The sequence below is a fragment of the Nannobrachium achirus genome, assembly GCF_963921795.1.
Source record: "Nannobrachium achirus genome assembly, chromosome: 20".
Taxonomy (NCBI): Eukaryota; Metazoa; Chordata; class Actinopteri; order Myctophiformes; family Myctophidae; genus Nannobrachium; species Nannobrachium achirus.
In genome coordinates, this window is record NC_137827.1 from 26,899,380 (window position 1) to 26,971,468 (window position 72,089).

At 42.3% G+C, this 72,089-nt stretch overlaps 3 protein-coding genes across 3 annotated transcripts; 2 read left to right on the top strand and 1 right to left on the bottom strand.

The window, feature by feature from the left end:
• Positions 1–26,581: 26,581 nt before the first annotated feature.
• Positions 26,582–27,361, top strand: dio3a (iodothyronine deiodinase 3a; the record flags this gene model as incomplete). Its single annotated transcript, XM_080750354.1, has 1 exon — positions 26,582–27,361. The coding sequence occupies one exon, from the start codon at positions 26,582–26,584 to the stop codon at positions 27,359–27,361; it is 780 nt and encodes a 259-aa protein (XP_080606480.1).
• Positions 27,362–37,357: 9,996 nt separating this feature from the next.
• LOC308306042 (beta-1,3-galactosyl-O-glycosyl-glycoprotein beta-1,6-N-acetylglucosaminyltransferase-like) lies at positions 37,358–44,890 on the bottom strand (the record flags this gene model as incomplete). The annotated part of the gene is made up of 4 exons (XM_080750943.1): positions 37,358–37,846; positions 39,033–39,437; positions 39,594–39,687; positions 44,682–44,890. 4 exons carry the CDS (start codon positions 44,888–44,890, stop codon positions 37,358–37,360), a joined length of 1,197 nt encoding a protein of 398 aa, XP_080607069.1.
• Positions 44,891–60,948: 16,058 nt separating this feature from the next.
• Positions 60,949–66,489, top strand: LOC308305735 (uncharacterized protein). The gene is made up of 2 exons (XM_080750585.1): positions 60,949–61,855; positions 64,813–66,489. The coding sequence occupies exons 1-2, from the start codon at positions 60,961–60,963 to the stop codon at positions 64,983–64,985; spliced, it is 1,068 nt and encodes a 355-aa protein (XP_080606711.1). The 5' UTR covers positions 60,949–60,960; the 3' UTR covers positions 64,986–66,489.
• Positions 66,490–72,089: the final 5,600 nt, after the last annotated feature.

Below are 72,089 nucleotides of genomic sequence, written 5' to 3' on the forward strand. Positions count from 1 at the left end.
CTTTCTCTTCCTCTTGGTCTCTCACTCAGAAGTCAGACCTGAAATGACCTGACTTTCCCATCGGGGGGAGGGGGGGGGGTCTGGTGTCTGAGAATGATTCATTTGGGAACTGCCTGCCGCAGCGCTTCCTATTTCTTGTATTAATATGTCCAGGCGTATAAAAGGGAGAACACTGCAAACTGATGGCACAGGCCACTGCTGCATTTTGGGTGCGTTGAAAGGAGTGTGATGCCACGATTCACCGGGGGAATCTTACAAAGCCAAGCAATAACAAACAGGAGGGACGTGGGGGCGAGACAGAAAACATGGTTTGCAGAATGGATGGAAAAGAGCAATAGAAGGGGAAAGGAGGAAAAGAGAAAAGGTGGAACTCACAGCAGTCGGAACTACGCATGAATGCGTGACAAAAATGGAAGATTTAGGGGCGCCTGGTGGCCTAGTGGACCAGGCGTATACCATATAGGCATTGCCATTTCGGCATCAATGCCTGTCGGCGTCGCCGGTTCGATTCCCGATCCGAGCGACATTTGCCGCATGTCACTCCCTGTCTCTCCCCCATTTCCTGTCAGTCTACTGTCCTATCCAATAAAGGCAAAAAAAGCCCAAAAACAAATCTTAAAAAAATAAAAAATGGAAGATTTACAAGCTCACAGCACATCATTTGACGATGCGTTGTGAGCTTGAAGAAGGCCATTTGCTATTTGACCGCTGTACCACAAAATATAAATCAGGCTCAAGTGATTAAGCAATATTGTTGTTCACACACTGATATGCTGTGTATCAACTATGACTTGTCGGGCTCTGTCTTTGCAGGTGATCCACAGTATTGCTCTTTCAAATAATTTATGAGAATGTCCTGGTGTGGTTGTCACAGGAAGAAAACACTCAAAAGAGTAATCTAAATGTTTTCACCTCTCTGATTACTAGGGGTGTAACGATATAGTAACTGCATCGAAATATTGTTTTTAACTTAAAAAATGTAAGTATATCGAAATGAAAACAACTAAAATCGAATTGTATCGTTTGATTTTGTATCGTATCGAATCGGCAGTGCAAAGAATCGATAGTATCGATACTAGCTACCTACTTGTGCATTGTATTTAGCATTTTTAAGAAGAAAAAATGTAAAGGGGGGGGGGGGGGGGGGGGGTAATTACTTTTCCTTTCCATATAGCTACACTGGTCTATCGATAAATGTGTGTAATCTCTGGGTTCATGTCAAGGTGCAGGTTTGTCAATATACAATGTCCATGTAGTTGGCAGATAATCACAGTATTACTTATTTATATCCATAATAATACATGTTCCCCTTAAAAACCTGCACTATCCACACCTTTCACACAGATTTAATGTCTTTGCTAAATAGTTACTATATCGATTTTAAATCATTGAATCGAATCGTATCGTATCGCCATGAATGAACCAATATCGTCCATGTATCGTGATATCGTGATAAAAGGTACTGATTACCTTTTGAAAGTGTAGAGGCACCTGTTTGATCCCTCGGGCCTATATCTTCAGCCATGTTGTGGCATGCTCTAATTACAGTCAAACTAAAGTTTGTTATTAAGCTATTTATACATATACTTATTTAAACTGCCGGTGTTTTGTCACTTGGCTCTTCCGATGTAATCCATCATTGTCAAAATGTGGTTACGGTATATCACATATCATTATAGGTATTTCAATACCATTGTCCACTTTCAGGGATACATTTAAACACTTATTATTGTTATTATTATTACCAGTAAGGCTCCCTAATCGGGAGATAAGCGACCGTAGGTCACTTATCTCCACAAATAGGGCAAAAATGTGTTTTGCCAAAATCTTCCTGATCCATGTTGATGACATGAGTGTAGACATACTGTGTAGTGATTTTCGTGATTTTAGGGCAAAATCTGTAGGAGCAGTGTCCAAAAATGTGTTTTTAAAAATCGGCCTGGAGGTGGCGCTATATGGGAGAGATTCATGTTGATGGGATGAGTGTAGACATACTGTGTACCGATTTGCGTGATTTTAGGGCAAAAATTGTAGGAGCAGTGTCCAAAAATGTGTTTTGCAAGAATCGGCCTCATGGTGGCGCTAGAAGAGGGCCATGTGAGAAATGAGGGGTGGGGTCTCCGCGCCGGCAACGCGGACGAATAGGTACCGGCCCCGGCTGTCCCGGTCGCTCCTAGCCGGAGTTACGGCATTTTATGTGAGCTGCAGTGTAGGGGGTCCTCCACTGGGGGCGCCACCACTTTTGCATCCGTTCTGGAGCACCAGGAGTCGGTGGTCCCCGGGAATTCCCCGTGAGCAGCCCCGTTGGGGTGGTCATTTGGTCAGTTTAGCACATTTGGTCATTTTTTACATCTGGGGGTCCCCCAGGGACCTGGGGGTCCCTGGAGCTCCGGGGGTCCTTGGAGGTTGTAGTTTGGCAGGTAAGGAGTGTGTGTGCAAAATTTGGCATGGATCGGGGCAACGGTTGCGGAGATATGAGCAGGGCAAGAGTGTGACGTGTGAGGTGTGACAGACAGACTGACGGACTGACACTTTGTGCAGGGTTTGATAGTAAATGCGACCTACGGTCGCAATTATTACCAGTAAGACTCCCTAATCGGGAGATAAGCGACCGTAGGTCACTTATCTCCACAAATAGGGCAAAAATGTGTTTTTCCAAAATCTGCCTGAGCCATGTTGATGACATGAGTGTAGACATACTGTGTAGTGATTTTCGTGATTTTAGGGCAACATCTGTAGGAGCAGTGTCCAAAAATGTGTTTTTAAAAATGGGCCTGAAGGTGGCGCTATATGGGACAGATTCATGTTGATGGGATGAGTGTAGACATATTGTGTAGCAATGTGCGTGATTTTAGGGCCAAAACTGTAGGAGTAGTGGGCAAAAATGTGTTGTAAAAATCGGCCTGAAGGTGGCGCTAGAAGAGGGCCATGTGAGAAATGAGGGGTGGGGTCTCCGCGCCGCCGAGGCGGACGAATAGGTACCGGCCCCGGCTCTCCCGGTGGCTCCTAGGCCAAGTTAGGTCATTTTATGTGCGCTGCAGTGGCAGGGGGTCCTCCACTGGGGGCGCCACCACTTTTGCATCCGTTCTGGAGCACAAGGAGTCGGTGGTCCCCGGGAATTCCCCGTGAGCAGCCCCGTTGGGGTGGTCATTTGGTCATTTTTGCACAGTTGGTCATTTTTTACATCTGGGGGTCCCCCAGGGACCTGGGGGTCCCTGGAGCTCCGGGGGTCCTTGGAGGTTGTAGTTTGGCAGGCAAGGAGTGTGTGTGCAAAATCTGGCATGGATCGGGGCAACGGTTGCGGAGATATGAGCAGGGCAAAAGTGTGACGTGTGACGTGTGACGGACAGACTGACGGACGCACGGACACCTGGTGGAGCTTTCTGTAGTAAGTGCGACCTACGGTCGCAATTATGTGATGTCATTATTACAATATCAAAATGTATTGTGGTGTTCTGAGAGAGTGTGCGGCCAAGCCGCCCCCCCCCTCCCTCATCTTGTCAACCCCCCCCCCCCCCCCCCCAAACTCTGTGTCTCTGACCCGGTATGAGAGTGCGTGCGTGCGTGCACTTGTGTGTGTGTGCGTGTGTGTCACCGTGTATGTGAGAAACCACCTGGAGCCTTCAAGGTCAGATGGTCTGTGTGTGAGAGAATTGTTTTGGGAACATGTCTTGTTTAGACTTTCCTTTCTCCTATTTTTCGTAAACGTTCTGATTGTTTACTGTCTATGGTATTTTGTTTAATTGTCCTGTTCTCTTACTGTTAAGAACTTCATTACCCAGAAATCTCTGTTTTGGAACGTCATGTCCCAGGTTACCATAACAACCAAATTAAACCCATTGTTGAGAAGGACACAAGGTCGCTTCTCGCACTTAGGGCGTATTACTTATCACTGACTCCCCTGTGCCCAAGCTGCTACTGTACTGTACTGTAGTGTATGATTTAAAGCTCATTTCATTGATTTCAATAATTTAAATTATTTTATTATAACTGTTATGTCACAACTATAAGTTGTAACAAAAGGGGAGTGTTTAAGGATTCATTTTGATTTTAATTTAATTTTGATTTGATTTTAATTTATTTAATTTGGTTTTTCATCGATTTAAGATTTATTTGAAACTTAATTTGAAATATTTCTGTTTCATGGGCTGACGCTGACGGAGAGAGGAGGAAGGCAGTGTGGGGAAGGAGGAGAATCGGGTCAACTGAGAACCACCTGACTGAGATGGGGTGCAGACGAACCACGACCTGAGGCCCGGCCAGACCAGTGCACGAGCCAATCAACCGCAGCGGCACGATGTAAAAATCGTGCCTTGTCGGTGAGAATTCTGTTGCACTGTTGTTGATGCCATGTGTAGTACAAACACTATCATGATGAACTAAATTGTTGTTGAAACAGTAAACTGGCCAAGTCTTCGTCCCCCCTAGGAATCACCTGAGAGACCCAGAAGAACGACCCCACATCAACTGCATCCTGCGTCCTCCTCCCTCACGTCTCTACAATGCCCCAACGTCAACGTCAACATCACCACGTCGTCATCATCATCATCATCATCATCATCATCATCATCATCATCATCGTCATCATCACCATCACCGTCATCATCGACTTTTTAATTAATCTTTTTTCATTTTTCATTCTTTATCTGTTTATTCAATTTTAATTCTGTCTTCATTCATCTGTAAGAAACGATGAATGAAGGTGTCAAGTTTCTTTAACTTTAAGGATTTATTACAGTTCTTTAAAAAATATATATATTACAGTCTTTTGAAAATTTGAATTTATAAATATTATTAAAGTCTTCATAATATTATTATTATTATTACCCTGATAAAATGTATAATATGGAGGTCATATGAACCTCATACAAAAATGAAAAGGATAGATTGTTAGGATAAATTATGATACATAATTATGTTATTGGTGTATGAGTCTCATATGACCATATAAAGGCATAATATGAACTGAACGTACAGTATATAAGAGACCACAATTTGGTCGCATACTGTAGGTTCAGGCAAACTGATTAAAGGTCATAATAACTTTGAATGCCCTGAATAGAATCATGTTTTGATACTGTATAAGTCACGAGTGGTGGAAAATAACCAGCACTACGTGGCACTTTCTTCCTGTTATTTCCTTGTTATGATATAGGAACAAATCAATGAGTTCCTACTACTTCCTTGTTTTGATTTAGGAACAAATGAATAAGTCCCACGACTTCTTACTGTCATAACTGTATGTCTTTATATACTGAATGTAACTTCCATTTTGGCAGAGAGAACCCTCTGTCCTGCCGTTATGGTGGGGAGAGATTATCGAGCATACCACTAGGATGATATGCCCACTGCTTTGTCTACCTTGTCTGCTCTCTCAAGAATACAGCAATTTAAGATCAGTCCTTTGGCTCTTTGTCTTATTTTAACTATGGATTTATAGATCCATATTTATCTTTAATAATTTATCTAATACTGACCTTGGCTGGTTTTGAGGATAAAAATGGAGCATTTGTCCTATTAATGTAGAGCAGTGGTCCCTAATGATGTGCCGAGGCACACTGGTGTGCCATGAGACAAATCCAGCTGTGCCTTTGGATTTTGTGACAACCATACAAACTATACAAAAAGTTATTACATTTCTTATTTCTTATTATATTAATTTTACTTTGTGTACTAATTTCCCAGTACAGAGAATATATATTTTAACCACTTTCAACCTGGCATCTCTATTTTGGGCATGTCATTATAGGCGGAAGTGTTAAATTAGATGTAATTTCTTTTTTTCAAAAATAGCAGATCTACAAGCTCACATTGTGTTACAGTTCGACAGGTTGTGAGCTTCTAGACAGGCCTACTGTGTTATGTATACAGGTGTGCCTTGAGATTTTTACTTTTGTGTGCCTCGGGCGCAAAAGGTTTGAAAACCACTGCTTTAGTGTCATCACCGAGACAATTCAGAGCGGAAGACACATCCTATTAAACACTGTTGAGTGCACAATGACCTTATGAGGACAGCACTGTTTTCATTCATACGCCTGGGGACAGTTTTTTTGGCAAGCACAAAACCCCACATTAACTATTTTCCACTTTAGTCACGTAAACAGACGCAAAATTTGGGATTGTAATGAAAACTAGAAATACTGCACTGCGGTTGTATGCGTCTGCCAACCAGTTGCAGACTCAAATTGGTAATATTTAGTGAAGACTCTTTCTCCCTCTGTGTTATTTCTTTTTTACTACCTGTGTGAATGTTGTGAGGCGTTCTTTTTTATTGGCAATATACTGTAGGGATACTATGACCCAGTATGACTGTGTTAAAGAGGTGGTGCCATAGTTTTGTACTTTTTCTGTTTTGCATGTCTATGGAGTTAACATTACTCTAATAGATCACTGGGTGTGGTTATAATATGCAAATATGTCTTCCCTGTGTATTGTTGGTTTCTCCCTGAAACCTGAAAGCCTCTGAGTCAAAAGGCCTGACCGAAAAACACTGATTTAATGACATCATAAAATCATCCCCTCCCCTTTTACCATACATCGAACACTGTGTGGGTGTGGCTAACCTCAGCTGGCTCACCATGTTCGGACGGACGGACGGACGGACGGACGGACGGAAACATAATCTCCAGCTTTCAGCCGTTTGGCCTTCTGCCATCCGGCCTGGCGGAGATAAAACTAGAAACATTAATTTGAAGACAATTATAGCCAATCAATCTGACTGATACATTTTGATCACATGTCTCCAGGGTGTACAGATTTGTGTGATTTTTGGAGTAGGAGTAGCCTAGTTGTAAAAAGCATATGCAAAATGTCTGGCACAAATGGGCAGAGTATATGGGGAGTTGTGTCATCATGATCCAAGGAATAAAAGGGAAAGGGGTATGCACCGTTATCATTCAGGTAAAATATGGTCTATATAAATAATGTCTATACTGTAGTCTAAGAAAGGTCTCCATGTCATGTCAAATCATTTTAACGAGCCTCGACTGATTTATGTCATAAGGAGAAATGAGACAGAAGTCTTACTGTATCACTTGGGGGGAAAGAGCATAGTAAACTCCTTTTTTTTTTTCTTTTTTTTTTTTTTACAAAAGGAGACAATTTTATGGTCAACACAAGTTTCATCATAACTTTTAGCTGACAGCAAAATCCTAGGGGCCATTTCCGTTCAAAGTCACATCAATATCAGGTCTCTTGAATTGGCAAACAACATTCTTATCTGAACATGCAAGGCTGGGTCCTAAAATTAACAAAACACCACAAACAGATCAATATACCAACAAGCAATTGTAAGAGAGAGAGGGAGAGAGGGAGGCTGGCTGGTAGATTGGCATCGCTGAGTCCCTAATACGATCAAATGGCAAATGTTTTTGTTCAATGTGCATTGAACAAAAACCAAGTTTCTCTCACAACCTCACCTCACCAACATCATTATCATATCTTGTTCAGAACACAGATAGCTTAGAAACTGGACTCTTTCGTCAGTTGGACTTTGCCATTTTGGTGCTATGCACACGTATAGTTAAAAAGTATGCTTTAATGTTGTGAATTCAAGAACACTTTCCTCATCTTCTTATGTTCCCTTCTACTTTGTTTAACCCTAGTGATTAGGTTTCAGACTGGTCACAGGGCTTCCTTCAAATGTTAACACTGATGTCAGGAGAGATAAGGCCAGAAAATAAAAGCCATGCCCAACAAAAGAAATGCAATACTTTATCCAAAGTGTAAAATCATAATAAGCTTGAGTTAATAAATATGTTACTGATCTCACATCTTTTATATTCTGTTTGACTAAAAACAAAGGGTAAAATTTACCAGATTATTTACATCTCTACAACACTTGTTTGGGGTAATATCTTATTTTGAACTCTCCTTGAACTTGAATTTTGAACTTATCCTGGATAAAGACAATTGACTTTAAAACACAAGGGAAGGAGCGCACACCTGGGTTGGTGAGGTGCTGACCACCGCAGATAATAATGGTTGAAAAGAATGACACAGCTCTTCAGCCACGATGCATTATGATTTATTAAATAACCAACGTTTCGACTGTAACAGATCGAACAGCTTGAGTTAAGAAATATGTTACTGATCTCACATCTTTTATATTCTGTTTGACTAAAAACAAAGGGTGACATTTACCAGATTATTTACATCTCTACAACACTTGTTTGGGGTAATATCTTATTTTGAACTCTCCTTGAACTTGAATTTTGAACTTATCCTGGATAAAGACAATTGACTTGAAAACACAAGGGAAGGAGCGCACACCTGGGTTGGTGAGGTGCTGACCACCGCAGATAATAATGGTTGAAAAGAATGACACAGCTCTTCAGCCACGATGCATTATGATTTATTAAATAACCAACGTTTCGACTGTAACAGATCGAACATCCTCAAAGAGACATTGACTTAAAGATGGGGTGCCGTAATTTTTTACCCGCTAAAACATGATCATCAGGTATTATGTTTATACTAGGAGGAGGATTTTTTTCCCCAAAAGGTGTACAGAAAGTGTTAAAATTATGTTTTTATGTGGCCACATCCACCTGTTCATTAAGTACACCTGGTTCAGAAGTACACACTTCTAACGTGACAATGGGTTTGGACTGTCTTTTCAAAATGCATATGCATAGTATGTAACACTATGAATGAAAGCTATGTTAAGCTATTACTTCATTTACAAACTACTGTATGAGCCAATTGCTGTTTACTTCACAGCTCACGTATCGTCTACCCGGCTGCAGGCAGGCTCATGCTTACAACATCAAATGTCAAATGTGACCGTGTCTCAGAGATGTCGTTAAACATGCTTAACACAATAACACATAGCTCACATTTTCCCCAAGTCAAAGTAACATGGGGCTGATGGTCCGTAACACTACCACTGACCCTAAAGGTGCACCACAGAGAACGTGTCATATTGCCATCAGTCGAGGCCTGTTGTAACAGTATCAATTGACTTTAAAAGGAGAGTTCTCTTGAAGGAAATTGCTGGACACTGATGCTTACATGTACTGTAGATTTGCCATGTTCCCATCAGAAGATAACCGTTCTGTAAAAACTGTACTGTTTTCTCAGACTGATTTAACTGATTTACTCTCTCAGCTGGCAAACACGTCTTGTCAACACTCTCCACGTGATGTGAGAGATAATGGAAAGGACAATACCCGTGTTGTTGACTGTTTAGCCTATTGCATTATATCATACTATACAGTAGGTACTCAAAGCATACCCATACATATTTTATTTATTATTACACAATTTCCCTATTGTTATGCCTCCCCTGGAAATGGCTGTAGCCGGAAGCTTTATGTTTCTCATATGTACATATATATTTACGCACACACGTATGTACATATGACTTGAGGGAACGTTCATTTGAACCTCACAAATATTTAATTAATTCTTTAAGTCACTACATTCACAACATATACAGTAGTATGAGTCTGTACAGACACAGATGGAAACATTAACTGCTTTGCCGAAGTAATTTCTAGTACTGTATTTCAAGTTGTAATTATAAACCCACCTTAAAACCAGTAAGACTCCCTAATCGGGAGATAAGCGACCGTAGGTGGCTTATCTCCACAAATAGGGCAAAAATTTGCTTTTCCAAAATCTTCCTGATCCATGTTGATGACATGAGTGTAGACATGCTGTGTAGTGATATTCGTGATTTTAGGGCAAAAACTGTAGGAGCAGTGTCCAAAAATGTGTTTTAAAAATCGGCCTGAAGGTGGCGCTAGAATAGGGCCATGTGAGAAATGAGGGGTGGGGTCTCCGCGTTGCCTTGGCAGACGAATAGGTACCGGCCCCGGCTCTCCCGGATGCTCCTAGCCCGAGTTACGGCATTTTATGTGCGCTGCAGTGGCAGGGGGTCCTCCACTGGGGGCGCCACCACTTTTGCATCCGTTCTGGAGCACCAGGAGTCGGTGGTCCGCGGGAATTCCCCGTGAGCAGCCCCGTTGGGGTGGTCATTTGGTCATTTTTGCACATTTGGTCATTTTTTACATCTGGGGGTCCCCCAGGGACCTGGGGGTCCCTGGGGCTCCGGGGGTCCTTGGAGGTTGTAGTTTGGCAGGCAAGGAGTGTGTGTGTGTAAAATCTGGCATGGATCGGGTCAACGGGTGCGGAGATATAAGCAGGGAAAAAGTGTGACGTGTGACGTGTGAGCACATTTGGTCTTTTTTTACATCTGGGGGTCCCCCAGGGACCTGGGGGTCCCTGGGGCTCCGGGGGTCCTTGGAGGTTGTAGTTTGGCAGTCAAGGAGTGTGTGTGCAAAATTTGGCATGGATGGGGGCAACGGTTGTGGAGATATGAGCAGGGCAAAAGTGTGACGGACTCACTGACTCACTGACTCACTGACTCACTCACAGACAGCCGGTGGAGGTTTTGGTAGTAAATGCGACCTACGGTCGCAATGATCTGCTTCTCCAACTAATTTCCATGTAGAAGTTAAGTTATTAGTTTTCAAAAAACTGTCCTCTCTTCAGGGACTATTTTTGACTTGTCAAATCAACTCTTGCCTTCCACTACTGGAGTAAGAGAGGAAACGACCGCTTTGCCTACCCAGGACGGAGATGTGAGAGACTAGGAAAATCTTTTGTACCGGCCGCCCTTAAGCTGTACAACGAGACACATAACGGACGAGTGAAAAGGACTTCCTTCCTAACCTAGACTGACGGAACTATTGCTGTATTGACTTTGACCCCTAAGGACCTTCCAGGGAGAGTGCTCATGTGCGTCTTGCGGTGACACGCTCCCTAGTTTTTTTCTTCTTCTCTGAGCTGCTTTTTTTGTTAGTTTGTTCGCACTGATTTTTGACTTTGCACTATTAGGTTGTGTTGGTAGTTTCTGAGTATTCTGCTTTGTTTAACAATGTCAGTGAGATACTTGTTGCACTAACTAGCATTGACTGTTACGGTCTCTTTTTGTAAGTCACTTTATGTATATATACTTATATATTATTCGCCCCCTCTATTGATGCACCTTTTCTTTATTGGTACTGTACTGCTCTTTTTTTTTCTTTTACTCTTATCTATCTTTTGTCTTACTTCTCTGTAACTTTGTAAATACTGTATACTGCTACAACTGGACAACTGAATTTCCCCCTTGGGATAATAAAGGTATCTATCTATCTAACTTTCACAAAAATAAATGTGACACAAAGGTCACTATGTTAGGTTACCTACAGTATCTCAAGCAATATTCAAGTTTCATACGATTCTGAAATAAACTGCAACAAATGGCTTCCTAGAAGGTAAGAAATATACATTTGAAAATCTATTATGGTATGCTTTAAATCAGTTGTTCTCAAACTTGGGGTCGGACGGGGTCCCCAGATGATTAGCTTAATGTAATTTATTTTTCTCACTCAACGGTAAACAAACCAACATACAGTATAAATGTATACAGGGTATCTGCACATTTATAAAGTCACAATTTAAGGACTTTCAATATTGTTTTAATCCCAAACTGGCCAAACTGTCAAATATTAAGTGAGCAAGAGGCGAACATTGTGAAAATAGCCGATCTACTGCGAGGCGTTGTGAGCATGTAGTTCGACTATTTTCACAATATTTATCTGTGGAACAGAGTCACATTAAATGTAATACCTACAATTCCGAGGGCTTGTCAGGGTGGGGGTCCCCAGTTCAAATATGTTTAACAGTTGGCAGTAATGTACAGTCTATGCCTATTCACGATATTCCTGGCCCCGCCCCCGGCTTCCTGTTCATATCCTGAAAGAAAATAAAAAACATCATTTGGTTTCCTGTGTCCTTGCATTAAAGTGTCAGTAGAGGCGCTCTGGGCTCTTGGCTCTGAATGAACCTGTGTTGCCATGTCTGCTTATAATAAGCAATTGGTGTCGTTGTTTATTGGGCTTACTTTCTAATATTTTTTAAACCAGTGGTTCCCAAATCTTTTCATATCAAGGACCCCAGATTAACAGATTTGTCCACAGTCGCAGACCCCCATCTGAAAATATGTGGTGCCAGGGACCCCCACACAGATTTGTGTTGTTAAAATGTTTCAAAAATATTCAAATTATTTTCGTTTTTTCTTTCCTCTATATTTTTTAAATAGCAAATATACAAGCTCACAATGTGTCACAATGTGACACATTGTGAGCTTGCTGATCTGCTATTTTCAAATGTAAATGTAAAGTAGTAAAACTGAACCTAGTTAATTCTATTGGGCTTATTATTCATAGACCTGGCCGCTTGTCTCTGGCAATATCTGGCAACAGACAATTCCCTGTCACTTCCTTGGGATCTCTTGTTCTTCGACTTGGGAGGAAGTGAAAAGATGTTTAAAAATGCTCCAGCGCCCTCTGTAAAAGGAAAATGGCAGCCTCCATAGAATGGCCAGGAATATCGTGAATACAGTACATGACTTGGCAGTGAATGGACAAAACACGCAATAACACCTGTTTGGTCCTTTAACCTCCAGCTGGCCAAATGGCAGTTAAATCCACCTTTATGCCTCTTTCAAGGATATAAACTGTGTGCATTATAGTCTGCGAGTAAAATAACATTAAAACCAAGATGCTGCTTAGCATCCCCTTGAGAATGATGCAAGGAGATGAGATGAAACAGATTATTATAACACGTTAGTCCATTCCTTTTTGGCTTGCCAGTTGCTGAGATACAAACAGCCCACAGGGCAGGCAACAGCAGTTCATTCAAGTTGAGCTGGAACACTAGTGCTCTTTGATTTAGAAGAGGTCGTGGAAGGAGAAGGGTGGGGGGTGGGGGGCGTGTGTGTGTGGGGTGTGAAGACCATATACTTTATTCAATTCTGTACAAGGAGGGGATATCAGTGACTGACTTGAAAGGAAAAAGGAGCCCACATTGATGCTTATCATAAAACTGTTTTGGGGGGCTTGTCTTTATGATATTTCATCAGTTGTGGTCTCTGGCACAGTTCCATCTCAATAAGTAAGCACGGAGAAACGGGCTGATTTCCCAGATCTGCATTGTCCTCGGCTGAACCGCACGCCACTGCCAAGAATCCAGCGAAGTTTATAGAAGGTAAGAGTACGTGGACTCTGTGTATTTCACCCGCAGAGATGAGACAAATGACTCACTGCAAATTTTAGGTGGAACAGGTACAGTATGCCCCCCACCCCCAAACACTTTTGTTCATCTTTCTGTGGGAAAGTAAAGCGGATTTAGACAATGTTAATGCAGATAAGATGAGGCGGGAGGCAGTAAATAAAGAAAGGTGAGAAAGATGGGGAGAAAAGGAGAGCAAACAGCCGACTGAAATACACAAGGGCAAAGGACAAACAAAAAAAGCATAGATTAGCCTATTGTAGTGCTCTTTCCAAACCAATGTTACAATGTTTGTGCTGCACAATAAATGAAAACAGGAGAAGTGCAAGTGATTAGAAGAACGTGGTGCCAATCAAATGTGAGGCATTGTAAAAACAAGTGGAAATATGTACTCAATGTAATGTACATTTTATTAACTTTGGTAACTTGATTAAAAGTCATTAGCTTTTTGCCGTTAAAATGTACCTGTATGTTCTTAAAGGAGTTTTAAGATGACACTGTTTTGATTCCTCAGACAGATGGTTCCAGATCCCTGGGGTCCTGATGGCAAAGGAATGGTCACCTATCTTAACCTATTTGGTTTCATTTGTACTTGGTGTTACTGTGTAATTAGCGAAGAACATGTTCCACTAGCTGAATCAACAGACTAGCTCACTGAAAATAAAAACTACAGTTATCATTCTGTTCCTGTCCACAATGAGAAATCACAGCACACCACTGAAGTAATAATCTTGTTCATTATTTAGCACTGACACTAATTTCATTTTTACACATAATATGAGAGGTTACTAATCATAAAACGTCTTCATGTACATAGACTTCATTGAACTGCTCAATTAGACTATATTTGTTACAGCAGCACAAAATAAATTCACGGTCAAGCTGACATGCATTTTTAATACATAAAGTTAATCAACCCTCCCATGGAAATAAATTGTGGCTTCGCAATATGATTGGTCATTTTGATGTAGTAGTCTACCTGCTAACTGTAGTCAGTGACGGTAGCAAATCAGTATGTAAGCTATCAGTATCAATATGTTTAGTTTTGAGCCAGTGAGTGTTGAATACGCCGTTTTAATAAAATAATTAATTGGATGACTGACTGACTGACTGACTGAGTAGAATAACTTATAATTCTTGTAAAAACATAATGCTTGTTCTGTTACATTTTCTGAATCTGAGAATCTGAGGTCAACAGATCAATGGGTATTTTATGTGTCACAAGGTCACACCAGACTTTTGTTTTGTGATAAACAGAAAATATCTGATCTTAATACAACTACAGTATATGGCACTGGGCATGCATGCTGTTAACGTGTTCAGGACCCTCCACCTTGGGTCCTAGTAACTCAGTCCCACTCCCCCTCCCCCCTTGTGACGCCCCTGTATACTCCTACTAACTGTTCTCTGAGTCATGAAGTCTAGACTGAGTTGACGAATGTCATGCTGTCTATACGTCTGGTTTACATTCTGAACTACTGAGGTCAAATATTACGCAGGGATTTACAGTAACAGGCGATTAAGGCATAACTGATGTAGTATGTGGTGAGGTGTCCAGGAGACCTCGAATGCCTTTGTTGAATAAACACACCAAGCCATAAAATGACAACAGCTGGCCATGTGCTCCAAGGCATAAATGACAGTAGCAGATAGTATAACTGTTCAGAAACAGATATCAAAGTTGAAGTTGGCACACTGATGCTTGGCTGTAAACGTCCCCTTACGCTTGGCTGTGACTCATAACATCACATCGCAAATCATTTTTATCACTCTGCTCATTGTCAATATTATTTTACAGCATATTATCCTCTGTATGACTATTTAATAAGGTATTGGTTTATTAAGGTTGTCAAGCGCAACAGCAGCCTTCTGTTCCATGCTGGAGGGAAACTACATACGATTCATGTGAACATAATTTTATGAACATTTACTTTTCTGTATAGCTTGGAAAATGTAAAGCTGCTTACAGTATGTTAAGTAAAATGTGTCTTCATTCAGTATATCCTTAGATGTTTCAGTCAGATCAAGCGTCCCTACTGGCGCAGTGGTGTACTGTATGCCATGTCCTCAGATGACCCTGGTAGATATTAATGTGGTTATCATTTGTTGTTGTTAGTCTTTGAAGACTGATTGTGACAAATACTTGACATAACCAATTTAAAGGCATGTAACTTTGCCCTGTGTTTACCTAGATCTTTTCCACTCTTTTTTAATTTCATTACAAACATAACTAAACTAGCATAAGTTATAGTTATAAGGGGGGGTCATGGTTATTGCCTTTAAAGCCATACTGTGTAAGATGCCCAACTAGTGGTCATTAGCCCTATAGCAAACCGCGGTCGCGTCCGCGTCTTTCGGACGTTTTTCGTACCTTCAGACCCCCGCGTCTGCCTCCACCTCGCTGAGATCTATCTTTTAAGGGGTCCCTTGTTCCTGTGCGTTCAGTAATTCCAGAGATACGGACTCCTTCACCCTGCCTGGTAGGCGAAATTACCTAGAGAAGGGATGGTACAAACGGGCGACAACAAATATGGCTGCCATAGCGACCCCACTTCAAGATGCGCTGTGATTGGCCGGCAGTTGTATAACCCTCGCTGTGATTGGCCGGTAGTGTGATGACGCAATTTTGGCGCGAGATCCGGTCCACGGCAAGGATCTCAGTTTACATACAGAGAAGGCTTTACAGGCTGAAATTCACGGCGCGGATCTTCTAAAACTTTTGTGATTTAATAGTTAGGAGAATTTTAAGATTTGTTTTATAAAAAAAGTTACATAGTACAACTTTAAATATCTGACCCTTGCTAATAATTCATTTAAAGACAACTGACCGTTGGGGATAGATTTCTCTAGATTTATTTTTTGTTAAATTAAGTGGGACAAATGCTGAGAAAACCTCTGTTTTCTAAATAATCTTTGACAAATGATGTACAAATTGTAAAACGAATAAATTACAAAATAACTTTTATTAAACTGCAATAGAGGATTATGTTTTATTCCACAGTTTTCCTCTTATGAAGAATACGGTTTACACCAATTGACACAACCCAGTTGCACTTGGCAATGTTGCCTCTAGATTCAAATTCTACTCTTTGCTGAAGAAATTGACACTGAAAATCAAGCATTAGTGTCAAGGTCAAATGATTTGAATGGTGTTTTATTTAATTTCACCTGACAATCAAGATAAAAACTTGTGTGCATGTGTGTGAGAGAAAGAGAGAGAGAGAGAGAGAGAGGAGAGGAGAGGAGAGGAGAGGAGAGGAGAGGGGGAGAGAGAGGTTTACTAAAATGTGATTGACCTCAAATCCTAACATTACACATCCCTCAAAAGTCAAAAGATCAACATAAACTGCCCACAAAATGTTCGGAAAACGTAACTTCGGTCCATTATCTCTCCCCTTCCGTAATACCATTGTGTTTCATATTGTTATCGTTGATCAGTCATCTTTACAACGAGGTACAGCTTGTAAGGATAGTGCATTTGTGGAATGAGCAACACAGATAATTGTATGGGTATCGCCTCCAAAACATTTGCCAAAATCACCCAGTATGCTTTTGTAATCGCTCTTGTTTTGAGCAACCTGCCAGAACACACCTGCTGAGAGGTGTGTACCAGTCACAGGAGTGTGACCGGCACCTGCATGGACGGATTAACCCCCGCGAGGGCCCCTGGCCGATAATTTTTTAGGGCCCCTAAAAAAGGGGGGGGGGGGGGTGGCAAAGGTCAGGCCAAAGGTGGTACTGCAGCTGAAAATGCTCTGAGAGCCATTCAAAAATGAGAGGCTCTCTATTCAGGAGTGGTAATTTAGCCTCAAACCTTTTGAAAAACGTTTTTGGGACATAAACAATATGACATAAATACTTTTTAAATGCATGGTGTATCACCTTTAAGCCATGATGATCATCTGTGGACCAAGAAAGCACCTGTAGACAACAGAGGAGGGGCCCACACATTTGATTTTTGCTTAAAATATACATTTAATTTTTGTAAATTGTCATTGACCACGCAGGCCAGTTCCCCCAAGGGCCCCTGAGAGCCAAGGGCCCCTGGCAACGGCCCCACCGGCCCAATGGTTAATACAGCCCTGGGCACCTGAGCAGGGTCTTGCAACTTTGTTGAGTTTGTGTATACTCCATGCAGCAACACTGGCCCCCTAGAAAGATGCCAGGATAAGGCATGTGGAATGTAGGTGAAGCTGGTGTTCCGTTACGCAGATTGCACATTATTTGGTGTCAGCCCTGAGACCATTTGCAGGCAGTACAGGTGTGTGCGCACCCGCCACCCAAGCATGGGTCCTGCAACTTTGACATCTGTCTGTGATGTTGAGTAAATTGCCTGGTAATCTCTTTTATTTTTTTACTTTTACTTTTTTTTTTTTACTTTACTTAAATCTCTGCAAGGAAATGTATGGGTCCTCAGTGAAGCAAATGTAAGGAACCGGTCTTCTTGGGGTGTTGTCTCCCTTTGCCTTTACCAGTCTCACAGAACTTGGTCCTAAGTTTTGAAATGGTGCAATGTTTATTTGGGTTGCTCATTCCACAAATGCACCCTTACTAGCTGTACCTCGTTGTAATGGAGACTAATCAACGATAGAAATATATATAAAACACAATACCAATTGGTATTTGTGGGCTGCCTACCATTAGACCCTCCTAACACTACTAGTAACCAGTAAGACTCCCTAATCGGGAGATAAGCGACTGCTCAGTCACATGTATACACACTGCAAAAAGCAACCTCATGGTGGCGCAAGAAGAGGGGCATGTGAGAAATCAGGGGCTGTGGTTTGTGGTTGTCTGTGGTTGTGGGTTGCCAGCCAATGAGTGTGTGCGCAAAGTTTGGCATGGATAGGGGCAACAGTGCCGGAGAGTAGGGCCAAAAGTGTGATGTGATGTGACAGACAGGAGGGACTGACAGACAGCCGGTGGAGGTTTTCATAGTAATTGTGCGACCTGCCGGTCACAATGACAACATTGACATAATTTCTTTCTTTTTTTCTTTTTTTTTACAAATCCTACCCAACCGATAATAAACGTGAATGCTCTCTTGCTCTAAACTGTAGACTGTAACCCATAACCCATAACAGAGATAAATCTTAATACAGTGCTCTTCCAGTCAAGGAGTGGTGGACACAGAGCTTTACTTCTCGACCACATGTAAATATAGAAAGACCCAACCCAACCCAACCTCTACTTAAAGAAGATGAATGTTCAAGATCAATAACAATGATCAATTCTCAACAAAAAAATATTCAAATACTAACCAGTTAACTCATGCATGCTGTCCTTAAAGCAGCACTATGTACAGATAGTTTGGGGTATCAGTGGCCTTTGGACACAAATAACATGGCAGCTAATGTCTTTGATTACCCTTCATATACCCAAGACTCTCTGCAAGCATGTCTGGCAAGGGCAGGGCACGCCGTGATTGGCCAGTCTTCTCTTTGTGGGACGAAGCCCCTGAGTCTATAAATGTATATGGAAGGATGAATGTTATTGCTTAAACATGTAACCTTTTCAATTTGACATTATATAGTAGTTAAAAAGTGACATAGTGCTGCTTTAATAGACTCTGAGCATCTGTTTACAAATGAGCTGCAATCTGAATGGACTAAATCCCAGCAATGCTTGTCTGAGTTATACCCTATAAGTCTCAATGGCCACTGGCTTGCCATTATACTCGTACTTCATTGTGGTGTCACACACTGAAAATATCAGATGTACAGATCTTCTCGCTTGTAGATCGGCTATTTGTGGCAATGAATTAATTAGGCAATACTGTTCAACTGCAGTAGCAGCATGACTGCTTTTTTGCAGCAACATACAAGTCTCCCTTCTCGACCTTAAATTCTGTTTACTTAACTACTTACTGTATACCATTTATACTTTGTAACTAATAATTAGGGGATATCTCTGCCGATAATAGCAGATCTACAAACTCATAACTCGCCAGGTTGAGATGCGTTGGAAGTAGATTAGATTTTTTTCTGAAAATGTCCCCCCCTCCCAGAATAGCGATGCCAGAGCAAGGCAGTATTTCAAACAGTCATGTCAATAAAAAAGCCAATGAATGAACATTTATTTGACATAATTTTGGAATATAGCCCACTGGAAATTATAGTACAGTAGATGTGGTTATACAATGTAAAATCCCCCGTGTTGATTTATCTATTTGTAACTCAGAGTTACAAATGTGAGTAACCAAATGGACCCTTATAGGTACTTGAGTAGGGTTACATTTGTACACTCAAGAGTTAAATTAATATTAACTATTTTATTGTGTACCTCCAAATCCATTTCGGTCTTCGATTTGAACAAATAAGCCAATCATGTCAATCTAAAGCTTTTGTCAGACAGGAGTTAGTGGAGTATTCTCAGCTTTTGTCAGACAGGAGTTAGTGAAGTATTCTCCACACATACCCACAAGAAGGCTATTAATATTGTGTGTGCACGCATCCTTGCCTGCGTGAGTGTGAGAGAGTCTACAAGGGGAGAAGCAAGGCATGACAGAATTGTTGATGTATTAGTCTTAAGAACATAATGCAGTTATGCTCTGTCTACAAACATGGGCTCTGCTCTCCCTCTGCTGCGCCTGGGGAGACAACGGACTGACCTCATGCTTCCTTCTATGCATGAGGAGTCCAAGTTGCTTCTTTTCACCTGACAGTGGGGATTTGCCCGGTTTGGACGTAGCGCGTGGAAGGAACACGTTATTCCAACCAGTTCGTTTCCCCTCCATCAGGCGCCAGGCTGGCCAGGGGGAGGCATAGAGAGCAGGATTACTGCATGTTTTTGTGAGGGTATCTACCCTAGGAGACACGGGGAGAACATGCAAACTCCACACAGAAAGGCCCTATCGCCAACCCCACCTAGGGTGTGGGCGCTGATGACGCGGAGGAGGGAACGCTGCTCCTACAGATTTTGCCCTAAAATCACGCAAAGCGGTACACAGTATCTCTAAAGTCATGTCATCAACATGGATCTGTCCCATTCCCCATATTACCTCCTAATTGGCTACCATTGCCTTCTAATGTTTGTGTATGCAACCTGACGGTCGCTTATCTCCCGATTAGGGAGTCTTACTAGTGCAAGAGTTGTATGAGTGTAAACTACATATGGTTGTTAGTGGGCGCTGTTTTTCCCTTTCTTTCTTTCTTTTCTTTTCTTTTTTCTTTTTTCTTGACGATGGGTTCCCAGATTGGATTTGTGAGGGGTCTGCAGGTGGCAGGAATGCCCAAGTCAAAAGCAAAGGCACTGACCAAATTCTGCTCTGTACCTGCTATGACAGTTGCCACTTTGGAAGAAAGTTCTGTTTTACCGAGATTCATTAACCAGTCTAATAGGAGAACTAGGGACTTTTTTGGGAAGAGAACTGGGCCCATTTTGGGAAGAGAACTATTGTTGTTACTTGAGAGAACTGGTCCTGTTTTGGGGAGAGAACTGGGTCTATTTCCAGTTTTACATTTTGGACCCATTTCTAATCACCCATTCCTGTTGTATATTTTGAAACCCATGTCTAATCACTCATGAACAATGAGGTGTATTATTTGATAGCTAACACAGGAATGCTGACAGAACCCTCGCTAAAAAACCCAGGACATAAATTCACTCGTCCTATACAATTCGCCCTCCTGCATGCATTTACCAACCGTAGCATTTGCCTACCCTCAATGACCATACATGTAAGTTAGATAGCATTTTTTAGGTTTTTATATAGTTTTAACTGAATAGGTGCTTGGTCGGCGTACCTATGTTCTTTTTCTTAGATCACTATTTCTATGAATTTGATGTATTGATGTTGATGTATTGATGTAGGCCTATTACCTTGCTTGCGGCCGTAGGTCGCAGTTTACTATAAAAACCGGCACATGCTGTCAGTCAGTCCGTCTGTCTGTAACGCCTCAATGTTTATAACTGTTCTGACACACATTGTTGACTGTCTAGACTGCTGACTATCATCACCTGGATATCCATGCCCTTTGTGCATTTTCTTTGCTCTAAGTTGATCCTATGCCAAAACGAAAGTTGATCCCATGCCAAAGAGCCGTCAAGCATTTTTGGGTCAAAGTTGATCCCATTTATAGTCTTTAAGTGTGATCCAATTTATTTGGTATGCTTCTTATCTTAATCTATAGGCTACCACCTTGGTTATATTGATCACTGTTTGTTAAGGCCCTTGTGAACTTCATTGTTGCAACTGTCAAGAAGTTATCTATCAAGAGTACTAAGAGATGCTGTGAAGCAGAAGTTGTAATGGTCTAAGTTAAGTCTCTCAGCATAGAGATTCTGTGTTCAAATCCCAGTCCTTTTATAGTTAGTTGCTGGAATTCTTTGAGATTTACAAGGTTAAAACACAAAAGAAGTACTCAAAAGCACCAGAAGTTACCTTAGTGTGAGATGTGTTGTGGTCTAAAGATCAGTCTCCCAGTGCAGAGGTTTCAAGTTCAAATCCAAGGCCTCCTACATCGCTGTAGTACATTGACATTTTCAAGGTTAAAATACAAAATAATGAGTCAAAAGCACCAGAAAAATCACACCTGTATGAACTGAGCGGTGGAGGCCTGCGCACCTTGAGGTACATGCAGGGGTTGAGGTATATGTAGTAGAAGTAAAACTATTGGAAATACTCAAGTACAAATACCTTAAAATGATCGAATCCAACTCTCAAAAAGGGTAGTGAAATGTGTGTGTGTGTGTGTGTGTGTGTGTGTGTGTGTGTGTGTGTGTGTGTGTGTGTGTGTGCGTGCGTGCGTGCGTGCGTGCGTGCGTGCGTGCGTGCGTGCGTGCGTGCGTGCGTGCGTGCGTGCGTGCGTGCGTGTGTGCGCTCGCGTGCGTGTGTCTCTGGTCTCTTCTGGGCTTGTGTTGACCTCAATGACCCCTGACTGATTGACCCCTTGCTGTGGTATGCGTGTGTGTGTGTGTGTGTGTGTGTGTGTGTGTGTGTGTGTGTGTGTGTGTGTGTGTGTGTGTGTGTGTACTGTGTGGTCAGGAGAGGTATTGCAGGCTACAGACAGACAAAGTCACACACACACGGACGTTTCGAAACACAGGAGCGGCTCCACCGCTCAAAAAACTGTAGTGGGAGTCTAAAGATTAGACTCTCAGTGCAGGGGTTCCATGTTCAAATCTCAGTCTTCCTACATTGCTGTAGTACTTTGACCTTTTCAAGGTTAAAATACAAAATAATTATTCAAAAGCACTTGAAAGAATCTGTAGTGGAATACGGTGTAGTGGATTGGAGTTTGGACTCTCATTTCAGAGCTTCCCAGTCCTCCTATAAATTGTTACTGTATACTTGGACCTTTTCAAGGTTAAAATACAAAAGAAGTACTCAAAAGGACCAGAAAATACCTGCAGTGAAAAAGTGTGTAGTGGTCTAAAGATCAGACTCTTCAGCTCAGAGGTGCCATGTTCAAATCCCAGTCTACTTACAGTTCATTGCTGGAGTACTTTGACCTTTTCCAGGCTAAAATACAAGAGAACAACTCAAAAGCACCAGGAGATAACTGTTGAGGGCCCAAAGGTGCCTTGGCTCAATGGTGTGGTGCGCTTGATCGGTTGTCCCTACTACAGACAGGTTCCAGACAAGTTCAAGTCCCATGCCCAAGGTACACTGAGGACCATCGGGAGGGGTGTCCCTCCCCCTGTTTCCTGAGAAGTAAAGGTGTAGGGTTATGTCTGAAAGAACACTGTCCAGCCATACTTTTACAGGAAAAACTTCTAAATGGTGAAATTCAACTGCCTTCATTTTTTTTACAGTAAAAACTGACTTCATGGCCTGAATCACCATTTTGTTTGGTCTGAGGAGTGCAGGAAAGGGCTTTGGGCATTCCCTTATGAAGTCATGTTAGATATGGGCTTAATATTGATGACATCAGGGAACTCCATATATGGGCATAAAAGGGATTCTGTTAGTGTGCCATCACAGTGAAGCCAGAGCGTGATGTCAGAGCAGCAAACCCATTCTGTTAAGAGTAGTTCCCCTGACATCACAGTGTCGTCAGAGCGACAAACCCATAGACCTGTGATGTCACAGTGATGTGTCAGGGGAACCACAGTGTCAGGCGTGACCTACAGAGATACGCGGACAAGATGTGCCGGTTTTCATAGTTAACTGCGACCTACAGTCGCAACAAGTGCGCCACACCATTGAGCCAAGGTGCCTTTGGGCCACCAACAGGTATCTCCTGGGTATCTCCCTGGTGCTATTTTAACCTTGAAAAGGTCAACATATTCCAGTAATGTACTGTAGGTGGACTGGGATTTTAACACTGAACCTCTGTGCTGAGAGTCTGATTTATAGACAACTATACCATCTCTCCATACAGGTACCTGATAATGCTTTTGAATAGTTCTTTTGTATTTAACCTAGAAAATGTCAAAGCGCATATAGAGCAGGGGTTTTCAAAGTGGGTGACGGGGCACCCTGGGGTGCCGCGACGGCAGTCCAGGGGTGCCGCGAGATCATTTGAAAGTATTTGGAATTTATTTGGACACTTGAAAAAATATTTAGTATCATTATAAACTTGAAGTACAAAGTTATTTTCAGTCAGTTCTAACAACATTTTCCTCGCAACATAATCACTAAAACATTGTCACTGTCGGGCAGAAACCTTGTATCTTCAAGTTTCAAATGTGTACGTCTTTTGGTAAAGCAAAGCCCTGCTTCATCATATAAGACTGTCGCACAAAACTAGTGAAAACGCCTCGCGATGCGAGGCGTTGTGTGCTTGTAGATCTGGTGTTTTCACTAGTTCAGATCATTTTATAGATGATAAATACAAAACGAATGGTTTTGGACATACAAGGTTTCCACCCGACAACGACAATCTGCTATAAATATAAGGTGCTGGGAGTGAAAATGATAATGTAGGGGTGCCTCGGATTAAAACAATATTTATGGGGTGCCCTGAGACAAAAAAGTTTGGGAACCCCTGATATAGAGGACTGAGATTTGAACATAGAACCTCTACAATATAAGGCTGAGCCCAATGGCCCTATCATAGTACAGTCTGCGGTGATAAGCCTTCACCGCGGTGTAGTTTTTTCTAGCTATCACCTAGGCATTGTTATAATTTTTTAGGTGATAGCTAGACAACTACACCAAGGTGGAGGTCTTCACCTTGGACTATGATAGAGGCTTTAGATCACTGGTTGGATCACTACATCATATCTCATTGCAGGTATTCTCTGTCTGGTGCTTTTGAGTATTCTTTTGTAGCCTATTTTAACCTTGAAAATGTCAAAGTGCAACAGCAACAAGCTGTAGTTGAACATGGGATATCTGCATGAGAGTCTGATCTTCAGACCACTAGACCATTTCTGGTGCTTTTAAGTACTTCTTTTGTATTTAAGGCATGACATTTTCAATACTCCTGCAATGAACTTTAGGTAACCTTAGTAACCTCTGTGCTGAGAGTCTGATCTTTACACCACTACACCATCTCCCACAGCAGGTGTTTAAAAGACAAAGAAGTGGCGCCGGCCGCAACACGCTGTAGCCAAAGTGCCAATATTTATTTTAGGACACAGAGGGAAAGTTGATCTCATCCCAAAGCGCCAGTGGTCGCCCAGCAGTCTGCTGTCACCCAGGCGGATGCGTGCATGCGCCCATGTGCGCGACCTCACCCTTTAGGGCGAGATCGCTTCTCGCCCTTAGGGCGTCTTACTGGTTGTAAATCACTCTTGATTTAGAGCGTCTGCTAAATGCCTAAACATTGTTAGCACTCTGACCTAACCTGACTTTCGCCAGATGGTGGCAGCATTGCTTATGCATTGCTTTACCATCTGGGCTCGCTCCAGCACAGTTGATAACACTCGTAAAGTCCCGGGCTGGACCAATCAGCGGCAGCTATGGGCGGGCTCTGAGCGGCTCTGAGCCAATAGAGTCTGATTGCAGACCACGTGGAAACCCAGGAGGCGGATTCTGGGTGCAACGTCATGCAGACAGGCCAATATGAGTGGTTGGAGTTGGCACGGCCATATCCAATCACCTGCTTTAGAATTTGAAAAAATGGCCCGCCCCTTACATCGGTTGTGCTGGACCGAGCCCAGATGGTAAAGCAGAGCGTTATGCAGGCATACGCAATGCTGCAAACCATCTGGCGAAAGTCAGGTTAACTCTGACCACTTGAGAGCCCCACAGTACTGATAAAAAACTGACTACCTTAAAAAGCTATACCTTTTTAACATTTTGGTTATAGGTCTTTTCCTTATGCCTTGACTTTACTTACATTTTAGTAGCATCTTAATTGTTTATTTTCCCTTTGCTATTTTTATGTCATTGTTAGCCCTCTACCACGTTAACATTTGTGATAACGTTAACACAAATACAATTATTATCGTTATTATTATAATTATTATAGCCTAAATATATTTTCAAAATTGTATGGTTCAAATAAAAAATCTGGGGTACTACATTCACCATTATTTATTTTTGGTATTTACTAAATATATCACATCAAGAATAAATTATGGCAGGCAACCTGCCAGCCTGCCATGATGGAGGGAAAAGTACATCTGCTGTAAATGTAACTGTTGTATAGCCATCTGGTCACTCTTGGTCATAGAGAATTTACTTAAACTTGATCAAATAATTTGAAATATACTTAATACAAAGTAATAAAGATTGTATCCTACCCAGTTCTCCAAAGAGACCCTTTAGTGCCCACCAGGTCTCTTGTATTCTTTGGGCCTTTGCTTTGGCTCTTGACATGTGTCCTTTTTCTTGACATGCCAAAGTAAACTTGCAAATCAAATTATAATAAGTTTATGTTTCAGGGAATATATGTTAGACAATATTTGGTAGGCTATTATCAATTGATTGGTATATTAATATTCAGTTAACACTATAGTTGCCATCAAACTTCTGCAATCACCACTCTCCATCCTTTTCTTGGTTTAAATACCCAAGGAAGGGGTTTCTCTATTCTGATATTATGTCTCACAACTTTTGGGTTGTTGTTGCAAAATATCATGGGGCCCAGACAAAGATTTAGATTAAAAGAATGTCGACTACTAGGCTCTTATCTGGCTATTCACTGGATTGCATGCATGTCTAAAATGTATATTTCAGGATTGAGTAGGACTCAATTTTCAGTCTGATATAAATCATAGACTGTAGTGTGGAATGCTGTCATTTAGGTCCAGTTCAGGTAACAACAACTATAGCCTATATAGCATAATAATTCCATAAAGCAGTAAAAACATATTATTGGGCCTATTGCCTAATTATCTGAAATGTTGTCTACTTTCTCAACGTTTAACTACATGGTGCGCCCTCTCCCCCATTGGTTCTTTGGCTGTGAAGTTGACAGAAGGTAATCCCCACCATGTGAGGCCTCGGCCCCAGTTTGGAGGCGGGGTGTTATTCATTCAAATCTGCCGGTGCTATAAAAAGAGGGAAAGTTGCAAGTGGCCGAACTTGAGCCTGCAGGATCGTAGCGCAAGGACACAGCTAAAAGCACTGAAGTTTCACTGTGGCGCGCACATAGCAATCTTGCTGGGGGTTAAAAAAGTCACAATGAATACAGTCAAGGCTATTAAAAATGCAATAGTGTGTCTTGTCCTGCTGCCACGTTTTCTAATAGCAGCCGTAATGTTTTGGTTGCTTGACTTTTTATGCATAAGGAAAAGGGTGTTCATCAGAATGAGGGAGCCAGAGGGAGATGCCGTCGACCCCCCGTTGTGCATATCTGATTCCAACAGGATGTGCACCTTGGAGTCCCTCAGGGCCGTCTGGCACGGACACAAATTGGACTTTCTGAAAGCAGCGCACCTTGGACACGGCGCGCCCAACACCGAAGTTGTGCAGCTGGACCAGAAGCGCAGCCGGATCCTCGATTACGCAAAGGAAAAGAGACCGCTCATCCTCAACTTTGGCAGTTGCACCTGACCGCCGTTCATGGCGCGCCTGAAGGCGTTCCAGGGTGTTGTGCAACAGCACGCAGACATAGCAGACTCTGTGGTTGTGTACATAGAGGAAGCGCACCCCTCGGACGGCTGGGTGAGCTCCGACGCGCCCTACCAAATTCCCAGACACCGGTGTTTGGACGACAGACTGAGCGCGGCGCAGCTGATGCGCCTGGAGGTCCCCGAATGCCTGGTCGTGGTCGATAGCATGGAGAACTCTTCCAACGCGGCGTACGGAGCTTATTTTGACAGACTTTATATACTCCAAGACGGGAAAATAGTTTATCAGGGACGAAGAGGACCCGAGGGATATCGGATCTCAGAGCTCAAGGACTGGCTTGATCAATACAGGCAAATGGAAAAATCCACCAATGTAGTTATTAGCGTGTAGTACAGGTCCAATTTAGAGCTGTTATGAGAAATATGAATGCTGAAACTTTTCGGTATTAGGCTACAACCGGATAAATAAATTAGAGGCACACTGTCTGTTTGTGTTTGTTAATTTATTTATTTCGCAATATGTTGCAGACAGTTAATGATCCACATCGTCTGGTGGGCTGGCTACATCATTTTATTGGTCATCTTCTGTATGCAACCTGTTAATTTTCATCTGTTCATTGAGTTGTAAATAAGAGTATTTCTTTTATCACAAATGTATTTCTCTTATCCTGGTATGGCTGTGTATATAGCCTACACAATAAATAACTGATCTTGTGCGCCTTTATAGGCATTAATTACCATGATCGCCAGTATTGTTGTGAAGTTCGGTTTTTAAACGGATTCAACCAGAAAGCCGGTACTGATGTGTTTCATACTGGAGATCGTGGTGAACGTGCTATATCTTTTAACTCGGCTTTATTTTGATTTGTAAATATTGTTCATTTTTATGGGTATATTTTCATATAATAAAGTGATTTGTTCTACTCATGCATTGCATTCTTTCAAGTCTCAGAATATAGACTGGGAGATGTAGGTCTATAAGCGGTGTCCTAAGTTTTTTCAATTGAGTTTTTCTATTAAGTCCATAGCCTCTAGCCTGGTTGCTTCAAGTTCACAATATGGATATCACCTTAATGGCAATGAAAAGGGAAAATAAGGACTTATAGGACAAATTCATGCTCATTTGAATGATTCTATTCTAAGTCTGTCTGTCTCCTGTCTGTCTGTCTGTCTGTCTGTCTGTCTGTCTGTCTGTCTGTCTGTCTGTCTGTCTGTCTGTCTGTCTGTCTGTCTGTGTCTGTGACTGATATAGACTATATCTTTTAAATTGCCATAAAAATCATTCGACCTCAGGAACATTACGAAATTAAAGGAGAAATTAATTAATAATATACAGGAGCCAGGGATTAAATGTGAATGTGATAATAATTGCTTGACTTCACCTGAATTTAAAGTAACATTTATATGCACCAAAGCAATCCAGTAATTGTTACAAAACTAAGTTCTCTGACTTCTTTGAATGATGAATCTATAGGCCTGTAGGTATAAGTATTAAGCTAAAAGTGAATAATGTAGTAAAATACATTATGATTTGCTATTAAATGCATTGATATTCTCCAGTGGTTTCAGAGAGATTCGGAGAGCATTCTTTCAAGAATGCTTCTCAGCAGAAAAGGTTCAGAGGAATAATTCATATACTCCATAGTACACTGCGTACTTTTTCATTATAGTCCTTAAGGAGATGTCCATTATGGTCCTTATTTCAGATAGGCTGTGTAGATATTTAGTAGGCTAAGTAATGTTTATTTCCTTAAATGTATCATCCTTTTCAGATGATATAAGTAAAAAAGAAAAGGAGAAAAAAAAGAAACAAAGTTAAATAGGCCTAAAGTGTGATCATTTAAAGTCTTGGATCATGTGTGATAGCCTATACTATATGCATGTAAAAATAAATGATATAAGAGAGTACTTCTAAGTAAAAGAAAAGTATTCGGCAGATTTGCCACTACACTTGTCTAACCCTTTTACAATTTATAATCAGATAAGGATAATGCCATTATCCTTAGTGACTTTTCAATGTAGGTCACCAATCTCATGGTTTTATACCAAAAGCTTGTGAGGGGAGTTAAACTTAATACAATTTTCATTAATTAAATTGGTATTGAATAAACAAATGCAGCAGTGATACAGTACAGAACAACAACAAGCCTCTGTGCTGCATTTCTGACTTGTTGGGCCCCGTGCCTTCCATGGTTTAAGAAATTACAATATTATGTTGGAATGGTGCCGGGCATATCTTTTAATTTAACATATTATTGAAGTATTCGGTCTGAAGAAATATATCCTTATTCCTGAAAATAAATTATTGTATTTATTTTATTTTTTGTTTTGGGCAACACTGTGTGGTACACCTCAGCCAGGCAGTAGGCTTTACCATATGTGAGAGTGGTGATTGGGCTAAGGGAATGCACCTGCCAAGGATGGCACATGGTTGTTTCCAGAGCTGAGGGGTATGTAACTCTAGTTCATAAAGATTAAACCTATAACAACAGCTCAATCTATTTGGGAGAATGAATGTTCTGTTGCATGTCATTTGCTTTTGAAGTTGAAATTAGAATTTTGATGATCAAAAGGCCACTACATATACATGTACTTCTAGTGTAAATATACCTTAAAGCCCATAAAATGGAAACAAAATGCCATGCTAATCTAAGCTGTGCCACTCACTTCAACAAAAATCTTTAGAACACAAGGATAATTCTGATGGATGTCATAAATATGTCATATTTTGGAGCTGAATGCTTATTTACCACATCATGAAAAGAAAGATTGTTTTCTCCATCAGAGGGCTGAATAATAGCAATTCATATACCAACACTGTTATTATTTACAAAAAATCTCTCTCAGATAATGGTTTCAGAATCCAAATGTCTTGGCTCCATTGTACTGTAGGCCTGTGTTATGATTATTTATAAAGTGCTTTTCAAAACATGGTTGCAAAGAGTAGGGGACAGGGAGAAAGAGTAAAATGAGATAAATGAGAATAACAGTCCCCCACCAGTGGTCATCGGAGAACTTCTGTAGTTGGCGTGTATTTGAGTTGATGTGGACGTTGGAGGTACAGTTTAGAGCAGGGGTCTTCAACGTTTTCAGGCCAAGGACCCCTTAGTTGAGAGAGAGATGAAGCAGGGACCCCCACAACCTTTTCGTAGATTCCATATAGTTTCATCGTTTGACAGCACAATCATCAGTGCATTTTGGATTCATGTCAATTTGTGTTTTCAGATATTTAACCACTTAAACTGTCATTACTTAATAAACTTGACCTTTCACTCTAGTCTGCTCTTTTACCGCTCTACACCAAACCTCTTTGGCTGCGAGGCGTGGTGAGCTTGTAGATCGGCTATTTTCGGCTAAAGTTATCTGAATATATTATGGATGCTAGGGTTCATCGGGTTAATATAAAAAAGGAGAAAAAAGTTTCTATTACTCAAAGATTTGGAGGACCCCCTGTAGTAACTCTGAGGACCCCCTGTTGAAGACCCTTGGTTTAGAGGGTAAAGGTCACAGCATGATTCATTGAGCGCCGGTGTTGGTCACTGAATATCTGACAGGTTGCCTTGTAGTCTGTACTGTGGTCTACTGGTGTCCATAATCCAGGACACCAGGCTGTGGACCACCTGCATGCATCACAGAGATGGGTGGGTTGAAGGCAGCTGAGTAGTCAGAGAACATGCATCTCATGGTGCTGCACAGTGCACAGCCTAGCCAGTTTTGGGTTAGACTCTGTGGAGCAGATAGATGATGGCATGCAATGTTTGCCTTTATAAATTGCTGGGCATTGATTGATTGATTGAAGACTTTATTAGAAGTTTGCATAGAAAAAGGTACAGTTTCATGACGGTACAGTTCACTGGTACAAGGTTTACTAAAAGGAGATCCTAGAAAAGACTACGCTTATTTCCACAGTAAACCATTAAAGTATCTCATATAACATTGAATGACAGACGGATAGAACACACTACTATGCAGTAGATATAGTCAGGAAAAAAAGAAGAAAGAATAAACAAAAAAACAGTATATAAAGAGGGGTCAGGGAAGGGTAGGGCTGGGCTAGGTTTGTTTTTACCAGTTGCGAACGGCTGCCGCCTGTAAGTGGTTTTTCAGGGCGATTTTAAAGGATGCTAGGGAACCATACTCCTTTATGGCCTTCGGTAAGGCGTTCCACATATTGGTGGTATCATGGGAGTCTCTCACCAGGTGAAGTGCTGTAGGATGTCTCTCGAAGTTCTTCATGACATGTGACATCAGAGAATCTGTCCTGTAGTAATTGAGAGAGCTGGGGAATCCATTCTTGAACAATGCGGGGGGAGCTTCCAGAGCAGCCCATACTGTATATACAGTAGGAGAAGTTGAAGAGGTGCAGGAACACTATTGCCATCTACCTGGAGCCTTTACCACCATGGGGTTGGTGTTGTCTGGCCCTCTGGCCTCATTTATGCTGGTCTTGGAGAACTGCTTCCTCACCTGGCTAGTTGTGATTATCAGGGGTGAGGGGGTGGATGTTGTGTTGGGCAGTCTCCAGGTGTAGGAAAAACCCAGGAGGAGGAGTATGGGGCTAGCTAGGGGAATGGGGTGGAGAGGTGTGTTTGAAGGCACATGGTGCTCGTGAGTGATGGGGACCCAGGCTTCCCTGAGTTGTCAAAACGGTTGAAAAACAGGTCCATCTCAAATACCAACAGGTTCTCACACCCAAGGCTGCAAATACATGTTCCAAGTATGTGGATAATTTTAACCACTTAAACCTCATCATTCAGCATGGCCCCTCAGGCCATACTAGTGTTTTGTCTGTTTGCTGAAAATAGCTGATCGACAAGCTCACAACAGCGCTGTGAGCTTGTTGATCATGCTATTTTCAGTGAAAGCATTCCCCACAATACGGATGCTGGGGTTTCAGTGGTTAATGATCTTTCACACAATAATTTCTTATAGCACATTCCAAGTTACTTAGAGTTCTCAAAATGTCAAATATACAGAGGCAAGTTTGCCTCAAACTGATCACACTTTTTAGGAGTACAAAAATAGCTGAAATCTTCCCCTTGTTGCTTGGATACTGCCTTTTCAGTGACAATACTGCTGCTTTGAGATCATCAGTGCTTCATTGTCACTCAGATAGATAAGATAGATAGATACACACACACACACACACACACACACACACACACACACACACACACACACACACACACACACACACACACACACACACACACACACACACACATTATGTGTACTGTATATACTAGTAAGACGCCTCAGATATATATGGAGACCCCATATATGGAGATCCATGGAGATATGCTGTGAGACCCCAAATATGCTTATTAAGTTATTCGTTATGTGAAAATCCTATGATGTATATCACAGCTGACATCATACATACAATCTCTCTTATGCCCATACATGGAGATCCCTGTCTGAACCAGCCACACAGGTATGGACCATGTCTTGGCCATCTGGCCAGTGATGTATATCGATGACATCAGGGATCTCCATATATGGGCATAAAAGGGATTCTGGGGAATACCCATATACAGTACATGTGATGTGTCACAGTGATGTCACCTGTGATATCACCTGTGATGTCACCTGTGATATCACCTGTGATGTCACAGTGATGTGTCAGGGGAACCACAGTGTCAGCGTGTGACAGAGATACGGACAAGATGTGCCGGTTTCCATAATTAACTGCGACCTACAGTCGCAAATAACAAACTTTGTTGATTACAGTTTTAAATGAAATCCCCAGGCCCCAGTCATATAACACTTCCTATGGTATACTATGTTGGCCATTTCTATTGTGTTTAAGAAATAAGCTATATACTGTATAATGCTAAATTGTCATTGATCATCTTGCTGCTTTCTGTTACATATACTGTCGTCTCCATCGAATAAGAATTGTAATTATTGTTATTTATGTATGGGGCTGCAACTGTAGCCAAGACAACCGGACAATAATCCTGTTGTCAAACTCAGTCTGACTCATTTTTTAAGCTCGGTGTGAGCCTGAGAGGCAGACCTCCCTATCTGCGTCAGAGAACTGCAACTGTGCTTTTCATACCAGAAGATGAAGATACTGAATAGTTAACACAGCTCATCCATTTGCCTGCAGATAGTATCCCTTTATCCAAGAATCCTGTGGGGTGCCACAGATGTTCTTGTCGCTATCAGTCCAACGGCCAACAGGAGTTGTGGTCACAGAGATGGCAGTTGTACAACCAGTAAGACTCCCTAAATCAGGAGATAGGCGACCGTCAGGTCGCATACACAAACTTTGGAAGGCAATGGTTGCCAATCAGGAGGGAATATGGGAAATGGGACAGATCTATGTTGATGACATGACTGTAGAGATACTGTGTACCACTTTGTGTGATTTTAGGGCAAAATATGTAGGAGCAGTGTCCAAAAATGTGTTTTTCAAAAATCAGCCAGATGGTGGCACTAGATGGGACGGATGCATTTTGATGACATGACTGTAGAGATACTGTGTTCTGGTTTGCTTGATTTTAGGGCAAAATCTGTAGCAGCAGTGTCCAAAAATGTGTCTTGCAAGAATCGGCCTCATGGTGGCGCTAGAAGAGGGCCATGTGAGAAATGAGGTGTGTTGTGGTTGTGGTTTGGCAGCCAAGGAGTGTGTGTGCAAAATTTGGCATGGATCGGGGCAACGGTGGCGGAGATATGAGTAGGGGAAAAGTGTGATGTGACGAACAGACTGACTGACGGACATGCTGGCTGACTGACTGACGGACATGCTGGCTGACTGACTGACTGACTGACTGACTGACTGACTGACTGACTGACTGACTAACGGACTGACGGACTGACTGATGGACAGACAGGTGGAGGTTTTGACAAAGGTGGCAGTTGTAAAATAATGTTTCATACCACTGTTATACTGTTGTTATTCATTTATGCCACAATGATGTCCTCGAACCACAAGTTTCTCTTCTATTATTCTACAGCAGAAAAAATGTACACCTTTTGGACGATTATGTTCAAGCAAAAAAAATGTAATCAGTTTAGTAGAGCCGTTTGCTGTACATCTACCCGATGGGACAGTATACAGTAAATAGAAGAGATATTGATATCGGACTCACATAGAGCAGTGGTTCTCAACCTGTGGATCAGGACCCCCAGGGGGGTCCCCAAATTAATTTGGGGGGTCCCCAGATGATTAACTTAATGTGCAACATTGTTTTCTCGCTCAACAGTAAACAAACCAACATAAAGTTCAAGTGAATAGAGGATATCTGCACATTTCTAAAGTGACATCTTAAGGACTTTTAAGACCCTTTTAATACCTCTAAAATAAAAAGTTAAACATTGGCCATATTGTCAAATATAGCCGATCTACATGCTCACGTTGCGAGGCGTTGTGAGCATGTAGATCTGCTATTTTCACCATAGACCCACCTTCACTTTTCACATTTTGGAACACATCTAAAACAGACCCACACGTTCACATGTGCGCACACAGCGGTGCCTCTTCGGTTGAAACACAGTTCCAGTATCCCTGTGTTCTTCTCAATAGAAAAACATGTGGGGAATGCTTTGAATCTGGCTCCGTGCCACAGGCAATCTTCCATGGATGTTGAGTGTTAGGCAGCATCAAGAGCTAACAGAAGGCAAGCGATTTAGGGCCAGAACTGGGGATTTAACTTCAGCTGTTCAGCTTTTAACTTTATGACTGGAACAGTGTATTTCACTAGAGGTTCGCGGCCCTTCGGGCCGCTCACATCTAGAGTCCACGCCCGCTTTTTTTTTTTAATTAAAAAAAAAAGTTAAAAAAAAAATATTTTTTTTTGAATAAAAAAAAGTTTTGGCCTAATTGTGTTATTATTGTTACTGTAATAGGCCTGCCAATGTTTTATTTTCATTATTTCAATGTTTTCATTTTAGCAACACACACACACACACACACACACACACACACACACACAGACAGACAGACAGACAGACAGACAGACAGACAGACAGTATCTTGCTGTGAACTCTAGAGGTGAGTGGCCCGAAGGGCCGCGAACTTCTTGTAAGATACAGGCTCTCGGCTAGCGATTGAGTCTCTCTCTCTCTCTCTCTCTCTCTCTCTCTCTCTCCCCCTGTGCAGCGGCCCCCCCCTTCCCTCTTGTAACCTGAGACTCTCTCTCTCTCTCTCTCTCTCTTGCTCTCTAGCGAATGAGCGGACGGCATAGGGTTAGGGGCGGTATTCCTTACGCCCTAGACGACTACCTATGAATTGAAGTGGATGTAAAGGGGGCGTGGAAGTGGGATGCGGCAATAAGCCCATTGTAAATATAAGATGCTGGGTCTGCTGAGGTGATATGTCTTCCCCCCCCCCCCCCCCCCCCTGGTCATAATGCCAAAAATGTATGCCAAGTAGTACTATAGGATAGGTGAGATTGGGCCAGTTTGTCATGATAGCCAACCCATTCAATTTTAACCCATTAAAAATGCATCTGTGATTCTGTGTCATTTTGGCTATTCAAATCTAGCGCATCACTTCATGCCGTGCTACAAGCTTGTAGATCTGCTATTTTTGAATATTATAATTATCTTAAAGCAAACATTTATACGACATTATGTTGTAGAATCGGCCTCAGGTCTTAATGTGTTAAACACGTGTGAGTCATTAATTCAAAAAGTGAACCCTGGAGGCACGGTGGCACAGTCTGTAGTGCTGTCGCCTCACAGCTAGAAGGTCCTGGGTTCAATTCCTGCAGGGGGCGTGTTCTCTCATGGGGCTGGTGAAAGGACCTTTCTGTGTGGAGTTAGCATGTTCTTCCTGTGTCTCCTAGGATAGGTACCCTCACAAGAAAACATGCAGTAATCCAGCCTCCCCCTGGCCATCCGGGACACCCGATGGAGGGGAAAGGAACTGGTTGGGATAACGTGTTCCTTCCACGCTCTGCGTCTAGCCGGGGAAACTACCCTCTGTCAGGTGAAAAGGAGCGGCTTGGACTAATGATGCATAGAAGGAAGCACGAAAAAAGGGAACCCTGAACTTGTAACAGTCCTGCATAAAGAGAGTAAACTTATTATATCTTGAAATCTCAGTTTGTCAGCACAGCAAACCAAACTGACACAGATCTTTTTCCATTTCGGAACTTACAGCACTGTTACCAGTTAATTCAGCAGTGAGTGTATTGATTGAATTCATAGAAATGTATTTCAAGCCTTCATTAATTTTCAATTCAACAGGTGAACACATGAGATGATCTCACCAATTATACCTTACTGTAGCTCTCAGGCTCCAGCGAGGTCTGTAAACATTGATTCTATTGCCCTGTCAGAGGACTAGCATTGTGTTTTTCATTCAGAACTTGAAGCCATTTTATGTGATTTCACGACAAAAACTCAAGTCAGGTCTTCCAGGAAAGCTTATAACCAATGCTGGAGAGGTAACATACGTTGGAGGGTATTTGCCTCGGCATTTAGATAACCGCAAGGTAATGTGTAAATAAACTGGACTGATGTGGTTTGGGACTATGAGGAACCCAAAAGCACACAGTACAATTGTCAATTTATAAGTTATTCAACTCTTAAATTTAATGTTGTGGATTTTGTGTTCAGGTACTGTATGTGCCATTATCCAATAAGGCGTGCTCAGTATTTTTTCCAAAATTGCCCACATATTTGAGAAATGTTTTGATTTAGAGATTAAACAAATTGCTCATTGCCAACCAGTCAGTGAAGTCAGACTTCTGAAAGGTAGAGAGACTAAAACGTAGACTAGGCTAGTAATAAATTCATAAAACTCACTGCTCAGTTATATTTTAAAATATCCCATGGTTTTAAGGGTGTTCAATATTTAATTGAGATACATATGTTTGTTGTTCTCCCTAAGGTAATGCATAATCCTTCCATTATTAAGAGCCAGCTGTAAATGGTAAGTTCCTTTTCTGCATTCCACACCTCATGGCTGAGCATGCGGGTCCTTTGCTGATTCCTTTTAGATGGAGGACACCTGCTGGTCTTAATCTGAGACTACATGTTTATTTTTATTATCATTATTGATTTTTTTTTTTTAAATACCCAACTTACTTTTTTTACTTGAGAATATTTATATTATTCCATGTCATATTTGTTTTTCTTTGTTTTCTTTACACCCTATGTTACATGTTACAATATAATGTACCGGTATAGGCATTTAGCAGACACCAAAGCAACAATGTGAAAGTTCAGAGTACTTGGCAAATTTGAGAGCCATGCAGTTAAAATGAATCCTTGAATAGACACAATACAAATTAAAATACAGCTTACATTTTAATTCGGTGTGGGGCAGTAAGGGACCTGTATATTGGATGGGGGAACTGGCCCAAATTATTTTGAGAACAGTGTTTTAATCCTTATAGGTCCCAACGTGTCTCAGACTGAGACCATATGAAAACTAGTAATCTTGCTCTGTCAGTGCCTTGTTCCTGAGGTACTTCTCCAGACATCGGATAGCAATGACATCTGTGTCCACATCAAACTTATTGGCAAAAATGTGGTGCTGCTCAATTAGCCACTGCAGATCCCCAGCACCATACACACATATTCCCCTAACATGTGTGCCATGGCACACCGGGTACGCCGTCTCCATCATACCCTGTGACCCCTCATGCCACTCCCACTTCACTAGCCGTGTGATGGAGTTCATGTCTGACATGTCATACTTGGAATTGGTCCACGTTGAGCCTGGAACACCAGGAATACGCTGGATGGTGGCCCAGAGGTGCTCATCAGGACTGTACAAGTCTTTTGCCCATTTGATCAGCTCCTGTATGCGGTTGTCCTCAAACACGCTGCGGACATAACCCCGACTAACCACCATGTAGGCGTTCCCTGAGAAGATGGGCAGATCGAAGGGTGGTGGGTCCTTACTCCTTCCGGTCCCCTTAGACGAGAAAGAATACATACATAACTATTTTGCAGTGGTGTAAAAAGTACTCAAATGTTTTACTTAAGGGTAGGCCTAAAAGTGTCAATACACTGCATAAATACTCTGTTCCAAGTAAAAGTCCAGAATTCAAAATGTATTTGAGTAAAAGTACAAAAGTATTGGCATCAACATGTACTTAAAGTACTAAAAGTAAAAGTACCGCAGAATGTCCCATTTCAATTTGGCAGATCTACAAGCTCACAATTTGTCACATCACAACGCATCGTGAGCTTGTAGATCGGCTATTTTTAAATGGCCAAAATGTATATAGGGTTGAAGTGGTTAATGTATGTTTTGTAATAATGTTTTGTAATAATACAAAGTAGTTACTAATGTTTTCAAATAAATGTAGTGGAGTAAAAGTACTATATTTGGATCCTAGATGTAGTGAAGTAAAAGTAAAAAGTATTGGAAAATGGATATACTCAAGTAAAGTACAAATACCTCAAAAGTGCAGTCTACTTCAGTAAATGTACTTGGTTACTTTCCACCACTGCTATTTTGTCTTATAATTGAAGGCGATCTAAATGGACAACATTGTCACTGTCAGGCAGAAACTAATTTGTATATTTTGCTGTATGACAAAAACAGCTGACCCACAAGCTTGTCGTACCGTGATGCTTTGAGGATCTGCAATTTTGAATATTTATCCCACAAAATGACATGCCTAAAATAGTATATTAGGGACACAGGGTTCAGTCTGTCTGTGGGGTTTACACATTTTAACCAACAAAATGGATTAACAAGACCTTGTGACAAAATAATAATTACATTGAAATTGTCATTTTCCCAGAAAGGTTACGGTTTTGCAACGAAGATTCAACCCAACAGCGACAATACTTTATAGCAATCATTCTCAAAGTTGGCCCGGCCCTGTTCCCAAATGGACCCTTATTGTCTGTAACTCTGAGAGTGTAATGGAACTAAATGTGCCTGCTGGACATGGTCCCTACACTCTCAGATAAATGGGGGTCTTTTAAACGAAAACATGAGAACCACTCATATAGCATTGGATAACACCTGGCTGGCTGCACATTTCTCATGCAAAAGAGAATGAAAAGCAAATATACTAAATCTGACACCATCGACCCATATACAGCAAAAACACAAAACAAAACAGACATAATTTATGTATGATTACCATGATAACTCCATCTACTATTTCATGAACCATGCTTATCCTCCACCTCTTCCCATCAGGCATGTGCTCAGACTCCATGCTGTTTCTGCCCCCCAATACCTGCAGGCTCCTCACAATTTCTAGGTTGGTTTTCAGGGGGAAATCTTGACCACACAGGTTGATAAAATACTTCCAGGTTGCGCTAACATTGTAGAGATCAGCCATGCAGTTGAGATCGGCCTGAACGCGTGGCCAGGCGCCGTAGACCACACTCACAGGCTGGCTGACCATGAAGACATTATGGAAACAAGAAGAGATGGCCGAAACGGCAGTAAGGACTGAAGCCGTGGCCTTTGTGTCCACATGGATGCAATAAACATTCTGAGGGGCATAGATGGCTCGCAGCAGCCGTTCAAAGTTCTGCACCTACAGTATAAACCAAGGGAATTATTTTGGATACCAATACTCAATTTGTGTTATTTGTAAACATTGTGTGACTGTCATTTCAAAATGTTAATGGAAGCAAAATAGGCTTTCAAACATCAAAAATATTTGACCAACAAAGAGTATAATAATATATACCTTATGGTGGAGAACAATAGAATAGGCCAGGGGGAAATCCTTCTCCTCTTGGCTCAGAGGAAACGTCAAATACTTCCTGCTTAATTTGAACTCCCTGCAATTAATTTAACATTACTTAATCATTAGTAAAATATAGGAGCTTCAAGCTACTTAGTGTGTAATTTAAAATCCACAAATGATGTTACATTTCAATGTTGCAAAAGAATCTAAAGCCTATTGCAATCAGGGCTGCACAATATATCACCATTGCAATAACATGTGCAATATACATATCGAGAAAGGTTGCTTGAACTGCAATAAACTGCATATTTTACACTCCAAATATCAGTAGGCCTACATCTGGCCACTCGAAGCCCGGCTAATTATCAAACTTGTTTTCAGGTTTTTCTTAATTTCAACAATCCGGGTATAAAGGATGCTTTTGTTTGGATTAGAATATACTTTTTGGAGGTAAATATTAATTATCAATAGCAGCTGGGGCTTTTAAGCCGTGACATTTTGTAGGCAGAGCATTTTCTGTCCCTCGCTATTTAAAAAAACAACTAAAAAATAACGACTAAAGTATAATTCAAACACTTTCCTTTCAACAACAAAGAGAAGAAAAATGTGTAAATAGTAAAAATAGTAAAAAGATTCACGGAAACTGGGGGCAGAAATTCTCCTCTGCCTACAAAATGATGTCATACTTAACAGCCCCATAGCCAGGTGCAGTGTTTTCAGTAATCCATTTATTTTTTATTTTTGAGCGTTGCTAACCGCTCCTACATCTGGCTGTGTCCTTCTGTATGCCAATCCGTATGTCTGTCCGTATGTCCCACAAAGCAAACTATGACACTACTCAATTACCGGTACATCATACATTAGTATTATTCTCAAAGGCGCCGCTCACTTCACAGTGGCTGGGATCTTTGTTTTCCAGTGTGTGCATGTGTAGCCCCCACAGTTAGTACCAGCCATGAACCAGCGACAACAGCCCTGCTAATTGAGCTCAGCTCTATTAGCACGACTGGTTGTGTGTTGGACTGGCGAGTGGGAGTCCTGGGTTCAATCCCCGCTTCCGCGCATTACTGCAATCTGGCGTTGTCGGCAGGATGAGAAGCGTGGTATCCTCGCGTGAGGGACAGGTGCGGCGGTCTGCGGCGTGAAGTGAGAAGCGCGAGGGCACGCTCCAAAGATCAGGGGGGTGATTGTAGCCCCCACAGTTAGTACCAGCCATGAACCAGCGACAACAGCCCTGCTAATCGGGCTCAGCCCTATTCGCACGACTGGTTGTGCGTTGGTCTGGTGAGTGGGAATTCAGGGTTCAATCCCCGCTTCCGCGCATCACTACACATATAGGTCTTTCAATGTGGTTCAATGTTAGTAGCAAACCTAGGGCAGAAATACATTCAAACTGTATACCAGTACTTTGATATTTTTATTTACTTACTAGAAAAAAGCCCCTGCGGGGGCCTGGCCCCTTATGTAAAAGTCCCCTGTACTCAAGAGATGGATACAGTCCAGAGGGCAGCTAAGCAATACAAATGTAGGATAGCTCAACATTAAATATGCAGTTTGTTCCAAAATGCAAAATGGTGTAAAATGTTGAGTCTGTAAGATATATACAATAGTTTCAGAAATACAAACCCCTCAGGTACAGGGTGGCCTGCTCTGTTTTGGCTGGGTGGGTTATAATAAGATAGAAAAAAAGCACGTGGACTTCAGTCCAGGCCCGGCCCGTGGCCCGTTTGGTGCCGCTATTTAAAGGCCGAGCCCGGCCCGAAGCCCGTCGCCTTATTATTAATTAATTATTTGTGTGCGTGGCTTTCACTGCTGTGCGCTGCAGCTGCACTCTCAAGGGGAGTCCATACTGTCACAGACCACCGAAATTTGCGTCGGAAAGGTCCAGTTCAACTACAAAATGACATCTCTTGCAACTTCTGAAAAGGATTACTCATAATTTGAGTTCGGAAAGCTGCACGCACGTCAGAAAGTCGAAACTTTCCGAAGAAAACTATGGTCGGAGAGGACGGAGACTGAGAGACGTATGTACAGCCCTCTATACTATAGCTGTGCTCGTCTTGCACTCTGATTAAAAGAAAGAAGTCAACACAACACAACAGCACAGCAAGTAATTACACACACATCACAACGCAAGAAATCTTCCTCCACCCACCGTTTGTTATGTTACTGTATATCTTCACTGCAATTAGATATTGATATTATTGTCGGCTTGCCGCCCGTGGTTTCGCCATCTCGTAAAATACAGAGTATCGTCCAGTACTAAAGAGTAAAGACGCACGCACGCATCCCGTAACTGATACGGGACTCGGGAGGTCGGGGAATCATTACAGGGCGATTTATTTGAGAAATGACGGTGAAATGGGTGAAACTACAGTAGTGCTCCTAATGTTCTAGTCTCGCTGTGTATGTACACGCAGAGTCGCAGAGTAGACTTGTGTGAGTGTGTGAGAAGAAAAGCCGTCGCCCTCGGCTTGTTGCGGCTCTCCATTGGCTAATGTACTCATGTCACGACCAATCTGAGCCGTGTTGCTATAGATACGGATAGAGCCCATAGCCTAGAAGGCTATTAGCCTAGAAGGCTATGGGAGGCAGGCAGGCAGCACTCACTCACACACACCACACTCCATTCTAAGCGCACACAGTCACAGAGACGTCATGTGTGAAATTCACAGCGCGAAATGTTCCGAGCATGGTTCTGAGCCCGGGCCAAGCCCTAGGCCCGTTGGCGAGTTTCTAAAGGCCGGGCCGGGCCCTGGTCGGGTCCCGTCGGGCTTGCAGGGCTCTACCCCCCCCCCCCCCCCCCCTCCATCTCTGCATCTCTGCTTGCAGGCAGTGTTTGTTTACGCCCATTTGTGACGTGAATCGCGTCGTCGGTCAACTATGGCTTGTGCAATATATGGCGGGGCCGGATCTAGGCATAGGCAAGGGGGGGCAATGCCCCCCTAAATGCCCTGTCTGCCCCACCAAACATGATGGCATGCAAAAATCAAAAATCGGCCGGTATGATATCAAACCGGCCGCATCGGTGACCGGACGGTCACTGACATGCTCTGGACTAATTTAAACATTAGCAAATAGCAGCCAGTCTACTTAGTGGCAGCCTACAGTACAACAGAATACAGATGATGCTGATTACCTTTGCAATGTAAGGATATATTCCATAATCCTGTGTCAATGTAGTCTCAAAGAAGAAGGAAAAAAAAAAAGCATCGCAAGGCTTTCCTGCCTCCAGTCCAGACGGTCCATGCAGAATGAGTTTACTTTCACCTTCATTTAACAGAAAGCAACAGCATTGCAAAAGCTGTTGCAAGCGACAGAAAAAGCCATCCTATAAATGTCCCTTTATTTTAGCCAGTTTCAAAGGAAAACCACCTCCCGTTTCTCTGTTGTTGGAAAAAAAAAAAGTCAGTTCACTTTGCGTGGTGTCACTGTCATGTGTGTCTGTCCACACGCTGGATTAATCAATGCATGTCCAGGTGAAGCCTGTTAAAGGTCGTTATAGTATCCTCCGATAGTTTCACAAAGTACATTAAGCAACAGAAATGTATTATGTAACATTTTAAGTCCCTTACAGAGGTTTTACAACCCAAAACAACAGGAACAGCCAGGGTCATGAGGTAATATTTTGCCCTTAAATATTTGAAAGGAAGGAATAGACTAGAGTCAGACTACTGTGACACAAGGTAAATTTCTCACCTTGAAGACAATGAATGCAACCTTATTTATTTTAGCTTTTAAGACAATCGTTTTGCTTGTTAAAAAACATTTATTCAATAATAATATTATTAATAATATTTGAAATAAATGATCTCAATATGTATACCAATAATTTTAAAATAAAGGTTTTGCCATGATCATTCAGCTCTAACAGTGACACAGACAGAAGCAATGGCACAGCAATTATACAATATATACAATAGTATGTATTTTTAACTTTAGGTGGCATAGCTCAGGGGTAGAGAAACTGGTATTAGAGCATGAAGGGTATAAATCCCGAAGGGTTCCCAGTTCGAATCCGGGCTCCCCCTGAGTTAATGTCGAAGGGTCCTTGGGCAAGACTCTGAACCCCTAATTGCCTCCGGTGAGTAGGTTGGTGCCTTGCATGGCTTCCTCCGCCACCGGTGTATGAATGTGTGTGTGAATGGGTGAATGTAATGCACAAGTAAAGCGCTTTGGATTAAAAGCGCTATATAAATGCACCATTTACCATTTAGGCCTTACAGTGAATGATCAGCTGGCATCAATATTATATCCATATCATATTAGACTGGATATTGTCTGTGATTTTGGATATTGTACTTTTGTGATTGATTTGGCATTAGTGTTCTTCTAGCTTATTGGTACTCAAATTGAAGTATGTCTTGTAGGCCTACTTGGCCTGAAAAAAGGGTATTGTAGCAACCCTATTTTCTAGTTCATAGCTAAAGAAATCGGTATCGGAAAATCAGTTTTGGCAGGTCAGACCTTCATAAAACCGGTGGATCGGTACCGGCTAAGAATTTTGCAATCAGTCCATCTCTACTAGAATATATAGAGACAGAGAGAGATAGGTGTAAGACCTGTTGTTTGTAATGCGTGTTATAGGTATAAGTGTGCCAAAATGCTTTGTTTTTTATGCATTTCGGGTGTTTTAGGGGGTTTGATCCCCCCATTTTTTTCCGCCCACGCCTAACGGCGTGGGCTGGAGGTGCCCCCCTATCATTTCTTGCTGCCCCACCTACTACTAAAGGCTAGATCCGGCCCTGATATATGGCGCAAAAAAATTTAAACATTTTGGCATTATATGAGAAGTAGAGACACATCTGAAGGTGCTAAAGTTGATGTTGGGCAAGGTACATGCGTTATTGATTTTTGTATTATGTTTTTTAGACAATTGAACAACTGCTGAACGTGGAGTTACAGATGGAAACACACACACACACACTAATTTTTTGGGGCGATTCTAATAAAGGTTGTGGGATAGTGAGTCGTATCGTCATCACAATATTCAATAATGTTATCTCATGTAGTTTTCACAAAGTTTTCCTGATTCGTGCAGCCCTAATAGAAATATATACTGTATACTTTTGGTTTACAGAACCATACCTGCAGTCTTGGGTGGCATTGATATAATACTCATCAGGGATCTGGACACTTCTCTTGAAGTCACTACTGATTGTCAGTAGCTTGGCTTCCTGCAGTGCCTCAGTGTCTCCTTGAAGGATTGCAGAGCAGTTACAATAATCTTCAGGCCTCCCACCAGCAGCTGGGTTTTCCAACCAGCTGTAACTGCCTGTCTCCAAGGGACCATGCATTAATATCATCCACAATATCCCCAGAAAGACAGTCATAAGTAGCCAACATAAACGTCTGGAACGACATCGTCGCTTTGAAATGCATGCCATTTTTGTTGTCAGCATCTTTCTTTAATTCATGGTCTTCAAGTTCATTAAATTAGGCAAGATGACCAATACAATGGAAAACTATTGGTAAGTTATAATCAAAGTCCATCAAATTCCATAAATCAACTAAGATAAAATGATAATCCATGACATTTTATTATTATTTTATTTTTAGGTTTAATTTACAATTGTGCCATGATTTATTTCCCAGTCTGCAAAATAAAGGCCATATCTGATGAGGAACAGTAGTCCAGGTGGCTGGTCTTTTTAATGTCACTATGCGTTATTGGTCCTGCAAGGAAATTAAGATAAGACCCTTGTTACTGATATTATTCTGTGATTAGCTTAAATTGATTCATTTAAGATTAACTCAGTTCTTCCGAGGTGAATGTGTTTAGAGAGGAATTAATCCAAATGTTGCCTACTTACTGTGAAAGGCCCAGCCCATGGCATCTAGTGAAGATATGGTGCATGGTCCTGTTTAATATAGAAGATCAATGTCAATGTTCAGTACTTTAACCATATCGGCTTACTAATAATAACCAAGTGGGTAAAGACAAATAATAGAAATAGAACAGGCAAGTTACAGTACAGCTACTGTATATCATAGGCATGGCAAAGCCAAACGTGAAACACTAAAAGACATCACAAAGCATTAAGTGCAAAAGAAGCACATTATAAAAGGATATTTGAATACAATCAAAACAAAAAAGAAGAAATACAGAAAACGTCTGTATAATGGAGAGAACAGACCTTTATTAATCATGAAGAAAATTCAACAAAGAGAATACAATATCCAAAATCGCGTACAAATCTGAACTAAAGTAAATAAATACTCACCAAACCCATGACAAACGTAACCATCCTAACAGTCTGTCTAACCTTGCAAACTTGAATTAATTAATTAATTAAAATAACATACTAACATATATGCCTACACTTAACGTCAATATCCTTTGACAGCCCCGTTCTGAGGTTTAACAGAAAAATAAGCCTGTGTTGAAAGCCAAATTAACTCACTCACCTTTTCACTTATGTGATGTGAAGCATGCATGAAGGAAATTGTGATGGAATACTGTATGTTCAATGTAAAGGATGAGTAGTACTAACCTGCACTGCAGACTGAGGTTTTATTCCTTCAGTTGGTTGTTCTGAAGGAACAACCAACCAGCATTGCTTTACCTGTCAGCATTGCTTTACCTGCTTTACCTGTCCTTCAGACAGGTAAAGCAATGCTGTTCTGCCAGCAACCCCAGACTGTATATAAAGCTTTGACACTGGCACAGGAGAAGAATGTCAAACCTGCCTACCGGGACGATATTTCAGAAGAATGACAGGAACAACAAGTTCAGAATTTTACAGCACAATCTGATTGACATAATGTTAACAAGATGAGATAAGGTGAAAGAAAAGCTTTGCAATAGTTCTCAGTGCAACACCAACAAAGTAATGTGTATATACACTGCTTCTTTGAGCAGTATACATAGAATAAACATGTGCTGAGTGCTGTAAATGAAGTATTTATAGATTATTTATATAGGGGTAAATTTGTGTTTATCTAGTTATTGATGGTAAAAATCAAACCTCGGTTCGAAGTGGAGCGGTGAATCTGAGCAGCTATACCCTGTGTGTGTTGCTAAATGCCTAAACTGTAAACTGTGCCTGTGAGTGAGTGGTGAGTGTGCCTGGCCTGCACAAAACAGCGCCCCTCCTTTAACTAGTGTGTTGTGTGTGGCCACTCAAGGTATTGCCAGGCTACGGACACGGCCAGCCAGCCACCCAGCCACCCAGCCACCCACGGACATACCCACGGACATACCTGTCTATTGGGAGCGCTTTCACCGCTCCAAAAATCGGTAGTTACAGGCTGTGGTATATTATTGCTCATATTGGGGTATTTCTGGTGTGCACCTTCTACTATTTTTTTTTTATACAAATAATGTAAATCTCCCTGACATTAACATGAATAAACAGAACTTAGTAAACAGACTGTGCTGTAACTTGTATAAGGCTGGAAGAGTTACGCTATTCCTGTAACTGTGTCGATGTAGCGGTAGTAAAGTTACATTCAATAATGTTAAAGAAACAAACAATGAAAATGTTAATCAAGTGTATGCCTTTGTTTCGCATAACTACTTGAAGAAGACATTTCCTCGTGTGTGGAATGTATAGCTATTTGCTTTACAGTATGTAGCTAAATGACAAACTAATACATTGACCAGTATCATGTGATTTTCCACTTTCATGTCAGTGGTTATAATATTGGCAAGGATATAGCCTTCACTCATAGCTGCAAAATGTACAGTACTTGATGTGTTGACTTGACTCTTGTTGCATATTATATAGCGTTTGTCAACTCCACCAGATTATACCACTCTAAAAAGTGGGCACACCCGTCATTGTCTCATAGCATGCACTTGTACAGTATGTACTGTGTCATACTTGAGCAACAATCACAATCACATCAGACAGGCAGAGCATGAAGGATTAACACATAGACTCTGATGCATGACAGTGAGGGGGAGGGATTTGCTGCATGTCATTGTCACTACTCTATCTTTCTGCCTCTTGTCTCTCCACTGACTATGAATTAAAAGCAGAAAGCTAGTGCAGCCAGTCAGGAGTGTCCCTCCTGGGCTACTGTGGAAAGATAGGCCAGAACTCCTCTCACTTCCTGCTTCCTGAATTGTTTGTTTGCACTATAAAAGCCACAGACATAGAAAGGTAGACGCCTCTTCCGGCTGGGGGGTGCTGGTCCAAGACTCCTGGCAAGCCTCCCAATAACTCTATGCAAGCCTCCAGAATTCTGAGGCGGGGCTCTTGGGAATTCTGAAGGACGCTTCCTTGTGCGTCACAGAATGGGAAGCTCGGTAGTCCAATCAGATGCAGGACTGGCAGGACTCCCTCTTTCCCATTGGAGGGGGCAGAGTGACTTCCGCAGTTCCACAGTTATTCACTTCCGCCAGAGGTGTTTGACCAGTCGCGCTAATGAACTGCAGCGGCGGAGGAGGTATCTAGCTTTTTATATCTGTGATAAAAGCCACACTAGTATGGGATTTCCCCCTTTTGTCCCTGTGGTAGCAGGTTGAGACTTAACTCTGGCCCAGAGCATCAGGAAATGCCTGGATCTCGAGGCTCTGACAGGCGGATGACTAAAATTCTAGACCAGGATTTCTCTACCCCTTCGAGGGCTCAACTTCAGTCAAAATAAACTAAACTACTTCGCTACTCACCTAACCAAAGGTGGTTTTGTTTTGTTGAAAGTCTATTCTGCGCGGTGGGAAACCTCTCCGCACCCTACTACTCCGTAAAATACATTATTTTTGTCATGAAATAAAACATATCCAAGTCGACCGCCGCTTATTTTCCTACATAAATCCTGGTCTTTTAGCCAGCCGCCTTTTCTAGTTGAGACTGTTGTGTGCCATGACCTGGGCCCTGCTCCTTAGAGACTGATGCCCTGTGTTGTTCCTCCACATGGGATGTGTGTGCATTATATGAGAAAGAGATAGACTGCCACTGCCGTTTTGTCCTGTTTGCGTATTGATTTATATTCATTTCAGTAATTAATTTTTCTTTATTTTGTTAGTGTTTGTACTCAAATCATTCTTTGTTAACTATTATTGCCAGACCCATGAAATGGGTAGGCCTACATAAGCAAATGTCTGTCCGGGTTTTCTATATAAAGGGTATATATGATGATGACATGATGATGACATGCCTACAAAAGGCATGATGTCATAAATGATGATGACAGACAGGGGGTCTGGCACAACCAGGTTGACCTGGTCTAGTTTATACTGATAAAGGCTATCTATTGCTGTAAATAACTTCTGTTCTTTCTTTTTCCGAGCCTGCAGGATTGGTGCACGTGGCCTTCTGGACGGTGGAGGGTTAGGCTCACAGCGGAGTCCCCCTTTTTATTATTGCTGAATTAGCCTACTAAATAAAGTTTGTACTCTTGGGGGAAATCCTTGTGAGCCCATCTTTTATTGTCACTTTTATCAAGAATCTGTGAATGGTCTTTTAATCTTATAAACTAAGCCTGGGCCACGGCCCGGTCACACCAGGAAAAACTTTTAAAATGTTTTAACGACCATAGCTCATTACTTAGTATGAAAACCTCCAGCTCATGTCTGTGTGTCTGTCTGTCTGTCTGTCTGTCTGTCCGTCCACTCATCTGACATCACAATGACGCCTCATCCCAGCTCAGCAGAAGGATATAGCGGACTTGTTCTGACATCACAATGACGTTGCAAATAAATTCCGTCCATGTCCCTTTAACCCATCACCCTGAGGTGTCTTACTACTAGTAACCCATATACCGGTATGGAGGGGGACTGCCCATAAGTCCGAAGGTTCATTAGTCCGAATTTAGTTAGGGTTACTGAGGTTAACCTTAGGTTAGGGTTAGGGTTAGGCATAGTATTCTTAACAAATTCGGACTAATGAACCTTCGGACTAATGAATCTTCGGACCAATGCCATGGCACCATATGGACAGGGCATAAAAGGGACAAGGATGGAGTGTGACTTGCGTTGCGGTTGGTTGTGGATGAGGCATCACACACTGTGATGCTGATGCACATGGGCTTAATATTGATGACATCAGGGATCGCCTCATCCCAGCTCATCCATATTTGGGAAAATATGGCCACATTTTGTCCAACTCAAACAACCAACCGCAACGCGAGTCACACTCCATCCTTGTCCCTTTTATGCCCTGTCCATATATGGAGATCCCTGATGTCACCAATATTAAGCCCATATCTGGGATGGACATATAGTGTCAGTCTCATGTGGTCTATGACATCAAACTTGCCTGGCTCCAGCCCGTGAATCACTAGCCACTCTCATTAAAAAATGAATAATGGAGTGAAACAAAATGAAAATTCAGGCTGAGGGTCAGGCTAACATCCAACGAATATCTTCAGTGAGACATGGTGTAGTGGTCCGAAGATTAGACTATCAGGGCAAAGGTTCCACGTTCAAAACCAAGACCTCCTACATTACTGTAGTATTTCACCTTTTCAGGGTTAAAATACATTAGAATTACTCAAAAGCACCTGAAAGTCTGTAGTGGGAAATGGTGTAGTGGTCTAAAAATCAGATGCTGTAGTACTTTGACATTTTCATTCAAGGTTTAAATACAAAATAATTACTCAAAAGCACTAGGAAATGCCTGCAGTGAGAGATGATGTAGCGTAGTGGTCTAGAGATCAGACTCTACAGTAGGTTCCATGTCTGGAAAGAAATATAGTGGTATGTAGTGTCGCGGGCTTGTGAACAGACTCTCAGTTCAGAGCTTCCATGTTCAAAACCATAGGGGGACTGGTATTTGAACATGAAATCTCTGTGTTCAAAGACTGTTCATTAGACCACTAGACCAGCACTCAGGCACTCTGAGTGGATGTCTCTTAGTGCTTTTGACTTCTTTTGTACTTTAGCTTTGAAAATGCCAAGGTTCTCAGTAGGAGGACTGGGATTTGAACACTGAATGTCTGTAGACCATGAACTGTCAGTTCCATGCTTGAGTGATTCTAGAGGCTAACATACAAAAGAACACTTCAATAGTACAAAGAGTCATTTGACAGCAACAGTGTGACTGATGGTCTAGAGGCTTGAAGAGAACCTTAACATTTTCAAGGCTAAAATACAAAAGCTAAAGTCAAAAGCACTAAGAGACATCTGCTCAGAGTGCCTGAGTGATGGTCTAACGGTCTAATGAACAGGCTCTCAGCACAGAGATTGCATGTTCAAATACCCGTCCCCCTATGGTTCAATGCTGGAGTATTTTGATATTTTCAAATTAAAATACAAAAAAATAAGTCAAAAGCACTAGAGACATGAGCTTAGAGTGACTGAGCCATGGTCTAGAGCAGTGGTCCTCAACCTTTTCAGGCCGTGACCCCCAGAATAATCATATTTTGTTACTGTAAATGTTAACAGATACCCTACTTAAAATTCACGTTGGTTTGTTTACTGTTGAGAGATAAATCAATGATGCAAATTAAGTTAATCATCTTAATCACCCCCCAAAATAATTTGGGGACACCTCTGGGGGTCCTGGCCCACAGGTTGAGAACCACTGGTCTAGAGGTCTAATGAACAGCCTCTCAATACAGAGATTCAATGTTCAAACCCAAGCTCCCTATGGTTCAATGCTGGAGTACTTTGACATTTTCAAGGCTAAAATACAAAAGCTGAAGTCAAAAGCACTAAGAGACATCTGCTCAGAGTGACTGAGCCATGGTCTAGAGGTCTAATGAACAGCTTCTCAACACAGAGATTCAATGTTCAAACCACAGCTCCCATATGGTTCAAAGCTGTAATACTTTGAACTTTTCAAGGTTATATACAAAATAAGTCGTCATAACCACTAAGAGACATTCTCCAGGAGTGACTGAATGACGGTCTGGTGGTCTAATGATCAAACTGAAAGTGCGGAGGTTCCTAGTTCAAATACCAGCACCCCTATGGCTCAATCCTGGTATACTTTGAACTTTTAGGCTAAGATTAAAAGAAATAAGTGATAAACACTAAGAAACATCTACCAGGAGTGGATGGACTGGTGGTCTAATGATCAGACTCAAAGTGCAGAGGTTCCTAGTTCAAATACCAGTACCCCTATGGCTCAATGCTGGAATACTTTGAACTTTTCAAGGCTTAAAATACAAAAAAAGAAGTCATAAGCACTAAGAGACACACACCAGGAGTGAATGAATGATGGACTGGCGGTCTAATGATCAGATTCTATGCACAGAGGTTCCATGTTCAAGTCCCAGTTCCCCCTAAGGTTCAATGCTAGAGCATTTTGACATTTTCAAAGCTAAAATTCAATCTCAAATTCTTCCAATGGTCAAAAGGCATGGTAAGCATTTAAAATGTTTTCTGTAAAACTTTAGTTGGACGGAGTTCTTTCACACATAACACCTTTCCTTTACTTCTCAGGAAACAGGGGGAGAGACACCCCTCCCGATGGTCCTCTGTGTACCTTGATGGCATGGGACTTGAACCTGTCTGAAACCCACCTGAAGCAGGGACAACCGATCAAGCACTCAGCCACTGCGCCAAGGCACCTTTGGGCCCTCAACAGGTGTTTCCTTGTGCTTTTGAGTTGTTCTTTTGTATTTTATCCTTGAAAATGTCAAAGTACTCCAGCATTGAACCATATGGGAGCTGGGGTTTGAACATTGAATCTCTGTATTGAGAGGCTGTTCTTTAGACCTCTAGACCATGGCTCAGTCACTCTGAGCAGATGTGTCTTAGTGCTTTTGACTTCAGCTTTTGTATTTTAGCCTTGAAAATGTCAAAGTACTCCAGCATGACCACCATATGGGGGCTGGGGTTTGAACATTGAATCTCTGTATTGAAAGACTGTTCATTAGACCTCTAGACCATGGCTCAGTCACTCTAAGCTCATGTCTCTAGTGCTTTTGACTTATTTTCTTGTATTTTAATTTGAAAATATCAAAGTACTCCAGCATTGAACCATAGGGGGACTGGTATTTGAACATGGAATCTCTGTGCTAAGAGCCTGTTCATTAGACCGTTAGACCATCACTCAGGCACTCTGAGCAAATGTCTCTTAGTGCTTTTGTCTTCAGCTTTTGTATTTTAGCCTTGAAAATGTTAAGGTTCTCTTTAAGAGGATTGGAGGACACTAAATGTCTGTGCTCAGAGTTTGATCTTCAAATCTCCAGACCATCACACTGCAGTGCTAGCATACACTTAACAATATTGAAGTGTTTTTTTTCTGTTAACCTTCAGTTAATAAAGGCAGTGCTGTGTTCTACCTGTAACGCACGTATACAGCGTCTGCTGTCGGATATAAAAATGCTTGTGTGCATTCATTAAATAGGGTCCTTATTTATTTATGTAAAGAAAAAGTTTTTTGTGCCTGGACAAATGAATGGGAAATGTAGACCTACTTGTCCAGACGACAAGTGCCTCAAAAGGTTGATGTCAAGCCCTGGCTGGCATGGTTTGGGCTAAAAAGAAGCTTCATAAGAGTAATAATAATATGCTATGACTATGAGTGACTGAGACAGAGACATATCTTATTTCTACCTTATTATTACCTACCTTATTTCTGGCATCAGAAAGCTGAGCCTCAGCTCCATTGCAAGAAGACGGACGGTGTTTCGAGCTGCGTTGCAAGAAGAAGACGGACAGTGTTTCAAGGTCTTCAGGACCCATTTTACGTTTGGTCAGACCCCGTAAACGTCTAAATATGACGTCACAACGAAATACAACTTCACAAGAAGACGTATGGTCTGTCGATACAACGGCAAAGTATTTTTGAATGCAGCTCAGGCGCTGCTCTCACGCAGGTTTGACTCTAGCTGGACCAGAGCTAGTTTGACTCGGACGTTGTATCGACATTGTATCAATACAAGACCCACTGATATGCAGCCACGGCCATTATACTGTACTGTAGTTCCTTTGCTATTTGATATGGGGGGGAATTTGATTGTTCTTTTTGTTGAAAGGTGTGAGACTGTGAGATCTAGCTCTCTCTCTAAAATCAAGGCGAAACACCTGAAAAAAGTGAGTCCCATCAAGGTGAAACACCCGGAGGAAAAAAAAATGCAAATGATGTCCAAGTCAGCCTAGAATCTCTCGATTACAGACAGATTGGACTTCTAGAGGTCTGACTTGGACCTCATTTGCATGATTTTTTTTTTTCGTCCGGGTGTTTCGCCTTGATGGGACTCACTTTTCTCCGGGTGTTTCGCCTTGATGGGACTCACTTTTCTCCGGGTGTTTCGCCTTGATGGGACTCACTTTTCTCCGGGTGTTTCGTCTTGATGGGACTCACCCTTTTCCAGGTTTTTTGCCTTGATTTTGGGACTCACTTTTTGGGGGATTTTTTTGGTATTTTGGGACTCACTTTTATCTGGGTGTTTCGCCTTGATGGGACTCACTTTTTTCCAGGTGTTCCGCCTTGATTTTGGGACTCACTTTTTGGGGATTTTGGGGTATTTTGGGACTCACTTTTCTCCAGAAAAGCCTTTTCTGCCAAGAGGTTGTTGGTTCAATCCCAGCAAAGATCTTTAGTTTAGTTTTACCTGCCTCTTTTAGCCTTGTCTAATATTTTAATGAAGAACATGCGAAAAAGCAAATCAGTATGATCCATGGTGGAGCAGTGGTTAAGGTACATATCTTACTATCTAAAGGTTCTGGGTTCAAATCCACTGTGTGTATTTTTCAAGTTTGAACCGGCATTACCACAAGCAGAACCATTTGTTGTTTATTTTATTCTTTATTTAATATTTCACTAAAAAATGCAAAATATAGTAGTTGACTCCACCCCTTTCCCTTGATTGGTCAAATAAGTTGGTTACCAGCTATGCAAAGCATGCTGGGAAAAGCATGCTCTATGTTTCCAGGGGCATTTTCTAAACGTTTGTGAGCTTAAAATGATAAATGTGTCATTTCCATATGTATGCCACGGCAAGCTGACTGACACATGTTGGAATTTGATGTCCTAGTATTTGAGCCTAAACCCTAACCCTAGCTGCTAGGGTGTTAGGTTAGGGTTGAGCTCCCTCACCAAGGTTGGGCAGAAAAGAGTAACGAGTTGATTATATTTGCGACCGTAGGTCGCATCTTACTACAGAAAGCTGCTCGAGGTGTCCGTGCGTCCGTCAGTCACACCTCACACGTCACACTTTTGGCCTGCTCATATCTCGGCCACCGTTGGCCCGATCCATGCCAAAATTTCCACACAAACTCCTTGCCTGCCAAACTACAACCTCCAAGGACCCCCGGAGTTCCAGGGACCCCCAGGTCCCTGGGGGACCCCCAGGTGTAAAAAAAATACCAAATGTGCAAAAATGACCAAATGACCACCCCAACGGAGCTGCTCACGGGGAATTCCTGGGGACCACCCACTCCTGGTGCTCCAGAACGGATGCAAAAGTGGTGGCGCCCCCAGTGGAGGACCCCCTGCCACTGCAGCTCACATAAAATGCCGTAACTCAGGCTAGGAGCGTCCGGGAGAGCCAGGGCCAGTACCTATTCGTCCGCCAAGGCAACGCGGACAGCCCACCCCTCATTTCTCACATGGCCCTCTTCTAGCGCCACCTACAGGCCGATTTTTAAAACACATTTTTGGCCACTGCTCCTACAGTTTTGGCCCGAAAATCACTACACAGTATGTCTACACTCATGTCATCAACATGGATCAGGAAGTTTATGGAATAAAAAATGTTTGCCCTATTTGTGGAGATAAGTGACCTACGGTCGCTTATCTCCCGATTAGGGAGTCTTACTGGTAAATATATCTGAATTAACTCAGAAGAGAAGACATGAACAATTCCACTGAATATATTATATATGATATTTCAATTAAACTGAAATTGGAGCAGTCCATGTACTTTAATTTGGTCCTTGAAAGTAAATCTAAGACAAGTTGAAGTGTGGATATACTTTTGACTTATGTTGAAGAAACACAGGATTAGAATATAAATTACTTGCGTTAAATGTGTTACATTAAATTAACTAATATGAGTTATATTAATTTAATTACAAACTCAATATTATTCAATAATATACTGATTGTAAATACTGGCCATCATTTTATTAATGATCTTGTGTAATGTTTTTAACGTAATATTTCACTAAAAAGTGCACAATTTAACAGAACATGTTACTCGTGCACCTTTATCTGATCTTTTGTGAAAAACATGCAAGAGAAAATATAAAGAATTAACCTTGATGGAGTAGTGGTTATGAAATGGGATTTGTTGCCAGTAGGTGGTTAGTTTAATCCTAGCAAGGATCTTTAGTTTAGTTTTACCTACCTCTTTTACCCTTGTCTAATCTTTGAATCAAGAACTTGTAAGAGAGCATTTTAGTATAATCCATGGTGGAGCAGTGGTTAAAGTACAGATTTTACAATCCAAAGGTTGTGAGTTCACATCTACTAGGTGTATTTTTCAAGTTTGAACCACCATTTATTTTATTTTTCTTTCTTTCCTCTTTTCACCTGGATTTTTGATGCAGTGGTTAAGATACAGGGCTTGCAATCAGGATGATTGATTTGAAACCAGCAAGAACATTTCCCATATTTTGTTTGGCTCTAGTAACTTAATCTTTCATTAAAAACTGCAAAATTGAACAGACCACATATTAAAGTTATACCATGTAACTTTTTTTATAAAACAAATCTTAAAATGGTCCTAGCTGTTAAATCGCTAAAGTTTTAGAACCCCCACTCCGTTATTTTCAGCTTCTAAAGCCTTCTCTTTATATGTTTTCTATGATCCCTGCCCGGGACCGGTTTTCGCGGAAAAATTGCGTCATCACACTACCGGCCAATCACAGCGAGGGTTATACACTGCCGGCCAATCACAGCGCAGAACATACACTGCCGGGCTCTCTGGTGGGTTTAGGAAACAGGCCTTCAGGAAGTACACTGCAGTGTTTACACTGGAGGAGTCTAGCATGTAACTCCCCAACCGCTGCTCGTAGAAGGACACGGGAGACCTCATTGAAAGCGTCTCGGCGAGGCGGACGCGGTGGTCTGACGGCCCGGTCCGCGAGCGAAAAACGGACGAAAAAGGGTATAGGGTTGTGGGTTCAAATCCAGCCTGGAATTTTCTCCATCTTTATCTAGTTATTTTACCTTTATTTAATCTTGAAAGAAGACTCATTAATACTTCCAGTGGTGCAGTGGTAAGATCTCTGACTGGTAACCCATAGGGTTCTGGTTCGACTCCAGCAGAGAGTTCTGTCTTCTGACCCATGGCTTTAACTTACTCTTGCAACTTTATCTAATCTTTTACTGAAAATGTGCAAGGCAACAGTGTTTAAGCAAACATTCATGGAGTAGTGGTTAAGGCGAAGGTCTTGTGGCCAGAAGGTGACTAGTTCAAACCTGGCAAGGATATTGCTCAAATTTTAACTGGCTCCTATACTTAAACTGATCTTCACTTAAAATTGTGCAAGAGAACCATTGCTGTATGAGCCATGGTGGTGCAGTGGAGAAGATACAGTGCTAGCAAGCAGAAGGATCCTGGTTCAAACCCAGGGCAGGGACTTTTCAAAATTTTACCTGGCTCTTGTACCTTACCTCTAATCTTTCACTTAACAGCGTGCAAGAGAACAGATTAAGTATGAAACGCAGTGGTGCAGTGGTTAAGAAAATTGCCTCAGAGTTCAAAGACTGCGAGTTCAAACCTCACCAATGGTGAAGGAAAAGTGCAAAAGATGGCACAAGGGAAAATCCAGAGAAATGGGAAAATGAAAATTCCAAAAATGAAAAACCGAAAGATGGAAAAAGATAGTAAACATCAGCATGTAAGGTGTACTACACTAACGAGATTCCGAAAGCAACGGCTCGAGATGGGCGGTGACAGCAACGCCTCAAGATGGGCGGTGACAGCAACGGCTCGAGGTGGGCAGAGACAGCAACGGCTCGAGGTGGGCAGAGACAGCAACGGCTTGAGGTGGGCAGAGATGGGCGGTGACAGCAACGGCTCGAGATGGGCGGAGACAGCAACGGCTCGAGGTGGGCGGAGATGAAAGGAGGCAAAGAAGAAGGGGAAAAGCAAACAACCTTCTTTTTTTTTTTTACATTTTAAGCCCCTCCCCACCTGAGGGAGTCTTCTTATGGACAAAAGGTTAAAGCTGCTGTACTTAGCCTGGATTCAAACCCCCAACCTTCTGCTTTCGAGTCCTGTGCTTTACCTTTCCACCACCAGGTCTTTCATACTGACAAAATGTTTTAGGTCATATTTAAAGTCGAAGCAAGAGACGACAGGTCAAAACATACAAATATTTAAATATTTGCATATTTAATGTGGTGTTCTGTTTTTTCAATCATAAAGCTCATTGGAGAAAGGTGCTATATAAATGCACCATTTACCATTTATATATAAGTAACTTGTAATAGATTAGCTCTTGGCTTTTTACATACATTTTGGTCTTTACATTAAAATAATTAATGGCTATAAAGTTTCAGGCGGTGTCGTACTACACCCAGTCATGGCATGCAGCATATCACATTAATGATCAATTATAAGCTGAGCCACATAGTTATCATCTGCATTCTGTTTTTAGGCAGCATCCTGTTTTTTTTAACTGATTCTAGACTGTTTGACTTGAAACCTACATAAGATAGATTCCAACCACTTCCATTCCATGTTTTTGTTACAACATAAAAACCTCACCTCAATCATTAATAAAGGCTATGCGCATGCATAAAGTGAATGGCAAATTGAGTGGCAAATCGAGTGTCAATGTGAGTGGCAAAGTGAGTTTAACATTGTTTAATGTCGTTTAATGCAATCAGATAGGACTTTTCTGTTTGGATGTATGGGCTGTCAAGGCCAGAAAGTCGTTTTTGCCACTCAATAAGCGCTCCCGCTTAACTTCTGGGTATGATGATGATGTCACGCATATACCCTCTATATGTACTAAAAAAAATCACACCCGTGTGAAGTGGAGCTGTGTGTGTGTGTGTGTGTGTGTGTGTGTGTGTGTGTGTGTGTGTGTGTGTGTGTGTGTGTGTGTGTGTGTGTGTGTGTGTGTGTGTGTGTGTGTGTGTGGATCATGTGTACCGATTTTTGTGACATTTGAAGAAAATATGTAGGAAAAGGAGCAAAAAGTGTGTTTTGGAGAAAATTCAAGATGGCGGAAAATCTATCATGGCGCAAATGGGCGTGGCCTATATGGGGAGATGCGTCATGACCCAAGGAATCCAGGGAAAAATATTTTTAATTTTCCGACCTACGGTTCAAGAGTTACAGGCCAAAACGTAAAGTGGGGTGTTATGGCGCCACCATGCGGCCAAATGACACAATTATTTTTTATTTAATCCTTGAAATCATTATGAACCTCCTCTCCAAGTCTTGAAACTCTAGCCCCTATGGTTTGCGAGAGACAAATAATTGAATGTGAGTTTTTGCAATTCCCATTATAAGTCAATGGGGAAAATTAATTCACTAATAAATTAATATCAATTAAACTATAGAACCTTTCTCTTAGAAAAGTAATAGCCCACGATTCCCGAGTAAGCCGGTCGATTTGACATATGGCGCGAGTGTGTGGTGGCAAAACTGTGGGACTAGTGGCGTGCCGAAGTTTAGGAAGTTCAGGCTACATACACACAGACACACAAACACACACAGACACACACACACACAGACCCACACGGCCACGTATAGGGAGCCTGTGCTTCACACAGCTCCAAAAATCATATCATAGGACACAACATAGACTGTAATAAATCAAAAACATGAACCTAACTAACCCTATGTCGTCAAAAAACACGACAAGGTCTGGGTTTTGATTTAATTTCTTTATTGACACAAATGTATATTAATAAACGCCTGTCAAAAGGATTTCCATTGAGTATTGTGTGTGTGTGTGTGTGTGTGTGTGTGTGTGTGTGTGTGTGTGTGTGTGTGTGTGTGTGTGTGTGTGTGTGTGTGTGTGTGTGTGTGTGTGTGTGTATCTGTTGGGAGGAGAGCAGATATAATTATTACAGGACAAACAAACAAAATCAATAATACATTCATTTATAACATTTCCAATTAACCATTCAATTAAAATAACATTAACAATATGGGCGTATAGAACCTATTTTCAATGTCCCAAATAGTGTTGTTTTGTGGTGTTAAGGGCAGTTCACACTGAGCACTATGAAATACAGTGAACCATAGTCATAATAGTTATAGTGTGAATGGCCCTTTGATGTTAGGGTAAGTTCTTGTGGTATTAGGATATATTTGTGTGGTGTGTGGGTTAAATTCTTACCCTCTGGTAACACTCTAAGATGGTGTGGTCTCGTAGAGAAGGTGGGCATAAGGATCCTGATCCACTCCCTCAACAGTGGATCCACCCTGAAGATCAAACACAAAGGCCACAGGTCACAAACTGATGCACAGTGACATTTATTATCTATTCATTTCAACAGTAGAATAATGATCAGATCCTATAGCTATAGACAGTTATATCTATAATCCATCTGAGGACAAATGTTATACGGCCCACAGCTTCATTCCTAAATTGTACTATAAACGTATAATTTATATCATTACTAATTGTAAAGTATAATTACTCGGGACTCCTTGTTCCCTGTTGTCTCAATCTGAAGGGGTCAAAGAAAGGCTACTTTGTTGATTTTTTTTCACCTTTCACGTCTGGTTACATTTGATAATGTGAGTTATTTGTGTTTTGTTCAGAGCACACACCTGACAAAAGACCATTGATATTAAATATTGATGATTATAGTTAAATCAAATCGGCCTCAAGTCAAAGCCTGGTCACTGGGACCCTGGGCGTACAACAAACTTTGAGCGCTTTGTGCCAAGATGTAGGCCAGATGTACGCTTCAGAGCCCGGACAAAGCCAGATGTTGGAGCTACATCTGTCCTACATAGCCTGCACTGGGGCCGTAACACTACACCACTGATAAATAACATCACAATCAAACAATAGATGAAAACCTGGCATTTAGCAGATACTCTTATACAGAGCGACTTACATTAAGCAAAGTAAACACATACATACACACATACAGTAGAAGTGTAGTGTCTCAGTAAACTTGACAGTGTAATCGTGTGTCAGTAAACTAGGATCACATACAGTAGAGACAGTGTAGTGCTAAACCATGGGTCTTCAACAGGGGGTCCAGGACCCTAAGGGGGTCACAATATCTTTGTGTGATAGGATTTTTTTTTGTTTTGTTTATCTAGCGCAGCGTAGTTCATTGGGACACGGAAGTTAGAGTCTAGATATACCCCGGACCCCCCCCCTTTTCATTCGCTAACAGTTCATTCACACATACGCCTCCAGTCTATCCATGTACTACGTTCATTCTCTCTCATTCGCCACTAGCTACTTCTCACACACCCCCTTTTCCCAGGGTAACTCAGGCGGTCTTTTAAGCAGCTTCAGCTCACCGCTCATTCTTTTCGAGCAGCTGTCAAAGCAGGTCGTGCTTGTCAGTGACGGAAAATACGCATCTATCAGATGAGGATCAAGCCGTGGTGCGCAGTTTTACTCACCCTTCATCTGGTCCTGATCATGTCTCAAGTCGGCGACGAGGACTGGGGATCAGAGGAGGATGAGGAGGATGTCGTTCTGGATACCCAGACGGGAACCCAGGATGCCCAGACGGGAACCCAGGACGCCCAGATGGGAACCCAGGTAGAAGCGGATCATCCGGAGAGGGATGACGACTCCTCCAGCCACCGCCAGGATAGCCACCGCAGCAGTGAAGAAGCAGCGACCACGCAGCAGGTCCGCCGGCGCAGTACACGTTTGGCTAAGAAACCGCCTCCAAGTCCAGACGTGCCATCTATCGAGGCTTGGCCAGTCACCAGGATCCTGGAAGCGTTGTTTAGAAACGGCATCCAGCCTCCCGCGGGCATACCTCACTATCAGCTGTTCCAGTTCTTCTGCCAGCATTGGCAAATGCAAAGGGGCGGCGGCGATGCGAGCCCAGCAACTTCCAGCGCTCCGCCCAGATCAGCCGTGGGTTCCAACCCCGCCCCTCCAAAGAAAGCCAAAGCTAAGTCTAAGAATACCGAACCCGATACCCAGGCCGCTCCAAAAAGACGCAGGATTCAGCCCCCTGGTGTCGATATTCCTTCTGTTGATCCTGTGCTTAACGCCCTCAATAATATCCAGGTAGCGCTGGGGCAGATGGATTCGAGGATCCAAACACTGGAGTCCAGCGCGCATGCAGCTCCGTCTGGTTCCAGGCAGGCGCAGTCGGATGACGTCAGCGTTCCAGTCCCGTCGCCTCATCTGGTCGTGCCGCTCAGGACGCTGGGAAGTGCAGTTCCAGTTCCATCATCGGGGGTTCCGTTCTTCTCTCCGGCAGCAGCCATCTCTCCTCATCTGAGAAGCCAAATATTGGCAGGTAATGACGTGAACTTGGTTAAGATTCTGTTGAGCGCGTCCGAGGCTGGGCTTGGAGAAAAGCGCCTCGTGGACTGCGGGGATGTTACGGTGTGTCTCAAAGACAGTGACACGAGACTGACTAGGAGCTTAACTATGACCGAATTCATTGTAGCGTTTGGAGTTTTCAGAGATGTGATTTGTGAAATGTACCCAGAGCGCAGGGCCGAGCTTGACACTTATCTTGCTATTATCTCTGATTTGTCCCTGTCCTACGGCGGAACCTTGTTCTACGAATACCATAAGTCCTTTTCAGCTAAGGCAGCGGCGTTCATTCAGAAATACAACCAGCGAGTGGATTGGTCACTCGTAGATCTGGCTCTGATAAGTAGGCACTTCACTGGGCATCGCGCCCTCGCTTGTGCCATATGTGGGTCCTTTTCTCACAATACCAACCTCTGCCCAAGTACAGCGTCCACGTCTAAGCCCAGTGTGAAGAGAGATTCAGAGGAGAAGGTGAATCTAATGAAGCACTTAGCAGATAATCCCACCATATGTTTCAAATTTAACGAAAATGTGTGTAGATTTGCTAAATGTAAATATTTGCACACTTGCAGCTTTTGTGGAGACAGCCACCCAAAGTACGTCTGTCCTCGCCGAAAGCCCCAGAGAAAATGAATAAACCCTCCACTCCAGTGAACATTCCGGAGATGAGAAAGGAGTTGTCCAAGCATCCAGATCGTTGTTTTGTTTTTTATTTGTTGTCGGGTTTAATTCATGGGTTTTTCGCTGGGTTGTGCAGCCTTCCATCTAAAATTTTGGTGTGCAGGAATCTTCAATCCGCTATTAGAGAGCCGGAGATCGTAGATACATTGCTAGCAAAAGAGATTGAAAAAGGCTATATGATCGGGCCCTATGACGATGCGCCATTCCCCATTTATCGAATCAATCCAATAGGTGTCGCCACGCGGAAATATTCAGGGAAAAAGCGCATGATAGTGGATCTGTCAAGCCCTCACAATGATAGCGAGGACAGCATCAATAGTTTAATTCCCCTCGCTCCGTTTTCATTGTGCTATGCCACCGTGGATCATGCTATACGTCTGATTAAAATAGCAGGGAGAGGCGCTTGGCTCGGTAAAGCGGATATCGTCGATGCTTTTAAAACCATGCCACTCCACCCTTCGCAGTGGCACCTGTTCGGCGTTAAATGGAGACAAAAAATGTATTTCGCAGTCAGACTCACGTTCGGTTGTCGTAGTAGCCCCAACATCTTTAACAAACTCTCAGAAGCGCTGTGTTGGATTTTGTATAATAATTACCGGCTGCCATTTATTCTGCATCTGTTAGATGATTTTCTGGTCGTTGATTTCCCGAATGGTCAGCCAGAGCGCAGCATAGACACCGTTAAACATGTTTTCGCTAAACTAGGAGTTCCCCTCTCCATTGAGAAAACTGTCGGCCCAGTTAAAAGGCTCGAGTTTTTAGGTATTACCTTAGACTCTGAGCTCATGCAAGCTTCTCTCCCCACAGAGAAACTAGAACGCATAAGGGAAATTATGCTTAAATTCATTGATGCCGCGTCGGTACCAAAGAGAGAGTTATTGTCCTTATTAGGCCATATGAATTTTGCAATGAGGATAATTCCTCAGGGGCGGTCGTTTGTGGCGAGACTCCTTGATCTCTCAAAATCAGTTAAAAACCTTAATGAGTTGGTGTACTTAGATGAAGGTTGCAGGTCCGATTTGCGCTTTTGGTCAGCGCTGTGCAACAACTGGAATGGCATTTCTTTTTTCTACCAAGACACGTTAGAATCGTCTGTCGATCTGGGGTTCTATACCGACGCGGCCCCCTCTATTGGGTTTGGGGGTTATTTCGAAAACGAATGGTTTGCTGAGTCTTGGCCAAAACAAATGCAGGAGTTGCCAAAAAATGAGTCCTCCTCAGCGCTGTTTGAGCTCTACCCAGTAGTGGTAGCCGCCATTCTGTGGGGGAATAGATGGGAAAGGAAACAAATAATAGTGTTCTGCGATAACGAGGCAACAGTTCACATTATTAATAAAGGTCGATCCTCCATTCCCATTATTAACAGATTTGTCAGGAGACTTACCTGGTCAAGCGTATTAGGGAATTTTTCTATCCGTGCTTGTCACATCCCAGGATTAGACAACAAAATAGCTGACGCTTTGTCCCGTTTCAAATTTCAGGAATTCAGGAATCTGTGCCCAGACGCAGCGCCATCAAGTTTGGCGTGCCCAGCGTTCAACCAAATAACGCTAGATTAGATGAACACTTGCAAGTTCTCATGTCTTCAGCATCCAAATATATGAGGATGGGTCTTTCAGTGAATACATTAAAAGCATATGATGCTGCTTGGTCCTTTTTCTCCTCGTTTTGTGCCGCTTTTTCAGTGCCTGTGCTTCCAGTTAATATTCCTACGATAAGCGCATTCATAGTCCACTGCGCTGAATCAAAGAGACTCCAGCCTGATTCAATCACTGCGTTGATTGCCGGCGTGCAGTTTAATTTAAGATGCTTGAGCCCGGATGTTGGTAGTATACTCGGAGACCCATCAATCAAGCTTCTCTTCAGAGGATTAAAGAAAGCTCATCCCAAAGGCAATGATAAACGTCTTCCCCTTACCTTACCACTGGTGCACAAACTAGTCACTGAACTCAGGAAAGGGGTTTTTGGGCCATACGTAGATTCACTTTTGGAAGCAGTTTTTCTTTCAGCATTCTATGGGTTTCTGAGATGCGGGGAATTCACAACTTGCACAGAAAGTTTTAATCCTCTGCATGATCTGACTATTTCTGACCTTTCATTTCAGTCTGATATGTTTTCTATTAATCTCAAGCATTCCAAAACAGATAAGCATTCTGAAGGGACACCGATTGTTATAGTAAGAACTGATACTGTGTTTTGTCCGTTCTCCTCCATGTCTCTGTACCTGCATTGGCGGCCTAACGCGGCTGGAAGGGAACCCCTGTTCACCACGGATGCTGGGAGAGCCATGTCGAGATCATGGTTCGCTGCCAAGCTCGGAACAGTCTGTCAAAGATGTGGACTCTGCCCCAAGCTGTACACTACGCATTCCTTCCGGATCGGTGCTGCAACCTCAGCATCATCCTTGGTGTCATCTCCTACACTGAAAGCCATGGGTCGCTGGAAATCTAATGCCTATGAACGTTATGTCCGCCTAAATGCAAACGAGATTCTCGCAGCTCAGAAAGCAATGAGTGTCAATTGTCGTTGAATAAATCCTGATAGCATCATCTGTGTTGGTATCTCTCCTGCCGTAGTGCGTGTTGGGGGGTAGGTGGTTATGCGAAGGCTATTACGTATTTTACAATTTATTTCATGACAGATATGTTCTCGCCGGAGAACAAGGGTTGCCCATATGTCTCGCCGGAGATCAAGGTTGCTATTAGCATTTATTACAGTAGTTCCTTAGATAGCATATTTTCTTCATGTCAGACATGACTCGCCGGAGCATGGTCTGCCCTAATAATTCATCTGGCTGTATCAGGATCAGTGCCTGAAACAGGGTCCACATGAATGGGGCGTCATCCCGAGCGCTCGGATGACGACATGAAGGAAATTACACATAGCTAGATCACTAGATAGAATATTTTGTTCATATCAAATCTGTTTTCTACGAGAACATGGTTTGCTGATCTATTCATATGACGACTCGGGTCGGTACAGAGTTATCACATGAGTAGTAGGGCTGGGTCATCATCGGACCTTGCATATGAGGAAAATCAGACATGCTTGTCTATTACTAGTCTTATTTGTTAGATTTCCATTAATCCTCATCTACGATAATAACGGTCTAGATGTGGAGGGCATACGGCTCCGCGTGTAATGGAAATGGGACACTACACTTATGGCGTTATTTAATCGGAAATTTAACCTTACAGCGTGCTATCACATTTCATTCACTTATTATCTCATTCTTATTAAAGGTGTGGCTCTGCATGGATTATTCTCACAGCTGTGAGTGAGTGTTGGGGGTCTGAGATATCAGAATCTGTATACGTCGTGGTTTCACAGATAAATCTGTTTATCATCAGAGCAGAGCCCATCTGCCAAACTCCATGCAATATCATTGCATAAATGTTACGATACTTCAATAAATGTCATACGTTCAACTCTAAGCTGAAGTGTCTAAATGAAATCTAGCGCAGCGTAGTTCATTGGGACACGGAAGTTAGAGTCTAGATATACCCCGGACCCCCCCCCTTTTCATTCGCTAACAGTTCATTCACACATACGCCTCCAGTCTATCCATGTACTACGTTCATTCTCTCTCATTCGCCACTAGCTACTTCTCACACACCCCCTTTTCCCAGGGTAACTCAGGCGGTCTTTTAAGCAGCTTCAGCTCACCGCTCATTCTTTTCGAGCAGCTGTCAAAGCAGGTCGTGCTTGTCAGTGACGGAAAATTCCTCCTCCTCCCCGGCCTCCTCCCTTGGCTTAATTTCATGATGATAGGAGGTTGGCTCATTTCATGGTATTCTACATGTGTACTACACTGGAGTTGTCATGTTTGATATTAAGATTGTACATTCAATGATGTAAGTGATGTATGTTGTTGTACTGTATTTATGCTCTGCTCTGGGGGTCTGAGATATCAGAATCTGTATACGTCGTGGTTTCACAGATAAATCTGTTTATCATCAGAGCAGAGCCCATCTGCCAAACTCCATGCAATATCATTGCATAAATGTTACGATACTTCAATAAATGTCATACGTTCAACTCTAAGCTGAAGTGTCTAAATGAATTACATTAACCACCTGAACCCAATAGCATCCCTATTCTGGTGGGTCCCAAAAATAGCCGATTTACAAGCTCACAAGTCACGTCGCAGAGATTTGGTGAAGAGGGGAAAACCAATGTCAGAACCAATACAAGTAGCCAAAGGTCATGTTAAATGTCTGAGAATACACATTAACATGAATCCTACACAACAATGATGACAGTCCTGTCAAACAAGTCTATGAAATCCATCAGAATGGATCCATGCCAGGATAGCAGGTAAACAATGAACCTAGCATCAGTCTAAATAACATGCCATCTGAATTACAATTTTAACATTGTGGTCAAGAAAAAATTACAATTTTAACATTGTGGTCAAGAAAAACAAGCCTAAGTAACAAAAACACAAGGATGACCAGCATATAATGTACATCTGCATGACTCTACCTCTAGTTATCAAATGGCATAATACAAGTAACCTTGTAGATCGGTTATTTTCACAATATTTATCTGTGGAACCGAGTCAAACTAAATGTAATGTCTACAATTCCAAGTGCTTGTCAGGGTGGGTCCCCAGTTCAAATGTGATTATTTGAGGGTCACAGCCTGAAAAGTTAGGGGACCCTTGATATTGAGTGCAAACCTACAGGATCGAGTGGCCTCTGCAATGTGAGCTGACTGTCCAAGACAACAACAAGGCTCTGAATGAGAGAATGACTGTCCAGGACAACACCAAGGCTCTGAATGAATGAATGACTGTCCAGGACAACATGTTGGAACCGAAGTCACCAGAGATAGAAACAGTGAGATCCCGCATGGGGCGGGACTTACCTGGGAAGAAGAGAAGCTCAATCTTGTCTGGGTTCAGCTTGAGGGGGTGAGAAGAAAACATCCACTGTGAGATGTCGGCCAGACATGCAGCGATGCGCTCTTCAACCTGAGTGGTAGAGGAGTGGAGAGAGAAAAACTTTTCAGTTACAATCAACTAACCCATTTAATAAACAAAATCCCTTTTATGCACATACATGGAGATTTCTGATGTAATCAATCCCAGGCCCTAACTGACCTAACCTGCTTTACTCTAATTTACACCCTACCTTCCCCGAAAACGTTAATATTAAGTCCATATATGTATATGGATATATATATTGATAAAGGATGAAATAAATAAAATGACCATATACAGTATGGGCATTCCCAGATGAAGCCCTGTTAAGGTACCCCCTTATGCCTGGCCTGGTGGAGACCTGTGCTCGGAAGAGCACTGCTTCTAGTTTGTGTTCTTTTTGGAGAAAATCTGAAGGAGTAATATCCAAAAATGTGTTTTACATAAGTCGGCCTCCTGATGGCCCTATAAAAGTCAGATATGAAAAATGCAGGGCAAAGGTTTTTTCTTCGCCTCTAGGACGAGTGCACATACAAAGATTTACACTGATCAGTGGAATTAGTAAAAACATGAATCGGCATGTTATAGCGCCACCATGAGGCTGATTAGAATTTTTTAAAGTGGCATTTATTCCTCTGCCTATTGGGAATATGCATGCACAATTTCAACAAAATCGCACTCTGCGTTCATGATTTCAGGCATTTTATTCAAAACAGACCAATCCTAACTTTGGAAGCCAGTTTTAGCCAATCAGGATGGAATATGGAAAATCGGACAGATCCATGTCGATCACATGACTGTAGAGATACTGTCTACCGATTTGTGTGATTTTTGGACAAAATCTGTAGTATTACTGTCCAAAAGCTAGTTTTGCAAAAATTGCCCCCCTGGTGACGCTAGAACAGGCCCATGTGAGAAATGTGGGGCAGAGGTTCTGAATTGGCATCCAGGGAGTGTGTGTGCACAGTTTGGCAGTGACCGGGCCAACGGCCCCGGAGATTAGCTGTTAACAAACTGGATGGACGAACGCACACACAGACACGGACGGACGGACGGACGGACGGACGGAGGCGAAAACATAGTCTCTCCCCATGCCTTTCGGCTGGTGGAGACAATCAGTACATACACAGTATCTTTATAGTCATGTGATCAAGTCCGATCCGTCTGATATTTCATATTCCGTCCTGATTGGCTATTGGCTTCCAAAGTGTGCAGGATTTCTCCGTTTTTGAACAAAATGCCTCAAATCATCAACACAGCTTGATTACCGTGCAATTTGCTACACATAATTCCACTACATCAAGGAACAAATGCTACCCTTTTCACATTGGCCTGTTATAGTGCCACCAGCAGGTAGACTTTTGCAAAACACATTTTTGGAACACAATGCCTCAAATCATGCATGCAGCGTCTGATTGCCATGAAAGGTCTAAGGTGAAGAACATATGCCACCCTTTTTACATTGGCCTATTATACAGTAGCACCACCAGGACGCCTGGCCTGGTGGAGACCTGTGCTCGGAAGAGAACTGCTTCTAGTTGTCTCCACCAGCCGAAGGCTGAGGGGAGAGTATGTTTTCCCCTCCGTCCGTCCGTCCGTGCGTCCGTCCGTCCGTGTGTCCGTGTGTCCGTCCGTGTGTGTGTGTGTCCTCGCAGTTTGTGTGCAGCTAATCTCAGTCGCCGTTGGCCCGGTCGCTGCCAAAGTGAGCACACACATTCCCTGGATGCCAATCTAGAACCTCTGCCCTAAATTTTTCAAATGGGCTTTTTCTAGCGCCACCTAGTGGCCGATGTTCGCAAGACACATTTCTGTGCACTACTCTTACAGATTTTGTCCAAAAATCCTACAAATCGGTAGGCAGTATCTCGACAGTCATGTGATCGACACGGATCTGTCCGAATTTGCATATTCCATCCTGATTGGCTAAGATTGGCTTCCAAAGTTTGTAGGATTGAGCCGTTTTGAACAAAATGCCTCAAATCACAAACGCAAAGTGCAATTATCATGAAATCGCGCACACACATTCCCACTAGGCCGAGGAAGAAATGCCACTTATTTTTTTTTAAATCAGCCTCATGGTGGCGCTATAACAGGCCGATTTGTTGTTTTACCTATAACTCCACCGATCAGTTTCAAACTTTGTAAGCGCACTCCCTAGAGGCTAAGGATAAACCTTTGCCCTGCATTTTTCACATCAGCCTTTTATAGCGCCACCTATGGGCCGACTTATGTAAAACACATTTTTGGATATTACTCCTTGAGATTTTATCCAAAAATCACGCAAATCGGTACACAGTATCTCTATAGTCATGTGATCAAGTACGATCCGTCTGATATTTCATATTCCATCCTGATTGGCTAATATTAGCTTCCAAAGTTTGCAGGATTGCTCCGTTTTTGAACAAAATGCCTCAAATCATCAACCATGCTTGCAATTACCGTGAAATTTGCCACACATATTCCCACTAGGTCAAGGAACAAATGCTACCTTTTTCACATTGGCTTGTTATAGCGCCACCAGCAGGTAGACTTTAGCAAAACATATTTTTGGAACAATGCTTCAAATCATGCATGCAGCGTCCGATTGCCATGAAAGATCTAAGGTGAAGAACACATGCCACCCTTTTTACATTGGCCTATAATACAGTAGCACCACCAGGACGCACGGCCTGGTGGAGACCTGTGCTCGGAAGAGCACTGCTTCTAGTTCATTATAATTCCGGCTGGAATTCAGCCTTCAACCACCAGCAGCGGGGGTGAGACTTCCGCATCAGTCACAATGCAGGTCTAGCAGGAGATGTCAGCGATTTCTTTTTTTATCATTTCAACAAATATTCACTGTGTATTTACTCCATTGTGTTCCAAAATGTTCCTATTTATCATAAAAATAAATATCAATTTAAAACTACACTCTTTCCATTTATGTGAACTAGCCCTTACCCGTTCAAAGATATGAGCTCCGAAATGATGTGCAGTGTGTGGGTTATGGGATGTGTGTGGGTATATGAGGGATGGAAAGTAACTTTAACTGGTGTTTGCATGATAATATGTAGGCGCATCAATGTAAGAAATACCCGCTTCGTTTAATGGCTACAGAGATACCTTCCACCCCCCCCCCCCCCCCCACACACACACACACACCCCCCCCCCCCCGCCCGCCCACCCGCCTGCACACACACACACACACACACAGAGCTGGTTAAACATGTTGCCTCATGCTAGATGCAGAATTGATTAGCCTCAAGCTAGATGCAGAATAGATAGTAGATACACCATAAAAATGCTAATATACAGCATACGATTTGTGAAAGTGACAAACGGGCTTCACAGTTATGTTAGGTGTGTTCATATGCTAATTGTGATGCGATTTCAGATCAATTGCTCCAGCCACTGAGGAGAAACGCTGTTTCAGACAGACAGACAGACAGACACTCACTCACTCACTCACTCACTCACTCAGACATTCGCAAAATTATAGTATAGACTAGCCCTTACCCGTTCAAAGATATGAGCTCCAAAATGATGTGCAGTGTGTGGGTTATGGGATGTGCACTGTGCATACAGTATATGAGGGATGGAAAGTAACTTTAACTGGTGCTTGCATGATAATATGTAGGAGCATCAATGTAAGAAATACCCGTTTCGTTTAATGGCTACCCCCCCCCCCCCCGGCCCGCCCGCCCACCCGCCCACCCGCCTGCGCACACACACACACACACACACACACACACACACACACACACACACACACACACACACACACACACACACAAAGAGAGAGCTGGTTAAACATGTTGCCTCATGCTAGATGCAGAATAGATGTGCCTCATGCTAGATGCAGAATAGATAGTAGATACACCATAAAAATGCTAATATACAGTATATAATTTGTGAAAGTGACAAACGGGCTTCACAGTTATGTTAGGTGTGTTCATATGCTAATGGTGATGCGATTTCAGATCAATTGCTCCAGCCACTGAGGAGAAACGCTGTTTCAGACAGACAGACAGACAGACAGACAGACAGACACTCACTCACTCACTCACTCACTCACTCAGTCAGACATTCGCAAAATTATAGTATAGATGAAAGAAAGAGGACTTTGTCCCTCTGCATATCTCCTCCCCCTGTATAGGATTTTTCTGGTTGGCCAGTCAGGGACCAATCTGAAGGCTGACAAAGGGTGAATTGGCGCGACCTCACCCTTTAGGGCAAGGGCGAATGTCGCCCAGAGGCGTTTTACTAGTATGAAAAGTGCGTGTGTCAGCCAGTCCGTCACGCTCCATATGTGGCCAAGACAGTCCCTTTTATGCCCATATATAAAGGTCCCTGGCCTGATGTCATCAATATTAAAGGAGTAGTTTCTCCCCCAAAATGACTTTTTGGAGCTGTGTGAAGCACAGGCTCCCTATACGTGGCTGTGTGGGTCTGTCTGTGTGTGTGTGTGTGTGTGTGTGTGTGTGTGTGTGTGTGTGTGTGTGTATGTAGCCTGAACTTCCTAAACTTCGGCACGCCACTAGTCCCACAGTTTTGCCACCACACACTCGCGCCATATGTCAAATCGACCGGCTTACTCGGGAATCGTGGGCTATTACTTTTCTAAGAG

Excerpts from the sequence above, each read along its gene's own strand:
- LOC308305735 (XM_080750585.1), top strand. The coding sequence starts at position 60,961 with ATGAGGATCAAGCCGTGGTGCGCAGTTTTACTCACCCTTCATCTGGTC. Across the intron at positions 61,856-64,812 it reads GAGAAGCCAAATATTGGCAG|GGAACCCCTGTTCACCACGG; the intron begins GTAATGACGTGA and ends CGCGGCTGGAAG.